Source organism: Rhinopithecus roxellana, chromosome 20 (genome assembly GCF_007565055.1).
Source record: "Rhinopithecus roxellana isolate Shanxi Qingling chromosome 20, ASM756505v1, whole genome shotgun sequence".
In the NCBI taxonomy this organism is placed as follows: domain Eukaryota; kingdom Metazoa; phylum Chordata; class Mammalia; order Primates; family Cercopithecidae; genus Rhinopithecus; species Rhinopithecus roxellana.
This window is the reverse complement of record NC_044568.1, coordinates 58,424,086-58,496,174: the sequence shown is the minus strand read 5'-3', so window position 1 is coordinate 58,496,174 and position 72,089 is coordinate 58,424,086. Positions and strand designations below refer to the sequence as shown.

General features: G+C 42.4%; 1 protein-coding gene and 1 long non-coding RNA gene across 3 annotated transcripts; one reads left to right on the top strand and one right to left on the bottom strand.

The window, feature by feature from the left end:
• Positions 1-25,270: 25,270 nt before the first annotated feature.
• On the bottom strand, positions 25,271-40,281 carry MAF (MAF bZIP transcription factor). 2 transcript variants are annotated; one of them, XM_030924354.1, is made up of 3 exons: positions 39,593-40,281; positions 38,267-39,411; positions 33,800-34,031 (listed from the first exon to the last, which is right to left on the bottom strand). In XM_030924354.1, exons 2-3 carry the CDS (start codon positions 39,373-39,375, stop codon positions 33,938-33,940), a joined length of 1,203 nt encoding a protein of 400 aa, XP_030780214.1. In that variant the 5' UTR covers positions 39,376-39,411; positions 39,593-40,281; the 3' UTR covers positions 33,800-33,937. The 2 variants fall into 2 exon arrangements, with proteins under 2 accessions (XP_030780215.1, XP_030780214.1); XM_030924355.1 differs by lacking the exons at positions 33,800-34,031; positions 39,593-40,281 and adding an exon at positions 25,271-25,320 and having other exon boundaries at positions 38,267-39,585.
• A 915-nt stretch (positions 40,282-41,196) lies between these two features.
• On the top strand, positions 41,197-46,133 carry LOC104676414. Its single transcript, XR_749907.2, has 2 exons — positions 41,197-41,884; positions 45,070-46,133. It is a non-coding gene; the product is annotated as an uncharacterized LOC104676414 (long non-coding RNA).
• Positions 46,134-72,089: the final 25,956 nt, after the last annotated feature.

Here is a 72,089-nt window from a genome sequence, read left to right as displayed (position 1 = left end):
CTCTGGTTCAACATGAACCGTTTGTCCGCAGGCTCACAACCACTTAAGTCCACAGGCTCAAAACCAGTGGGCAGCTATTAGCTCTTGTTGGTCTTCAGCCTTCTAGCATATTCCTTGCTCTACTTGGAAAATATTCCCCCTTTCCATCCCTATTCCCTTAACTTCTCAAGACATAATCCTGTTCATTTCTAAATATTCAACTTAAAACATGTAATATTCAGACCACGTCTAGTCACACCATTCTGTTTCCAGTCTTTATGGTACTTGGCACAATTGTAATGAATTACTTGTTTAAAGCCCATCTACACTAATGAATTATGAAGCAGTATGTGGACATGGACAAGGTTTGGTTTGTTCCCATCGATAGTTCCAGCATTCTACTGCCTTGCACAAGAGTTTCTTCATAGACGATGTGACAGGTGAATGAATAAATGGATGGAAGGATAAGGAAAAGTCAAGCGAACTCCCTCACCGGCTCCAGGACCTAGGAGTCAGAGATATAGTTACGACTCTTGAGAAAAATACATTTTGTAGGCTTAAAGGCCCTTTGTCTATCCAGACCACAAAACATTTCTTTACATCATCTACACCCTGGATGCCAACTAACACCACAGAAGGTCTTTCAGCCTTGTCCCTGAACACAGACCTAAGAAGACAAATTTCTCAACATCTGTAGACCTGGGACTCCAGGCTGAAGTGCCAAGCTCTTTCTAACCCTCATTCTTAAGCCCCCATGCTTTGGAGAAGGCCACCCACTCACCGCAAAGCTGTTGTCCAGGTCTCCAACCCAGTATTGTACTCACTCCTAGGAGAACAAGTGGAAGATGGAGAGGAGACATCATTCCACCTGGGAAGTAGGTCTGGTTATGAGACCATCATACTTACCTGCCTGGATTCAGCCCCCTCCCTAGGCCCAGAAAACAGAGCAGATCTTTCCCTTCTTTTTCAGATCTAAATCAAATCCAAACAAAACAAAAACAAAAAGCCTTCAGGCCTCAGTTTCAAATTCAAATGTGTCTACTGGTGAGGAGGCTCATTTGTACCTTCTCCTGTCCATTCATCCGTTCAACAAATATCAAGTCAGTGTTACATCTAGGCTTGCACTAGGTGTTTATACTATGGAAACAGACAGCAGACCTTTCGCTCAGGTGGATTTATCATACAGGCTGAAGGCTGCACCCATTAAGCACTGGAGTTTCCAGACACCAAAGCTAAGCCTCAATCTGGCAGGTAAAGGTTTTCAACTGGATAACTCAAGTAACTGAAAACTAGAGCTTAGTGCACCAGTCTCATGTGACAGCCGCTGCCCATGTGTGGTTACAGAACATTGGCAATGTGGCCGATGTGTCTCAGGAACTGAATTATTAATTTTATTTGACTCTAACTACTTTATGTTTAAATTTAAAAACTGAAGCAGTGTAAAATATTGTTCCTTTCTCTTAAGCACATCTTTATTGTTTTGGTCAGACTCCATTTCACTTTAACCTTGTTGAACATTTAGCATCCAAATTGAGACATACATCAAATTTTAAAGACTTCGCACCAAAAAAAAAAAGATTTGTGAAATATCTCAGTAATCCTTTTTTTAAAATGAGTATGCAGTGATATCACAATACTTTTAATTTATGGCATTTAAAATAATATTAAAAATCATTTTAGCTGTTTCTCTTTGTTAAATGAGGCTGTTAGAAAATTTAAGATTTAAAATGTGGCTTACATTATATTTCTCATTGGACAGCTTTAGATGTCTTAATAATTAGCTAGCAAACACACACACACACACACACACACACACACACACACAACCACTGAGATGTTCTCAGGGAGTTTTCATATCTGATTCTAGCAATTCTGGTTGAGAAGTAAAAAGCCTTCTACTCCTTGTAAATTTCACTTCCAAAACAGTGTCATCCAGACTCCTCAGGACAGGATCACCTGTGATCATTTTTGGATGTTGGGAAAGCCAGCCTCAAACTATTAGCTTAGGTTTGAAGATTTTTCTTAATCTAGTTCACAATTCCACGTATTTCAAAGGCAAAAAGAGAGACCTTTCCGGCAGGTGGGATGCATTTCAAGTGGAGCAAACCCTGCTTTCAACAGATTCCACCCCCATGGCCACTGCCGCCCCTTCAGGCCTCCTGGGATTTCCGCTAAGTGGCTTTCACTGCATAATTAAATGCAAAGTCCTGGCAGGGCAGCCTCTCTCCTCTTCATCTTAGCAATTTTTTGTTTGTTTGTTTGTTTCAGGAGAAGATGGAAGGAGTATTTCTTGGTCCTAGGAAGTGTGCCTGCCTTGCTGGAAGACTTCTTTTTTGCATTTGTTACCTAGAAGTTTCTTTCTTCTTCCGGTTGCAAGGGAAGAAGAATTATGGGGAAGAAAAGTGAGGAATCAGTTCATAGCCGAATAAGGTCAACAGTGTCAACTGGGGACCCTGAGATAGGCAAGGGAGAAGTAGCTGTGAACTGGGCACACTGGTTTACTTAGAAATAATACATCTTAGAGCCTGATAACTTCCCCGATGGAAGAAGACGTCCACAGGGCACATCCTGAAGAAGCCCCACTGTTTACAAAGTACTGTCACCCACAGTGCCTTCTTTTGTCCATGTGACAACCCTCAGGGCATGGAGCACACTGTGGCAGCCCACAGTGGTCCAACCCACCCATCTTCTTTGTTAATGAAAGTCAGGGTTTTATTCAGGTCTGCCCAGACAGTGTGGTTCCAGGCAAATCTGGCAGATCCCCAACCCTGCGGAGCATGTGTGGGGTGAACCTTGACCAGTCCAAGCCTGTGATGGTTAATTGCATAACCAATGCCAACCATTGACAGACTGATGGACGCCTGACAATTGCAGCCTATTAACTATGTGGGGAAACGACTTCTGCAAAACATTCCTTACTCTTATGAAGGAATAAAGCACTGCACACTCTCTGCCTCTGGTTTTGGGTGGGATGGTGTAAAAGACGTGGTACCTCGAACCTTACACGTCTTACATCTGAAGCCTGAGAATGGTGGAGCAGGGAGAGGGCAAGAGTCCAGGCCCTGAGGTCATTCAGCTGTGGAAATAAACAGCTTTGCAAGGGCACCTACTCCTGGACTTCTCATGGGAGATAACAAGTCCCAGGGTGTTCACACCATTCAGAGGCAAATTTTCTGCTATCAAAGACCCAAAACACCCAGTTAAATCCTCTATGTTGTCTCTGCAAGCTGGGCCTATGGGAATTGAATCCGGCCCAATTACCTGTTTTTGTGGAAAAAAAGAAGCTTTATTGAAACACAGCCAGGATCATTCATTTACATACTGTTGATGGCAGAGTTGAGCAGCTGAAACAGAGATCATGTGGCCCTTAAAACCTAAATGATTGACTACCTGGCCATTTACAGAAAAGGTCTGCTGACCTGGGTCTGTGACATCACAACTCTCCCTTACCTCCCCTTCACTCAGTGATATGGTTTGGCTGTGTCCCCACCCAAATCTCATCTTGAACTGTGGGTCCCACAATCTTCACGTGTTGTGGGAGGGACCCGGTGGGAGGTGACTGAATCATGGGGGTGGTCACCTCCATGCTGTTCCTGTGATACTGAATTCTCATGAGAACTGATGGTGTTACAAGGGGCTCTTTTCCCTTCGCTCAGCACTTCTCCTTCCCGCCTTCATGTTGCTTCCCCTTCCGCCATAATTTTAAGTTTCCTGAGGCCTCTCCAGCCATGCTGAACTCTGAGTCAACTAAACTTCTTTCCTTTATAAATTACCCAGTCCCAAGTATGTGTTTATTAGTATAAGAATGGACTAATAAACTTAGCAAGCTCAGGGATGTTGAAAGCCCTATACTGAGAGCACTATTCTGAAATCTTCCGAGGTAGGCAGTATTTTCTCCCATTTGATAGATGAGGAAACTGACGTTCAGAGAGGTCTAGACACCTGTGTCAAGTCACACAGCTAGAAATTGACAGGACAAGGACTGGACACCAAGTCTGGCAGACTCTGGGCCATGCACAATTCACCCTGCAGTGATAGATCCTGGGCCACTCTGATCCTCCTGGCTGTTAGGCCTAGGTTTGTGTATTAAAAACAAAACCAACCAAACAAACAAAACCCAACCAGCTCACAAGTAATTCTGATCTGCATCCAGAACAACATCTCTATAGATCATCAGCTCCTTTTTTTAAAAAAAAGTACATATCCATATATATATAAGGACCAATTAAGTGCCAACACTCTGCCATTAGAGATACAAAGGCAATCCCTGTGCACCAAAATAGGACACAGTTCTGTCTTTATGGCACTTTTAGACCAGTGTGGGAGAGATTAATCTTATGGTCTTACAAAAGGCTGTAAGAGCTGAGGGAATGGTCAGAGGAGCCTAGGCTGGTTAGGAAGGGGGATTCATAGCAGGGAGTGGGGACTGTAGTGTAAGACCCCCAGTCCTCCCTGTTGATGGCCCAGCAGATCCGTACTGAGCTGAGGGAGTGATGGTGCTTCTGGGAAGGAAGTGCCCATAGGAGCATCTTGCCCATTTTTCAGTGCTAACCAAACCAACCATCTCTGGAGGGTTGATCCTGGACACGTGTTCCTTTCACACTACACCCTGGTGGCCACCTGACCCTCCTGACCATGCCACAAGTGTGGGTCTTGGGGGAAGAAGCCAAGGTTCAAGAGCAAAGTGTAATGTCCCCCATCGCCAACCTGAGTTAGTGGATGAACCCTGAACTGGACTGTACTCCGCCTGAATCCTTCATCTTGGTGAGATTTGCAGGGCCCTAAGGAACCCCCAGTTCCTGACTCTTTCCACCACTTCATGGAACTGGGATTCTCACCAGGAGGGAAAAGGCCTTTGGAACCCTGTGGTTTGATTCCCAAATCCTCTTTGGCTACTGAAGCTTTTGAGGCTCTGACGAACGCAGAGACTGTCTTTCCAGAAAAATGGACTTGGATAGAATCTTGAATACCTCTTAGGGCATTTTATAGAGTCCTGGAAGGTAATCTTTTGGCTGTCTGGGGATGAATTAAATGCATATAAAGAAAGACTACCTACCATTAAGATGCAAATATTAGGTGGGGCACAGTGGCTCATGCCTGTAATGTCAGCACTTTGGGAGGCTGAGGCGGGCAGATCACGAGGTCAGGAGTTTGAGACCAGCCTGGCCAACATGGCGAAACTCCATCTCTACTAAAAATACAAAAATTAGCCGGGCATGGTGGCAGGCACCTGTAATCCCAGCTACTTGGGATGCTGAGGCAGGAGGATCACTTGAACCCAGGAGGCAGAGGTTGCAGTGAGCCAAGATTGTGCCATTGCACTCCAGCCTGGGCAACAAGAGCAGGACTGTGTCTCAAAAAAAAAAAAAAAAAAAAAAAAAGCAAACATTAGCTACAGGAGTCACTCATTCAGTCTGAGTTTTGATTACTACCTTGGTTTGATTATACATATACACAGGTACATCCACATACTGTCAAATCAACTGAGAAATGGACCGATAGAAGCCACAAGGCAGGGAAGTTTTTTGTTTTATTTTTTGCTTTTTCCTTTTTTTAAAAAAAAGTTTAAAAAAAAATGACCAATGAGATCAGCAACCTAGTTTTGTCTATTTGTATGTTTTTCCTGCCCTGATATGGGTCAAAGTTAATGAGAATTATATAAAGTGAGGGCTTCAGAGGGTGAAGCATAGCCTCTCCCCGCTGGACCTGGGATAAGGCCTTGCTGGGCATCTCCTCCCTGCCCACCATCGCCTCCATGAGCAGCTCAGTGTTCTGCATTTCCAAAAATAAATCCCATCTACAGGGCATCAGGCTTTCCTATGTCCAGGGAGATGTGTACACGACACCTTCCAGTCCTCAGAAATGGAATCTTCCACTTGCCAGCTAATGTCTCTTTGAATTCCCTATTTATTTTTATAAGGCTCTAAAGGTGAATTTTCTCCTGCGTCGGAGAGCTGGAAGTTAAGCTTAATGTACAAATCTTTATTTTCCAAAGAGGCAGGTTGGCCTTCTTGTATCGACAGACTCCAGAGCTTAGATTTATTACAGAATGGTAATCAGGCAAAAGAATAAATACGCTGCATCTTTAATTCATTAATCACCTCAGAAAGCAAAATGAACTACAGTAAAGAGGACAATATGTTTTCAAATGTTGGGGGTGGGGGAAGAGGGAGTCTGTTTCTTTTTTTTTTTTTTTGAATATTATACATATTGTTCTTTATTTTCAGTTTTATTTTTAAATTATACTTTAAGTTCTAGGGTACATGTGCATAACGTGCAGGTTTGTTACATATGTATATTTGTGCCATGTTGGTGTGCTGCACCCATCAACTCGTCAGCACCCATCAATTCATCATTTATATCATGTATAACTCCCCAATGCAATCCCTCCCCCCTCCCCACTCCCCATGATAGGCCCCAGTGTGTGATGTTCCCCTTCCCGAGTCCAAGTGATCTCATTGTTCAGTTCCCACCTATGAGTGAGAACATGCGGTGTTTGGTTTTCTCTTCTTCTGATAGTTTGCTAAGAATGATGGTTTCCAGCTGCATCCATGTCCCTACAAAGGACGCAAACTCATCCTTTTTTATGGCTGCATAGTATTCCATGGTGTATATGTGCCACATTTTCTTAATCCAGTCTGTCACAGATGGACATTTGGGTTGATTCCAAGTCTTTGCTATTGTGAATAGTGCTGCAATAAACATACGTGTGCATGTGTCTTTGTAGTAGAATAATTTATAATCCTTTGGGTATATACCCAGTAGTGGGATGGCTGGGTCATATGGTACGTCTAGTTCTAGATCCTTGAGGAATTGCCATACTGTTTTCCATAATGGTTGAACTAGTTTACAATCCCACCAACAGTGTAAAAGTGTTCCTGTTTCTCCACATCCTCTCCAACAACTGTTGTTTCCTGATTTTTTAATGATTGCCATTCTAACTGGTGTGAGATGGTATCTCATTGTGGTTTTGATTTGCATTTCTCTGATGGCGAGTGATGATGAGCATTTTTTCATGTGTCTGTTGGCTGTATGAATGTCTTCTTTTGAGAAATGTCTGTTCATATCCTTTGCCCACTTTTTGATGGGGTTGTTTGTTTTTTTCTTGTATATTTGTTTGAGTTCTTTGTAGATTCTGGATATTAGCCCTTTGTCAGATGAGTAGATTGCAAAAATTTTCTCCCATTCTGTAGGTTGCCTGTTCACTCTGATGGTAGTTTCTTTTGCTGTGCAGAAGCTCTTTAGTTTAATTAGATCCCATTTGTCAATTTTGGCTTTTGCTGCCGTTGCTTTTGGTGTTTTAGACATGAAGTCCTTGCCCATGCCTATGTCCTGAATGGTACTACCTAGATTTTCTTCTAGGGTTTTTATGGTATTAGGTCTAACATGTAAGTCTCTAATCCATCTTGAATTAATCTTCATATAAGGAGTAAGGAAAGGATCCAGTTTCAGCATTCTACTTATGGCTAGCCAATTTACCACCCTGAACGCGCCCGATCTCGTCTGATCTCGGAAGCTAAGCAGGGTTGGGTTGGGCCTGGTTAGTACTTGGATGGGAGTCTGTTTCTCAATAAAATCCAGTCGCTAAAATCCATTTTGCATCCAGATTAGACAAAGGGCATTTTACCTCTGTGGCTGTAGTTCAGATAGGAGCTGGAAGCTCTGCAAAGGAAGTCCGGCAGGGCTGGGTGTCTGTGGATGGCCCCTAATGGTCCCTGGTGTCTTCTGCTGGGTTCCTGTTGTAACTCACAAGATGACCCACAGGCTGGTTAAGAGCCCAGGTGTTGGAGTCAGACAGACCCCGGTTCAAATTCCTGTTATATCTGGAAAATGGGAAGGCCTGCAGGGAGTCATCCTAATTCATTTATTGCCTTGAGACATGTCTGCCTCGTGGTAGGTGAGTCTGAAGGTCTTTTATCTTCTCAACATTTCACTTCACCAAATTCTTATTAAAACAGGCATACACTGAGGCTAGAAACATGTAGGTAAAAATTAAACCTCAGGATTTTGCAGCAGCCACATGCACTTGGGCACTGTTGGAGTTATCATCTGGTTGGGTCTTGGATCTGGCCTTCAGTACTAAATAGTTGCTGTTATTTTTGCTACTGTTCCTGAGTCCTTGCCTCCTGAAAACTAGAAATTTGCTGCCTTTCCACCTGTTTGATGGACCTACAAATTGAGAAGTAGTAGGTGAGCATCTTGGACCCTTCAAGACAACCTTCAGAATCAAGGCCTGTGTAAACATCTAACAGGAATGGCAATAATGGATCATGTTTACTAAGCACTTCTAGGGGCTTTACGTAGATTATCTCCTTTAATCCTTACGAGCATTCTTCAGAACACTGACTCTGTTATTGTGCCCATTTTGCAGATGAAAAGAACAGATTCACAGAGGTCAAGCCCCCTCGTGCAAGTTTACATCACTAAATTAATCAGCTAGGAGGTTAAGCACGCCTACCATGTACTGAGCACTTCCTGCCTAAGTCACTGCACGGTCTCATTCTCTCCGAGCGACAATCTAGAAAGACAGGTGTCACTATTCCCACTTCACCTAGGAAGTCAAACAGCCTCAGAGACTTTAAACCAGAGTTTCTCAGTCCCAGCAAGATTGACATCAGGGGTTGGATAACGCTTTGTGGGAGGGTCTTCCCTGTGCATTATAGAATGTCTAGCATCATCCCTCCTCTCAACCTCACTGGAGGCCAGTGGCCCCCGTACCTTGAGTCTTGGCAACCAAAAATGCCTCCAGACATCGCCAAATGTCCCTGGAGGAGCAGCATCCTTCAGTTGAGACCCACTGCTTTAAACGGGTGGGTTTCTCTGGGTGAGAGCTGCAGAGCTGGGGATGGGATGTGGTCTATAGCTCCTCTATCAGATTGTTTTCCAAATCCTGCTTTAGTTACTGCAGGCAGAGATTTCTCAAGTGCTCAAATGTGGTCCCTGTTCCAGTATCACCTGGGAACTGGTTTGAAATGTAATTCTCAGGCTCTACACTCAGACTGTCTGAATCAGAAACTTGGAGTAAGGCCATGCAATGTGTGATTCTGAGGCTTACTGAAGTTTGAGAACCCATGCCTTAGAGCAGTGCTTGTTAGTCTTAGCTGCACAGAACAGTCACCCAGGGAGCTTTGAAAAAATTATCGATGCCTGGGTACCACCCCAGGATTATTTAATTGATCTGGGCTGGGGAATAGGCATTGGGATTTGAAAAGCTTTTCAGATCATTTTTACAAGTCACCAACGCTGGGAATCACCAACCTAGAGGGAGCTGTCCCTGGCTCTTCGGGAGGCAGAGGTCAAAGTACAACAAGTTAAATACAAACAACTGACGTTGCTTTCATGATCCATCAGCTGGAATCTGGGAGGGATGCAGCAAAGACCAGGTGGTGGGATCCATTGCTGTCATCTTCAAACCACAGCCCCCAAAGCCCCGCTCCTGTCTTTGTTCCTTTTTTTGGATCTTTCTTCCATTGATTTATCTAAATTTCTTCAGGTGTTTGGAAGCTATTTAGTTAGACTCTGCACTAGCTGAAAAGGCTAAGAAAGCCACTAAAATTGACAGGTTGATGCTTTTCATGTTGTTGGACATATCTGCAAGGTAAAGGAATCATTGCTGTGGATGGAATTAAGATTTACTTTCCTTTCTAACACTACCTAAGCATCCTTCTGGGCTCTACCTAATCTAACACCTTCCTCCAGCCCTGGCCTTCCAAATTGTCCTGTTATCCAGCCATCCCTCCTCAGCTCTTTGCTTGCCTATCTTCTCCCCAGTCTTTCAGATTCCAAAGCCATTCCCTTAATAATCTAGCCATGTTCCCTCCTATCCTATTCCCTATAGCCCTGGAACATCCTATTACTTCTTCCTGGGTATCCATAACCTCTCCATTTGACATCTGCAGCCTACAGCTATCTCTAACTTCTCTGCTTCTTTTGTGCTTACCACCAGACTAGCAATATTACATATACATTTGATACTCCTCTGTTCAAATTGTTCATCTGGGAAGCTCATGCAATGGTGTGCTGCTAAATGTTTAGCAACTGGCTCTCTGGGTGGGTCAGGATAAGGCTCTGATTTTACAGTGTTTATATTCCCTTCTGCAAATATTCCCACTATGGCCAATTTTCTGCTACCAGTGTAAAGTCTCTAGATATGGAATTGAGAAGATATAATACAACTGGTTCTTCTGAGCCCATGCCTATGACAGTCATAGCCCATGACTACTGACAGTCAGTCCAGCAAACGTTTACTGGGAATATGTTCTGTGAGAGTTTCTGTGCTAAATGCTGAGTGTGAGGAGGAAAAGAGCAGCTAGCTGGTATTGGCACTTAATAGATGCCGCCTGGGTTCATTCATTTAACCTGTATAAGAATTCCATCAGGTTTGTTCTAGCATTCTCATTTGAAAGGTGAGGAAACCAAGCATCTATAGAGGGAAAGTGACTTTCCCAAAGTCACAAAGCTAGAAAGGTCTGGCAATGATGTCTGTGTAGTTTGCTCCACCCTGAGGAGTTCCCCATTTTCAGTTAAAAAAAAAAAAAAAAAAAAAAAAAAAAAAAAAAAAAGTGGTCCTTTGCTACATCCAAGACTGTCTGAGCTGACATTTCCTTAGAGAGAAGTATTTCTTATAGATATTCAAATTGGGCTGCACAGAACCTAGAGTCCCAGGGAGATGAGTGGGAGGGAGGAAGGTCTAAGAACTTGGAGAATCAGCTCCACCCTCAGTGGCTTCCAATTTCTCTTTTACATAGTGATCCCAGATAAACTTTCATTTTCCAAAACGGCTCCTCTGCAGAAACAAAACAAAATAAAACGAGTTTGAAAACGTCTGATTCATGCCAAATCCCTAAATTTATGGAGGTGGTAACTGAAGCCCAGGGAGCTTCTAGCGGTCATTTCCACCACTCCATAATTCTTTCTAGCCTAGTGCAGTGTTAGCATACTACAAGAAAAAAGTATCTCAGCGAATTTTTTTTTTTTTTTTTAATAAATGCACCAAAGCCCAATCACTTCCCCATAAAACAGGAAACTGTTAAGGCAAAATTTAAAGCATGGCCAAGAACTGCATCCTGTAGGCCAAACGTAGTGGGTTCAAATCTCCCTATCCTCTGCTGTCCTGGGTTCAGGCAGGATAGATCTATAGGTCTACAAGGTTTCCAGCCGTGGCGTCACCAGCTTCTCTCAACCCAGTCAAATCTAAATTCACGAAAGAGTTCCAACTGGACCCATGCTGGGAATGCTTTTCAGCCACATTGAACAACACATGTTTTACATCATTTCTTTGCAGGAAGTTTTGCCCCTGCTTCTAGGACTTCCCCCAAATGCAACAAGGTCAAAGAATTAGAACTACAAAATCTCCCCCTTTCTTTGCCAGCCCCTGCCCGACTCACTCTTCATTTTCCTTCTCCTAAGAAAAGACTATGACTGAATTGCTGTATTTTAAGATATAACTCACAAATTAAAAACTGAAAGAAGAAACACATTTTTCTGTCAATGGCTTAAGGGGATTCCACCTCTAAGCTGCTGCTAAAGCTTTCTTAGTCTTTTTTACATTTGTAGCATTTTGGAGCAATTTGCTGGAGTCAAAGAAAGCAGTGAAATTTCTACAACCAACTTCAAAGCCCCCAAATCCTGTATCAGTGGAGGGGAGTCTGGTAGCAACACCAGAGGGGCCGTTTTTCAAAGAGGTGTGTGGAGGGACGTGCGAGGCATTTTTGCCCTGCATCTGCGATTGATGTTAATGGCGGGCACATGACCAAATCCCCATGTAGTTCTTTGAAAAATGTCCCTCCCTTTCTTCCCCCAACACTTTTGGCTGTGACAATGCAGACGATACAGAAAAAGCCTAGAACAGAGGAACCGCTGCCACAGCTCAATGAACAATACCGGCCTTAATTCAATTAACGTACGTCAGTCTCTTTTATCTGGTGGAGAGCTCAGAGCAAATTTAGGTTGATCAGGAGGAGGGGCTACCTGGATGGCTTCACATTTGAATACGTTTCACATTTGAAAAATGAATTCTAGGTAGAAGTGGCTTCAGAGGAGGGAAACATGCCAAATGCCAGGGCACTGGCCACTTTAGTTCATTCCTCTCTTGAGTTTCAGCCTCCTGTTTTCACGCCTTATTTGGCCTGACCTTCCAATTTCTTCTTGATCTGGGCCCTGTCTACCCACCTTGGCCTGTGTCTGAGGCAATCCTTCCTCTCCAGCTCACACACATTAACACACTGTTTATTCCAGCTATATCCCAAGCGCTGTATGGAATTAAAATCCCCAAACATGAAATGTGTATAAAAAGGTGTTATGTCTGTGAATATTCTGTGCTATAAGATGGTATAAATATTAGCTGCCTAAGAGGTTATCCAATTTAAATGCTCACAACGGTGTATGGAGACTGCCAATCATTTTACATTCTAGCCAAAAGAAAATATCATTATTATGTGGTTGTGAGGAAGGTTGCACATTGTTTCATAACGTTACTGATCATTCATATGTACTTTTTTTTCCCAAAAACTGTCCATTCTTCTCTGGATATTTTCCTGTTAGGTCATTTATCTTCTTATGGATTTCCAAGAGCTATTTATATTAAGAAAATTAGGTTTTTGACTAGCTTGTGGGTTGCAACTTTCCCCACTTAGTCTTTTCATGTTGTTTGTTGTGTTTTTGTTTTGTCATGCTTTTGCTCTGCATAAGTTTTAAATGCTCACGTAATCAAACTTACCAAGCCTTTACTTTATAGCATTTGGGTTTTACATCAGGCTAAGGAAAATCTTCCTTATCCCAGATTAAAAATCTAGGTTACTTTTGATACTTTTGAAGCTTTTGCTTTTACACATGGTATTTACAAAATGGTTATACCCCTCCTGTTCACCTCATAAACCCAAGTTTGAAAAATTCCCCTCCCTTTCTTCCCCCATATCTTCTGGAAAGCATTTATCAAACAGGACCAGCATTTATGTTTTTAGCTGTCTTAATCAATAATAAATCTTGAAAGCAAGAATGTATCTTATTTATTTCTATATGCTCAGCACCATGTTCATTTTCTACTGTATAGGTAATACACAACAGATACTTGTTCAATTAAATCTTAAAATAATTAAAGCGTAATAACTTTGACAACAAACCAGTCAGAGAAAAAAAGACCGACTTTCCAATAGATCTCCAAAGAAGAACATTAAGAAACAGCACTAGTGCAGACTACATTTAACAAGCTGTCCAGCAAAGGAAACTTAGTCTGCAAAAGTGCCAAAGAAATGTCAGGCTAGGGGTCTTTTGAAAACCTAGAAAAAAGAGAATACTTCTAATTTTGACAGATTGCAAAGATGTCATCTTGGTCATTTCACACACTTTTGCCAGGCTCTTATCTCCCATTTGTTTGCTTATTTGTGTACCTAATTGCTTATTCAGGTATATCCTGCTGCATTCTGGAAAGGATCCGAGACAGCTACTATGTGCTACTCACCGATACAGGGCTGTGTTGGACACAAAAATAAATGAGGCATGAACTTCACGCTCACACAGTTTAGCATCCAAGAGGAGATGAGAAATTTAAAACGTAATTGTCTTACAAGGCAGAGTGAAGAGTGCCGTTGGAGCAGGCCCACTTTTGTGTGGTTTAATACTATGCTTTAGTGGAGAATCAATGAGTCTGACAGCGCACGATCAAGCATCTTGGTTAATTCCAGCCAGCACCATTTTCCCTCAGTCCTATTTCTACTTTACCCCAATCATACAGTAAATAAGTGTCTGATCATGATGACAAATAATATAAATATCTGATTGGTATCTGCAGAAGTCTGTGCAAATAATTTGGGAATACCTCCATCCTTGTGACTTGATAACTAAATACATTATTCTCTTTTCTCTGCAGACTGTTTTTAAAAGCACCATCAACACCGTTAAAATGAGCCATTCTAACAGCTCAAAATCTTCTATGTATCTCTCTTAGTTCAGGTGCTGGCTCTGGGATGAACTGATCACTTCACTGATTTTGTGAGACCCATGGAAGACCTCTGACCATAGCTCAATTGACCCATTTTCCAAAAGAGAAGAGCAAGACTCAGCAGGGCAATCGGGGGAATGTGACCCACTCAGGTCACATGGCTGCTTTAGTGGCCAAGTCTGGCTTCAAACTGAGGCTTCTGGACACCAGCTTCAACTCACTTTCCCTGGGTACCTTACCTGACTGCCTTGGCCTTGCTTATGAAGAACAGCGTTGATGTTAATGAAGAACTAGGAAGGGTAGATGAAGCAGGGGAAATGCAAAGCAATTGTTCATCCCTTTCCATTTTAAACTGGACCTCAGAAATGCTGAGTTGTAAAACTCAGAGTAAAATGTGGGAAATTCACCAGCAGCTTCTTCCCTTTCTGGGTTTCAGTAGATAATTGTGTCCCTGGGGGTTCTTCTACTAGGAGTTCTCAATCCTAATTGTACATCAGAATCACTGGGAATTTTTTTTTTTTAATACTGATGTCTGAGCCCCACCGGCCCCTAAAGGTTCTTGATTCAGTCAGTCTGAGGCACAGCATCAATGTTTTTAAAGCTCCACAATCCAGTCTTCAGATTCAGAGACCCGAGTATGCCCCAATCCTACTCACTCCTCTCTTCTAAAGGGGTGCACACGAATCTCAGTACAAGTTTCCCTCTCCCCTATTGGGAACTGGTCATTGGCCAAGCCTTACCCAGTCGCATTACCCCATTATCAGACAATCTGATGAGGCAGGCAGCTGACCATGAAGGCCCACCCTTAGCTACTGCTGATTGGACAAAAGACACACGCCTAAGAGGAGCCAATCAGCTATCTCTTCTGACAATTCCCATAACCCCATTTTCAGAAAATCTAATGAAGCAGGCAAGGGGCCATGAGGACCCACTCTTAGCTACTGCTGACTGGACAAGAGATGAACACCTGACCAAGAGGAGCCAATCGCTATCTTTTCTGAGAATTGGCACTTAGAGTCTCTAGCCAACCTCTGCTAAGGGCTCAAAATGAATGGGCATGTTTAGGGTGGGACCCAGGGGTGATGGTGGGAATAATTTGTACTGCACAGCAGAGAAGGCCTGCCTGCTTTCTGGAGGTAAAACAAAGCAGATGTGCAAAAAGAGAAAAGGGAGGAAGGTGGGACAAAGAGAATGTACCTTCATCCCAATTTTTCCCACAAGCCAGCTTCTATTTTATACCCTTAATGGATACCTTTATACTTATGATAAAGGAACAGAAACCTGAAAGCATAGTTTTTATATCCAAAGAATCCCTGGCCAAGACCCTAGGAAATTAACACATTCTTATACTACCTCTGCTTTTCTTGGAAGGCTCATTCCATCACAAATGTGTGGGCCAAATTAGACAGTGATCCTGGGTTTTCTACAAGAACAGAGAGTCCTAAACTGGGGTCCTGAAATCCCACAGGGAGTCTATGAAGACAGTAATGGCGCTCATGAGCCACTCCCATTATTAATGGGAATAATGACCTTTACCCAATTGTAAAGACCTATAGGGTTACCCACATAAGGTTTTCTTATCTTCTGAGTATATATCAATGGAATTATATCACTGCTCTTGCTTTTCTGATTAATACAACGAATACACAGAATGACAAATGAATTTTTCAGGTAATGGGTTTCGGGGGGGGGGGAAATTAATAAAATCCATTGGTACTAAAAAAAAAAAAAAGGACCAATACTTTAGCCAACCATTTTTCAATAGTGCCCCATACAGTGTGCAATCCATAAGATGGTTGATTAAAAAACTGGTTCCATGTTCGTGGAAGTTTGAAAGATACCATATACCACCTGAGTTGGTCCTTCCCCACTGGAGGGTCATCATGCATATTAGTATACAAAGCCTCTGAGGTGGATGATAGCAAGATTAAATGTTTAACTTTCTCTAACCCTTAATTTTCCTAAATGATTTGACCACAAAACTCCCAAAGCACAACTTTATTTTTCAGGAGGAGTGCTATTTTTTTTTTTTCAGAGGAGGGAAGCTATAAACTTTAGTTGTATGTTTTTCTTAGTTTTCCAATCTTGAAAAACTTATTTTCAAGTTTAGGGGGGAAACGTCCAATATTATAATGGCAAAGTGATTCTAAAACAAACCAAGCCTTGCAAGGTGTCAAGGTCAAATTTTTATTCCATATAATATTGTCCAAGGCCAAGCATGGCACAGTGTTTACCCTGTGCCAGGTGCTTTACATACATTATCATATTTAATCCAGGTGCTTTACATACATTATCATATTTAGTCTTCTACACATGCCTTTGAGGGGCAATTCCTGTCTTACAGATGCAGAAACTGTGTATCCTTTTTAGTGTTACTACAAATTTTGCTGATAACTTTTTATTAAATAGGACTTTTATTAGAGTGATTTAATGCTGATTTACCTTCACTATCCAGCAATTTCCTGAGTGCCAACAGTGTACCTGATACTTTACACATTACAGGGTATTAAGGAAATGGGCCACCTATTGTTTTTTAAATGATCATAAAGGACACTCTCTTTTTCAGTAGAAAAAGCCACTCATTACCTACCAATATCAAACTACAGAATCATTTGTTTTCAGAGCCGGAGGGGTCCAGGGTCAAGACCACTAGCAGCCACAGCTCCAGCCTTGATACTAATCACATTATATTCATTTTCTTCTGGGCCTCAGTCAATCCCACTCAGAAAAAGATGACAAAGAAGGAGAGGGTATCTGGGCTCATACTACATGTGATGAGCTTAAAAACGGGCTGCTTAACTGAGGAGAAATGAGGGAATCCACTGGTTGAGATAGTGTCTATCTAGAAACATCTGCATGACTATAGTGAGGGGTCAAATGATACCTTAATTGCTTTGTGCCTGAATGTGCTAATCTGTATAAAGGAGATTAAAATATCTGCCTCTGTATTTATTGTGAGGGTCAAAGATGGCATAGATCTGGTGTCTAGGAGATACTTGATGCATGGTAGCTGTTGTCATCATAGCCCATGGAGGCTTTGGGTGACCTCCAAAGGGCAGGGCTTTGGAGAACGTCACTGTCTTCTGCTCCACGGAAGGTGTCTCTAACTCCCGACATGCTGGAATGGCCCTCAAGCGATCAGAAGAAATGCTAAACAGTAACTCTTCTGTACATATTAAAAACTATGATTTTCATCATAGTCTCCACTGTTGTAGAGTTAGAGAAAAATAAAAAGTCTATCTATAGTAAAATTTTGTGATTAAATATTATGGTGCAAAGCTCCAAAAATGAAATATTCTGAACCTTGACTGTGGATCTCCATGTATATTTTAAAACTCTCATCGACCCCCTTTTCTACATTTTCCTCTTCATTTTGGTGATCTTTGCAGAAACTGAGCTCTGGGTAACCTCTGACTCAGTCTCTTCAGTACCTTTGACATTGGTTACATATGCTGGCATTCTGGTTTCAAATTTATGTGTTTGGTACCTTTGTAAAAGTATTTCCCAATTTCTGAAAATAACATACTGCTAATGAGCCCATAATAAATAGCAAATAACAAGCATAATAGCTGCTTTAAAAATATATATTCAATTAATGAGATAATCTGGCATTAATTTAAAATGATCACTTTTTAAAACCAGCATTTATAAATTTAACTGCTTTGTTAAACATTTCATTGTATACCTATAATATGCTATGTGCATTGTATGTATAATTTATAGAATACATTGATTTTTATTTTATTTTATTGACATGTTTTGGGGTGTGCTTTTTTTTTAGATTTCTACCAGGGACCCACTTTGCCCCAGAGGGCCATACCATGCTCTCTTCAGTATTAATGAATCCAAGGACTAAATGCCCAGGACTCAGGTAGATGCCAATATTTATACTGATACTCATGATCAATTTCTTCTCTACTTTCACACAATGTATCATTTTCCAAATGTAAAGATTTTATTATGTAGTGCTTTGTTTCTACATAGAATTCTATAGCCCTATTCATTTCTTATATTAACAGCTTAATATTTAAATTTGAAAAAAACAGACATGGAAATATATAATGAGAAAACTACAAGACTCCCCCAATAAATAACATGTCTCGCATTTGACAAATATTAGAGAAGCTTTGACACACAAAGCCTTTTAAAAAGCTATCTGTCCAAGCTCAAACCCAATGGTCCCGAGAAATAGATAATTTTCACTTGCTATTAATCACGAATTATTTTTTCCTTTTAAAAAAATTAATTAAACACACTACATGAAATAAATATTTCAGGCGACCAGCAGCAAAATGGGAAAATACCATGTGTTTGGAGTTTTAGTGCCCTCTGAGTACAGAAATTTATTTGCAGCAAGCAGAAAATAGACAGCAAGCATAAAAATACAGCAGAGTCCCCCTAGTAAAATTATTTATCAAGCTAACAAGGGAGGGACCTTCTAGTAACAACAAGCCAGCCAGGAAAAGACATGGCTTTATATCTTACCTTTGGGTTAGCAAACCAGTAAAAATGCCAACTGACAAGCACTTCACATAAACATTTCTTTCTACATGAGCTTCCTTGTTAGGGGGAAAGAAAAAAAAAGTCTTCCAAGCTAAGGAGCACTATGGCTTACAGACAGAGAATTCTAGCGCACATACTCTGACACTTTCATGCAAAAATAATACTCCTTCATGAAAAAATAAGGGAATGTGAAATATGAATGGAGTTTAAACAACAAATGAGAAGTTCATTAAAGAGAATGTGCCTATATCCCATCAATGTATCCTTAGACTTGGATGTTAGAAAAAGTCAGTTTCAGAAGATGCTTTTTCAAGACCAGCTTTAACAATCTGTGAAACAAAACACACATATATTTATATACACAGATATAGATGTACTGACATTGCCTCTACCATACAAGCCTCATTGCTATATTTTTTCAACTATTTATTTTATGAGCCAAACCCCAAAGTCAGTTTTTACAGTTTACTTTACCGATTCCAAACTTTGATTATAAATTACAAGTCACTTTATTGCAGCTTGCAACACCAAAAGAAAAAGTAAAAAGGGAAAGAAAAAAGAAAAAATAAAAGGAACCCTTGAGTCACAGTGACCTGATACCAATTAAATTTTAAAGAAATAGTAAAAAGAGGCATTCTCAGAAAAACGGCCTCACTACCTCCTCAATAGCTCTGCAAATAACTCCTGACAAATTCACAATGAAATCACACACAACGATCTCATCTTTCCTAAAGTGAAAATGTCATTGGTTAACCGTGGCAAACATGGGAAGGTGCCTTTTTATTATTATTATTATTACTGTGGAAGGAAATGAGGCTGAAGAGGATGGGAAAATCTGAATGGCACTGTGACATGTTGAGTAAAGACAGAAAGAAACGTCTTACAGGAACCACACACCAGCCCAGCCTCCTCACCAATACTTAAGAAAATAAAACTTCTCAGCAACAGCAATGGCATGTTTTTTATTACTAATATCACCCCTCTCAAACAAAATAGGAAGAAAACAAATAAAAAGAAATCCTTCCTTATTATTTCCCCCCTCTCTTGAACAGAGTGACATTTTGTCACGCCTCTGTAAAACCTCCTACTCTCAGGCAGAAACCAAGTGTATTTTTCTTCCAGGGCCAGGACCAAAACACTCCAACGCTAACCCTATCAGCCTGATTTGAGAACTGGGTCTATTATGTGGCCACAGATCTGCGGGGATGGTTTGCAGCACAGGTCATGTGCTATTTCATGACCACAGCCTTTGTTGCCCTTAGACTAGGGTCTCATCAGGATGCTACCAAGTGATCGAAGATCAGAGCAAACAGATGGAGCATTCTAAATAACGAGGTTCCCCAAACTGCGCACACTGACTACAGTGCCTAGGACACACCAATGAACAACTTTATCACTGACAAATAAGATGAGGACAGGCTGAAAGCAGAAGTTCTGAAAGTTCTGATTCTGTGGTTCTGGTGGATTAGAAAAACAATGAGGATGCGGAGGCAGTACGTCGGGGGAAAGAATGGGATGTCAGGTGGCTTCAAAGGTCTAATGAGTCTCCAGATGCTGCTTGGAGGGAGAACAGCTGAGAGCCCTCAACCTGGGCAGCCGAGCGGCCCCAGCTCCACGGCTTACAGAAATCCTGGCCCCATCACGAATTCTTTCTCCTCCCTTACTATGACAGCTTCAAACCTCCAAACCTGCTTGGTAAAGCTCATGTAGCCTGTGCACTTTTCACTTTCATTCTACCAGGCAATGGTGAGAAACTGTTCCAGGCTTTAAAAGGAGAAAAAGAAAAGAAGAAAAATTTAAAAATAAGAAGTCTGGAGAAAACCAATACCAAATAAACAAAACAGCCTTTGAGCATTGGGACAGAACTTCAAGTATGTGCTACCCACTGAAGCAAAGAATGAGAAAGCAGTTCTTAGTTTGGGTCAAATAGGTCAACACGGGTAAAGGAATTTCTGATCTCTCTTGGCTACCCTTACTGCTGAGAGAAGAGAGATGCCAAGCATCTCTTCCAGCAGACTCACACGCCTTCTAAAATGCAGTGCTTGATTTCAACACTATTAAATGTACAGTGAGTACATTAAGATTTTTTTTAAAGAATTCTAATCATTCCATTAAAAAGAGAGAGAAGAGGAAAAGAAGTAATGAAAGTTAAAGAGAAAATTCCATTCTGCTATTCAAAATGTTCAGCCCAGTAAGAGACCCTCATGTTCGCTTTCTCCCCCATTTCCTGTTCATCAGGAATGAACCTCCTTTTAAAATATAAACAAGCCAGAGGCACACCACAGCAGTATAGACTCAGCCCTTTAATTAACTACCACCGGTAACAAAAGGTCTCTATTTTGATTAACTTTGCAGAGGGGGGAGTCAACCCTCGCGTTAGAATCCCTTTAAATAATTACAAACCCCAACTCAACTCTGCTGCTGGCAGCACGCAGGAGCCAGGGAAGAAGAAAAGAAACTTTGTCTGTGGAACCCAATTTAAAGGAAGAGCGACCTCAGGGTCAATTTCTCGGAGCATTTCAGATCAATTCAATTCTCACCTCCACTGCCTACCTGCTAGCAAATGAACTTACTGTGCTTTTCAATAGACTGAGAGGACTAAAAAGAAATCGTCACCAGCTGCATGTGAAAAAAAACACATTATTAGATGATGCTTGCCGAGGGAAAATGGGAAAACAAAATCCTACCAACAAAAAAAAAAATCTCCCTTCGCCTCTCTTTTTGGACTGTCATGCTCACCCTACTGATGATTAAGTTGTACAATGCGCCCCTGGATTGTTAATTACGTGTTAATATCATTCCGCAGGCTTACACCTGAGGTCACTGCGCGGCGGACACCTTGTCTCTATTGACAATACCTGTAAATCTCTCAGCTGGTTGGATTTTCCCACTGAGTACCTGACACTATATCCTTCCATCTGGTATTAGTTCCTATCTGAAATTTTATAAGTGCTAATAACTTGACTATATTTCCTGTAGATACAGAAAAGAGAGGCGTACTGATTTTTACCACTGTCTTACTGTTGTGCTACCATTTTCCTAATAGTGCAAAATAGAGACCAAAAACAAACCCACAAAACTCAACCCTGCTGCTTTAGCTCATTTATTGCTGATAACTTCATTAGGTGTCAGGAGAAGCCAAAACTGCAGACACAAAACAACAACTTTATAGTGATTTTTGGATGGGGGAAATAAAAGACTCAGCAAGCAGCAGGTGAAGGGAGTTTAAACATTGGCATCTGTGAACGGCAGCAGTAAATCGGAGATTTTGGCAGGTGACTGAATGTGTGCTTTTGGAATCAAAGCTCTACAGAAGCATCATTTTGTTTTAAGTAATGAGTGCTGCACTTCTGCAGAAATTCCTTTTTTTTTTTCTTAATGCTTAATGTTTCTTTAAGTTGGCTCCTTCAATAGTACCCCGGAGTTGACTGAAAATAATACAAGTTTATATGGCATAATTAGGCTAGTTACGCTGCACATGCTCTGCTATAATTAATTGATTAAATCGGCTCAGGAGTACGCCACTGCTCATAGAAAGAAAAACGTTAGCCAGCCTGTATGGAAAGGGGGTGCTGTGGTAGTTAGGGAGGACTATCATCCAAATAAACAACAATAACAAAAAAATTAGGGTGAGTCCAAACAATAAAACACTTTAAATGAAATTGGCCTTGTTTTCTCAGTGCCAACAGATATACTGATGTAATTAGCTTGAGACATACTTGTGGAAGTTGGGATAGATGGGTCTCTGCTCCAAATCTGCAGCCGAGACAGCATTCTCCTTCCCTTGTTGCGGGTGGGGGATTTACTCTTAAAACCGAGTATTTAGAAGCCCTGAGGGGCCTTCAGTGAAGATGGGGTCAAGACCAGCCACCTGGATTTTTCAAATAGAGGCACCAAGAAATCAGAGCTCACAGTGTTGGTTTTCACATGTCTTTTGTATGTGACCACGTGGTTCACAATTTCTGTTAAAATATGTTGATGGGTTCTGCAAGGGAAATTTGGTTATGGCTTCTTTACTTTTATATTTGAAAGAAGTAGCTATACACAGTGCACTAAGGCACCCGCACCAACACTCAGCATCAGGAAACCACATTTGCATTTTATTTCTGGATGATTACGGGCAACACAGAAGGACAGGTGTGCAAGATAGAAACAAGATTTCTGAGTACTTTTCACTGTTTTTGTTTTGCTTTGTTTTTTCCCAGCTCACAAAATCATAAAGCCTTCCTTAAACGTTTGACAACTGTTTGAATTCATGTCATTGGATTAGGTGCAATCAGGATAAAAGATGTCCACTCTATCCACCGATTTTAAGACTAGAAAAAAATATGGATGGGTATTTAGGGCCCAGGAAATGCTGTTTATACCAGTTCCATCAGTTTCTCCCTTAGGTGACAGGAAAGCTACAAATGGGCCTCTCCCCTACGTAAGTGTCCCACCTGCCCTGCCCTGAGGCAGCTCTGTAAAGCTTGGTTGCATCCAGATGGATCTTAGCCAGTGTCAGGAACATCTGAAAGGGGCAGAGCATAGACATGAGCAGGCTAAGGTACATCCCCACCTTCTGATTGGTTTTTCAGTGCATAAGATGCAAGAACATGTGTTGAACGCCTACTTTCCAGTTTAGTGCAAACCATGGTTAGTTGTATTGTCTCCTTGTCACAACTCAAGATAGAAGACAGCCTCAAAGGCAGATTCAAAAGCCACCCTTAGTGGGAGGTTAAAACATCATCATCATCACCACGTGTTTCCCTGGCAAAGATGGTACCATGGAAAAATTTACATCAAATAGCCAAATCGGTTGAAAGGCATACAAGTAGTGTGCAATTGTTGTCTATGTTAATCTTCATATTAGAAGCCCTATTTTAAGAAGGCACAATCTTGGCGTAGCATGCATGCTGATTGATTTGCGTATGTTAAGCTGTAACATGCCCTAATGAAAAATGTTAGTCAGGATCAAGGGATGCTACTAAAATAGATATTTTAATCTTTTTGAGATACCACTTGGGATGAATATTTTGTAATATGTCCAAGAACCATAATATAATCTAAAATGCTTCTGAGAATACATAAAAGGTAATTAAATGACTCCCCAAATAGCTTAGAATTTAGTTTTTATATCCTAGCCTAGAAAATTGTCAGAAATAAGCCATGAAGCTGTACATGGTTGAAATTAGCCAGAGAGCAGAAAAGCTAGCGGTTCATCATTTTTGGCTTCCATGACTGAAATCCCTTAACCAAAGTGACATTCTGAAAATAAACTAAGTAACTCCCCCAAGAGTACCAAGTATTGAACTTTTCATATATCAGCTTATAATATCTAATATCACAGAGTAACTTCAAGGAATTGTCCTTCTCCTCCCCAAAGTCCCCATCTGACCAAATGCCTTTGTCTTTCTTGCTCTCACCTGTCAATCATGTTCACAGCTGAAATTTGATTTCTTTCCCACCAGTAACCTTATATGAAATATTACCAGGGGGTAAGACCAGTGTGAACCTTGCCTTTCAAGTTCATTAACTCTTTGCTCAAAATGGATGGTTTCAATGTCACGAAATCTGCCAGTGGACCTAGATCATCATATTTAATAGGTGGTTCTCACATTGTAATGATAAAGGCAGAGACAATAAAGGAATAAAGCATCGGAACTGCATGCATATACTCAGACACACAAATTAATCCCAAAGGTATACACTGAGTTTAAATCTATGTATGGGAACTATTAAATAAAATGTTAATTTCATCTAAGACTAGAAAATAAACAACGAAATATTCACAATCCAGTTATTTAAAGTAAGACTCTCATGGTAGCACCGTGTAGAGGTAAGTAATCAGATACTATTTTTAAAAAGTGGGAAAAAATGAGGCTATGTTTTCCCAACACTCTCAATTCACTGGATCCTTAACCTACCTCCTTTGCAAAGAGCAGCAATTTGAAAGTGTGATTTTTGCCCCCCTCAGTTTCACTAAAACCCAAAAAAATATATTTCATGCAAATTTCTCAGCAAGAAAAATTTTTAATTAAAAAAAATCAAATGTTCCATGAGCCAATAAGAGGTGATAAGAATACATAAAAAAACTATGATACTAAGTAATTATTACTAAGTAATAATTGGTGTAAGAATGTTGGTCTAGCTTTCCAAATGAAGAGGGTTCATAATAAAATTCATGCTGGGACACTTGTCATTGAAAACCCATTTAAATAGCTCAATTCCATTATTTTGATTGATGAAAATCAGGTTTCAGCTTCCCATCCATCTCCTCCTTCCCCTTCTTTCTTGTATTGAAGTGGGGAGGGGATCCATAGTCACATTTGGACACAGAAGTGGGGACATACTGTGCTTTGAAATTACACTAAAATGTCCAAATGTGAGCATGAACGGAATTAGAAATGACTGTAAATTTGAAATGTTTATGAGGCCCCAGCAAAAGTGGCTAAGAGCAATGAATACTAGTTTCACAGATTCACCCAAATTATTTGACATTCAAGTACAAGAAGTACTTTGAGTGTCAATAGACTCACGTTGGATAAAGCTGAAGATCTGAGATCTACCCAAACTGGATTAGTGACTTGACATAACACATGGATGTAATGAAATAAATACAGAAAAAATAAATGCATGCTGGTTTTCACATCTATCTCCCATATCACTCCTCTTTGGCATCTAGCGTCACCATTTACATGACATGTGAAACCCAAGTACTAAAACTACTGAAACAGGAACTTTTCACATCTAAAAAGTTAGCAGCATTCCTTGTTTGCTTCCTTGCTTTTCCCTTCATTAAAAAAAAAAAAAGAAAAAAGAAACTCAAGCACATGCAAATCAAAAGTCAAGATGTACCTCTTTGACTTCAGGCAACTGGATTTTTTCACATCACTGATGCAGAGGATTCCCTTGGGTACCTGATTTAGTAAATATATTAAAATAAACAAAGGGTAATTAATAACCACGAAGAATGTTTCAAGAACAGTATGCTACAGACAGCCTAACTATCTATCAAAAGGGCAGAGTTACACCAAAAGAAGAGTGAATTTGTTCCATTTGCTTTTGTGTGGTGGTCTCAACTCTGCCAAGCCAGAGGAGGAGTTGATGTGGAAGGGAATGGCCTGCGATACAAGTTCACTCCCTCTGAATATTGCTCCCCAACCAGGAGGCTGAGATAGCCATAACCCACTGTCTGGCAGCCTGGATCAGCTTTGAAGCTTTCCTCAGTTCAAAGGGAGTGAAGAGATTCTGGGTTCAGAGCAGGGAAGGATTAGAATCATTTCTGATAGCTTCTCTCAGGTGCTCTCAGGTTGCTCAGCCCTCAAAGAACCACCAGTGGCCCAGCTTCCACTGGTGTGTGCTAGGGTTCCTTCTCTTCCATCTCCCCCAACCTCCTCTGTTGCTCTGCCTATTCTGCCAGCACCACTGACCTTAACTGCAAATGTTCTTTTAACAAATAGAACCACTTAGATACCGCCTCTTTATTTATTAACTTCTGCCCTGTTTAAATTAGTAGCAGGGAGTGCTTAGAACGGTGGTATGAAAATGAGGTTGCTTAAAAAAAATCTTTTTGCTTCACAGTGAATAACAAAGCACAGTAATTCAAAGTAGTTAGCTTTCTATGGTTCAAAAAACCCTTATTCCTATTAGCTGTACTAATGTAAGTGGCAAAATAATTATCATTTACTGTACAGAGTCCAATATTTTCCAGACACCAGTTTAATAACAAAGCAGACCTGTCATTTCTTCCTATAGTTAGTCACACTATACAAGTTCAGACTGTCAAAATATATTTAAAATCTAATTTAAAAAATTCAACATGGTCACAGAAAATCTGTGTACAATAATGGCGATAAACTAGTAAGTCAATCTAATTCTTTTTCCAACATGGATATTCAGTTATTTTTCTTTAATCCCCCACACTTTTATTTGGATTACTTTACAATTGGTGTGAACAAATATGCTATGCTCATGCACCTGCTGAATTCTCTAGCCTGCTGTAACGGAACATATAATCTTTCTTTACTTACATTTTCATTCAGCGTAACCCTCTAATTCCTTCAAATGCCCTTTATCTAAATGGTAAGACTATGCCCAAAGCACTCGGATAAATAAATTCTTACCCTTGTATCTGTCAAAGCTGCCCCAAATACATTATATGCATTTATTCACATTTTGTGTAGAAATGCTTTTCAAATCTTAAGGTAGAAACTACTCTCCTTCATGTATTAGTATACATTATTTTTTGCCAAATATATAATTTCTATGCAAAAAATAATAGGAAAGAAATAAGAAACAGACTGAAGTGATAAAACCTGGAAGTGTATCAGTATCAGTTGTTCTCCATTTGAAGTTCAGATGGCTAATCTCCTTTAAAAAAAAAAAAAAAAAAAAAAAAAACCTTCCCCTATAGGATTACTTTTTTTAATCTTTAGAAACAACAGATTCTTTTAGAAACGCAAGTGAATAGAGTTTAAAAGCTTAAGAGATTGTGGGGAGAATATTTTTGTAATTCCTTGGGGGCACTGCAAACATATGTTAAGCTTCAGCAAGGAATATTTACATGAGATCATATACTTGTGAGGCATTTTTCAATTTTAGAAAATTATTACAAAGCAATAATTGGACGTAGGCTTTGCAAAATGCCCCCTTTGCCTTCCTGGCCATATCATTGATAGTCTCCGTTATTTTTGAAGAAAAAAAAACTAGGCCTCATTAAATGTGATATTTGGCATCTTGCCTGAAATCTCATAAAGTAGATGTCCTTTTTAGATCATTGGTGTCATTTTCTTCAAGATGACCTCTACTCTCTGGCCACCTGGGGAACCCATCCTGTTATCAAAGCAAAAGAAGGGAGGCGAGGTAGATTCTGTCTGCACACCTGAATAGCGTCCAAAAGCCATTGCAGTTTCTGTGTTCATATTACCTTCCTTTAGACCAGTTACTGGGGAAAGATGGTGGGGAAAAAGGAGGTCTCACATGGGGGTAAGAGAGGAGATTTTTGAGCTGGGCCGCGATGAAGTAATCTAAGCCAGATGTCTACCAGCACATAGCTCTTATATTTGGATCTGTTTACCTAACAATTGAAGAGTTCTTTAAATAGCACAGGAGCGTGCACTGATATTCCAGGGAAGATTTTAAAAGGGCTCATTACCTGCACAGTGCAGTCAATTAACATGGGGATCGCAACCTGAAAATGTGTCGCGGGCTGTCAGCATGTGTCTCCACACTGCTGGGAGTCACAGAAAGTCGGGCAAAGGGAGCTTACCTGCCTTTTACGTGGGAAGATGGCCCTAAGACAGCAGTTTCAGCTCAGGTTCTGCGCATGCCTACCAAAGGACAGAGTTGACCGATGAACTCTGCCAATCATTTTTATTTCATAAAGTGGGAACTGTAGATTTATCTCTTTTTTCTCTTTTTCTTTTTTTTGAGATGGAGTCTTGCTGTTTTGCCCAGGCTTGAGTGCAGTGGCACAATCTGGGCTCGCTGCAACCTCCGCCTCCCAGGTTCAAGCGATTCTCCTGCCTCAGCCTTCTGAGTAGCTGGGGTTACAGGCACGTGCCTCCACGCCCGGCTGATTGATGTATTTTTAGTAGAGACTGGGTTTCACCAGGTTGGCCAGGCTGGTCTCAAACTCCTGACCTCAGGTGATCCGCTTGCCTCGGCCTCCCACAGTGCTGGGATTACAAGCACGAGCCACCGCACGGGGCCAGATTTATCTTATAATAGCTTTCCCCCTCCCTAATGTGTTAAAGGGTTCCAGGAATGAATGAATGAATGAATGAATGAATGAATGAATGAATGAATGAATGAATTTTTTTAAGGCAGATGAAAAAATATATTGGAGTGAATGCCTGAAGATGGAAAGACACAAACATCACGTTTTAACATATTTAATCTTAGAATGATTACCGAGGGTTTTTCCGTCTTCTATGAAAAACAAGATTTACACAAAAAGCTGACAGTGTAAAAAGCATCTCAGATACTGACATCTTTGTTTTAGTTTCAATATGTTTATCTGTTTTAGTTTCAACATATTTATTTATATATAGAGATACTAATTTACATATAAATCCTTCCCTAAGAGAGAGGGAGAGAATAAAAAGGAGTTTTTTTTTTTTTTTAAAGTTGTAATGATACTTGCCTAACTTAAGTATTCTCACAAACCGAGGGTCCCTCTAAGAAAAAGGTCCCTCATGGAAAAGATCCGTTCTGAAATTAGTGGTTTTAAAAGTTTGTCCTCTTGAGACAGTTCCTGGATGCCTGAGATGTGTCTTGAACTGTGTGAAATCCAAGAATGCAGGCAGGACCCTCATCCCGGCGCTATTGGAGCAATCTTCATAAAGTTTGCTTGACTGACTTTGTTTTATAATGTGCATCAAACTACACTACGGCAACCCCAAACCGTATCGAGATTTCCATAAAGATTTTTAAACACGCTATCTGGATTTCCCCCTTGCCTTTCTCTTTTTCCCTCTTACTTTGTCTCTAACCGAAGCAGGAAAAAAAAAAAAAAAAAGGAAGAAAGAAGGAAAAAGAAAAAAAAATCTGGAAAATGGGCCGGAAAACTAATAGAATAAAAATCAAATGATTTGGAGCCGATGTTCTTATTTACAGAGGGTTCCTGGGGCTGCTATCGGGTGGAGTGAGGGGATCTCAAGGTGAAGGGCGGAGCCTTGCGGGGACCGAGTCTTACTCCCTCCCTGCAGGCGCCCACCCAGGAGAGCGGCGCACCAGGGAGTTTTTGTATCTCCGGAGCTCGCTCCGCTAGGGCAGTCCTCTTGACTTTTTAAACCAAATTTGAACACAATCCGAGCTCCTGCAGGGGTGCGGGAGCTTGGGTGGGCGCGGGGCCCTGGAGCGCGCTGCGTGCGGCCATCACTAGCGCCCCCGGACGTCGGGCGGCGTCGTGGGCATCTCCGAGGGGAGCTGTGTTGCTGGCGTCTGAGCGCACTGGCTCCCTGGGCTCTGCCGCGGGTCTGGGACTGCAGGCCCTGCCCAGGACTGAGGGACGCGGTAGCTTCAGGCAATCTTCGGGACCCACCCCCTCTCTCTGGGTTCCAGTCCCTGCGCACCTGCTGTACACCGCTCGGGGGACCCCAGAGGGTGGGGAGCACACCCAGCCCCACGCAGCTGCAGCCACCAGGCTCGGGCAGTGATGCCCAGAGCCACTGGGCCCCGTAGAACCCATGCATAAAGGACTGGAATGCGGTGTTCCTGTCTGGGGCCCGCGGGGGATGAAGGGTGCGGGGGCGGGGGGCGGGGGGGGGGTGATGATGGAGGGGCATGGAGGGAGTGTTGTTCTTAGAAACTGGGAGAGGCGACAAACTCAGCATCCTCTCTGCCTCATCTCCTTCATTCCAGGCTTCAAGACCATTGCACCAAAAGCTCTGGCCATCTTTGAAGATTGCAGCTGAGCTTCCAGTGCTGCTCCCCGGACGGACCTTCTCCCCATCCCTGTCTGTGTCTACACTTAAACAGGGGCGGAGGTGACTTATTGGGTCCCAGACCTCACCTTCCTCCACTTGTTGGCCTGAGGACAGTGCCTTCTGAGGCTCTTTCATGGCCCTGGATGACCAGGCATGGGAGGAAAAGGTGTCAGAAATGATGGAAGATGGAAAGGACTGTGAGATTGGACAGGAGTCAGGTGGCAAGGGTGCAGACCCTGGTGCTAAGGACCTCACTGTTGTTTCTAGCACTCTGTGGAGAGCTCACAACCTGTCAGTGGCTGTCAGTCACACTGCAAACAGATCCTTCTTGGTGGAAGGTTTTGGGGGGACTCTGAGAATGACCCGGAGCTGACCCCTGGTGACTGGAGGTCATAAGCCAAGGTTGGCCTGTTAGTCCGGGCCATACTTTCCCAGCCTCTGCATGCAGGTCCCTTCCTCTCCTGTGCTCTCTGGGCCTAGTTTGGGGTTGCCTATTGTCCTGGGATCCTCCACCTGCTTTCCTTCTGCAGAATCCCTCCAACAAAGTCAGAAACCCACTTCTACAGGCCTCAAGAAGTGGTTGAGGTCATACAGAGAACCAGGACAACTATTGGTTGCAAAAAGGGACTCTGAACTCCTGACCCAATTTTTCAGGCCAGTGCTCCCTTTACACCTATCCTGGTTGGGGATTCTGGAAGGAGAGTGATTTTCACTCCATCCCACCCAGTTCTATAAGGTTTCATCACTTCTCCTGTTCCCTAATGGAAAGCACCAACCACAAGGAAAAAATGGCTCTTTGGAATTTTCACTTGGAAACAGTCAAGGCTGGTAATCAGAATATTTAGAATAGAGAAATTCAGAATGCGAATCACCGGTTTGCAGCTCACACCAAGGCCTGGGTTGGGTGAGGGGCAGGTCGAGGAGTGCAGGGGAAAATACAGAAAACTATTTCCTCTCTTTTCACTCTTTTTCCCAAAGCTCAGCAGACACGACTCCTTCATCCTCCTCTCTTGCATTAGTGCTCCTTCTAATTGTCACTGAAGATCTGTCTAAGGTGCATCTCTGTAGAAGGGAAGAATGTGATTTTGCAATCCACAGTTCTAATTGTTGGGAAAACTGTTATTTCATAAAAATGAAGGAAAAGAAAATTAATTGGGTTGAACAAGAGAAGAGGTGCTCAGTAAATGCTATGATTTGTGTAAGGAACTGTGCATTCCAGTCATAGTCGTGGAAAATGTGTTTTGTGAGTTTCTTAAAACTACGACTCTGATGAAAATTCATATAAAGATCTTATTTCTGTGTGTTGTCGGTTTGCTTTTCCCATCTCAGGCTTTTTCGTTTGGGCATACTTATGGAAAACACACAGAGCGCCTTCAAATTTAAACAATCAAATACTGTCATGATGTCATAAAACTATTGCAGTGACCGTTTAAATATTGGCACAATATGTCTGGCTGGTCCAAAATGTCACCATCATCAAAGCACAGACTGATAGATTGATAAATACTCAAATGTTAAGACATTAACGATTTCCTCAAATCTCTCCATTGGGGTTTGGTCCCCAAGATTGTTTTCAGAAAGGAAACATGTGAACATATTTTAAAAGAAATGGACAGCCGAGCCTAGTTTACTTCTGGCATACATGCACACTAGGTCTGACTTTAGCCACGGAGCAAGTGAAATTCACACTGGTAACAGGGATTATTCCTGGGCCTCCTGCTTTTAAAGTTCTCCTTTCTCTTGTTTCCCTCATTTCTCACCTCCTACAAATGGTGCAGGGGACAGGGAGCCCGAGATTTTATTTGCTATACCTTCATGCAAAGCAATTTGATTTGTTTAGTTTTGTTTTGTTCCTCTCTAAAGGGTAAAGATGCTCCAAATTTGTGGCAGGACTGTGTTTCTTTATGCCCCAACAATCATGAGACAGCCTGGGAGACTGAAATTCTCTCACCCTGTCCCCTACCCCCGCTAGGGGAAAAAATGCTAGACAGAGCTGGGTTTGTTCAGGAGCTGGGGCGGAGCAATGCCTGGAGAGAATTCCCCTTTTCTGGGGCTGTTTGATGTTTGAATTTTGAAGATTTGTATCAAAAGCAAGAAAAGCAGTGTTATGGGAAGGTAGGTTAAGGCTCTTGCTCTGCTTTTAAGCAAATGCTTCAAAACAAATCCTGATTGAGTTGGCTGGACCTGGACCACCTCCTTTATCACTACTGTATGGCCTGCCTGAACTTGGGGTATCTTCTTTTAGATTTAGGGTGGGCTAAGAGTGAAACCAACTTCCAAGTTTCTCTTATTTTCCTCAAAACAACAAGGAAGGCACAGGCCCCAAATTATTCATTCAGCATCCTGACAAATAATCAGAGGAGATAAAAATTGGAGCCTATCACTGCTGATAAAACTTCTCTAAAAAAAAACCACAACAAAAGAACTAAGACATTTCTTCAAAGAGAGGGACAAAATTATTTTTGAAAAATCAAATGACAGAGAATCGTAGTGGGGAACCTTGCAAATCAGCAACGTGAAGCTGGTAAATCTCACTTCCTATCTCCTCTTAGTGAATGTTTATATTAGCAGCACTAAGAAGAGCTTGATTGTGTGTTATACTGGCATGGAAATCAGATGGCTGAAGGTTGTCACTCATGTACTCATGTATTTTAGCCTTCCAACCTATCTCAGTCTTTACTGGCAGGCAAAACAGAAAAAAACAAAGAGAGAGAGAGAGAGAAACAGAGAGAGATACAGAGAGAGAGAGAGAGAGACTCATGTGGCAATCAGACTTTTAAATATATTGATTGGCTTAGTAGACTGAAGGAGTGTATTTCATAAAGCCAAGAGTATGTGAATACGGAAGTAAGTTGGCCTAAACAAAAACAATGGCCACAACAGCAAAAGACTCCCAATGTACTGTGCTTGGGAACCTTTGAACGTGTCATAGGCAACTCTAGATATTTAGACCAGGACATGCTGGGAATGCAGCTACCGAGACAGCTGTGTGCCATGTTTGTGAGGGTGACCATGATTTGCCTTCTGTCCACTGCTTTTAGCAGGAAAACTGGTGGTGTGGCAAGGGGGAGGTTCTACTTCAGAACAGAAGTATCTAGAATTGGTGTTGCTAAGTAAAAGTGACTGGGGTAAAGGCACAAGGGAGAAAAGATCGGAGCATGAGCATCCTGCATTCAGTAATAAACACCATTTCCCATCGGAGGGGTCTGTGTTGAAAGGCGCCCAGGTAGTTATGGCTTTGAAACAGAGAGGAAATGATGTCTCCATAGCAGATTTATCTGCTAGGCAAAAGTAGAACCCCTTGCCTATTCGATGTCAATATATTAATGTGTCAGATACATTGTAAAAAATTATTACATGGTTTTTGAAAAGGGAAATGTGCAAGAAGCCAGGGAAATTTAAAGGAGGTGATTTTTTTTTTTTTTTTTGAGAGTTTGTGAGCAAAAAAGGAAAGGGAGCAAAAAAATCACACAGAGGGTGTGTACTTAACTTTGTATTTTGCCACACATTGTTTTCATTTACAGCTATGTCTGACAAATGAGCAGGTTTGACATCACTGATAAGTGCAACCCTGTCTAGGGCCTACGAGAAAACCGGGGGGCTCGGCTCCACTGGAGCCTCTGCCCATGCATTTGTTTAGGGAAGAGGAGTTGAATATAAATTTTTCTTAGTAAAATTATCTGCCAGAGAAACAATGAAGCATGAAAAAGTACTATTTAGAATGTGCATGCATATATATGCTTTTAAAATGCTAATTGTTGCATTCTGGGAAGCTTTCCATTATATATATGCATATATATGTATCTTTGTAATTTCAGTGAATTTTTAAAACTAGTATGGCAGGTTGAAACCATCGCACCTGTTCTCTTGCACACACCATAAATCGAAAAGCAGGAGTGTGCTTTTCTACGGGTCTCTATGAAACCCCCAGACAAGAGGCATAGTTAATTACTATGGAAGTTATACATTTAATAGCCTTCTTCTCTAACACAGTAATTTTTATTTAAAAAGGAGACTAAACAGAAGTCAGGGGTAGGTGGTTCTCCATGACTGCAAATAATAATGATTTTTTTTTTTTTTTTAATGTACAGCTCTCACACAAATTTCATTTTGTGAACACACTGGTAAGTACACGATGCTGGGGCTTCCAAAATGTGGCGTATCCCACTGATGGCTCCAACTTGCGAGTGGGCTCAGTTCTGTAATTGGAATGAAAGGAATTTTAACACTATTTAGACAAAGACTCAAACGCAGCATAAAGGGGAAAGCTAGATTTCCTCATATGATTTTTTTTTTTTTTAATTTAGAGACTTATTTGTAATGAACAGCACTTATTCGGGATTTAGGAGTTCTTTGTAAAAAAACAAAAAACAAAACAAAAAAACAACCAAAAAAAATGTATTTGTGTGCCACTCCCACTATATACTTCAAAGTTTTCAGTAATTGTTATTTCCAAAAATGCCTTTTACTAGGAGTTAACCTTCTCTTACAGCCAGCCGCTCAAACCTCATTTTTGCCAGCACCTCTGCACTTGCTTTTCTAAGGTTTATTATATTCAACCGCCTTGTAAATTCCTACCAAAATGCTTAATTCTACGCAACTGTATTTTTCTCCCAATCCAGGCCTCATTCGTCATAAGGCAACTGCAATAACTACATCCAGAATATCACTCTTATTTTGAGAATGTGTTTGCCTAAAATCTTTCATCAGATGCTGAGATTTTTGTAAAAGCGTTCTCTCCATTTCTGCTTCTTCAGAGTTTGTGTATCTCTTAGTTGTGATTGGGGGGGGAAAAAAAAGGAAAGAAATATCTGGAGTCAAGAACACTGACTTCAAGCTCATGAGGGAAGGTTTACTAGTAAGACTTTTGATAAGCAAAATTAAGTGTGGATTCAGGAGCCTATCTAAACTAGCACATAAAAGAAGGTCAAAATGTCGAGGTTATACACTGTCTTCATGTTCTGTGAAAAATAGGCAGGAAGGCCAGATGATAAACTGGCCAGAACTTAGCAGCACCAAACACAACCTGTTTTCTTCAAAATAAGTCTTTCAGTCAGACTTGCAATATTATCTTTTTTTAAGAACTGCAAAAAACAAAACAAAAGCCATCGTGTTTGGCTCTATTTTCAAAACAGTGCTGGCTTTGTCTAACATTCTATTAGTGTGCTAGGGGAAGTTGACTAAGAGTGCAAACTGCATGAATTTGTAACATTAGTTTCATGAATTTGTGTCATTTAAAAATAGGTCAATGCTTAGGAGTCCTGCTAGTGAAGGTAGTTTTGAGTCTTTCCAAGTGATCTTTAAGTCAGTTCCCATACACAGCCTTTTTTGGGGTAAATACCAATAAATGAAAACCCAGCCTATATTCCACGCAGGTATTATTTTCTGCTTTTATTTCTGGGGATAGCATGATCTGAAATCATTACTAGCTCATCTAAGTAGAGAAGTTCTCCACTGAATATTCATGGCGAAATATGATTTGGTAACACAGTTTAAACCAGATACGTACTTGGAACTATGGAAGTAAGGAGTAGATTTTCTTTTTCCTATTTAAGACAAATGACCTTCAATGTTAAAGAGAAAAGCAAAACAAAACAAACAACTTTGATTTGTGTAAAGTGTTTATGTTAAATCTTGTCCGGCCTTGCTAACAAGAAAATCACGGTGTGTAAGAGAAGGAGGAAAAATAATCAACTTTAGTGAAAAGGCAAGCGCTGTTTCTCTTTACCATTAAATGCCTATGTGCCCAAGCCACTTCTGAGGTGCCATATTTGTCCGGTTCCTCTGTCTTTGGATGGGCTTGCTTCTGATCAGAAGCGTAGGGCCATGTTCAGGAAGCCTAGTTCCACTGTTTTTTGTTTTGTTTTGTTTTCCCACCAAGGGCAATTAAGGCTCAACTCATTTGAAAACTGAAAACTTCGGGGAGAAAAAAAATGAGGTCATAATTTACATCTATATTAAATATTGCTAATCAATATATGGGGCCAGCCTCCTCACCTCAAAAAACAGCCTATAATTTCACCCTGAATTACTGCCTCCCTATTCCTCCATGAATCCTTCCACTGGAGAAAAGGATGCATTTTACACTTTTAACGAGGTTGTTGGGCCCAGTTAAACTGTACACTAAGAAACTGAGTACAGAATCAAAAAAAAATGCCGTTTATTATTGTAGATTATTCTTTTTCTTGATATAACCAGAATTGAAAATGAAAGAAAAGCACATAGGAACATCACGCGTGGTTAGTTAGTAACTCAAGATATAAAACAATTTTGCACAGCAAAATATGTAAAAGAAAAGTAACTGACAAGATTTTTTTATATTTATTGTGGTAAGATTTACTTTTCATTTCTTTTTAAAGACAGGATGTCAGTCCCTGAAAATAACATTTACTGATTATTGCCTTTAAAACTGTGGATTTTTTTTTAAGTTACAGAAAATCCAGTTCTGCACCACAATACAACTGTAAAAAAATCTGCATCATCTTAAAACTGTGCAGTAATGCCATTTTTATAACTGCATAAATTTTATTAGCGTTCTAAACAGTTTTGCAATTTTTTTTTGTATTATATGCTTGCAGGTTATATCTTAGTGCAATTCAGTCCCAAATACTTTAATTTTGAAAAAAAAAAAAAAAAAACATACATTTCTGAATGTAAAATACCCCTACAGATATAAACAGGGGCGTTTCCCCTTTTAATACTTTGGTTTTCAATACAGTCAGTGGTATAGCAAAGACTACACATACCCAACTTATATTTAAGTTGCAAGCACATGCTGTATAAGCTACTTTTTTTAAACAGTCCCCTTGCAAACTCTACCCCCCTTAACATCACAACAGTAAACAATTTAGTGCATCAATCTTTTAAAAAATCTACAGCTAAACAGACCTAACTCTTTCAAATTTATCTATAACATTCCTTTATCTGTAGCATACATTTTAACTGGGCTAACAGATTATAAAAACTAGAATTAAATTATATACTAGAAACCCATAGCATTCCACATTTGACAATGACCAAAAGCCAAAAAATATAAAATAAAAATAAAACAAACCAAAAATAATGGGGCAGATTTCTCTTTTTAAAAAATAAACTTTAGACTGCTTTTCGGCAATAGCACAATTTTAGTCCCCAAAATGGGGTGTCATTCTTATTAAAAAGAAAACATTAAGAGTTCTTCAATGTTTGCCAGGTTAAATTTGTAACCCATTCTGGTATCTTTCACAAGGAATGCCTTCAGTGCATTGGGAGGTTGAAGTTCTGAGTAACTCAAAGCAGTTTTGGAGCAGATGCAAAATTTCATGGGAAGAAGGCTCTACGGTTGCACTTTTTTGTTCTGAACTCAAAAAAGTCATGAGGCAATAAAACAAAAGTATGAATGCCATGCTATAAGTCTTCGAACGTCCATTTCCAAGCCAAAAAGAAAAAAAAGGAAAAAATAATTATACCATACATGTCCAGCATGCAGGCTTTTTTTTTTTATTAATATAATGTCTCTTTTCCATAAAGTCTTTGAAACAGTTATAGTTCATTGTTGCTAAGACAAAGTAGCAAGCATAATAATGCATGAGATGAGAATGAGTTTTTTTAATGGCAGACTAAACTCTCAGATTTGGCATCACAAGGCCAAAACTCACAAGTCACACCCAGAAGGTTGATGCAGGCTTGATTGTGGAAGGTTCATGAGGATTTTTTTCCTCTATTTTAGCATAACAATGCTAAAAAAAAAACCCGATGGAACTCGGCACGCTGCAAGTCTATAACATTTCACATTTTTTTTTCCTTTGCAAGCTCAATCTCACATGAAGAACTCAGGAGAAGAAAAAAAAAACTTTGCTTTTTTTTTTCTTTCATCTCGGAAGAGATGGTTTGAGAGGGAGTGAGGGTGGAGGTTGGAAAAAAGGTGGGCAACACAGCAAGCTCCAAAAGTAAAATAAAAAAAAAAAAAACCAAACAAAATAAAACACACACACACACACAGAAAATGAACACCAGTTCATGAACTGAAGGGGAAGAAGGAAAAAAAAATATGTGAATGATGCAGGCTTCAAAGGTGAGCAACGTTTCACATGAAGAACTCTGCTGAGATCTTTGAACATTGTGCAAGTCCGGGGGTTGGGGGGGGTGTAAAAAAAAAAAACTAGCAAGTTATGGAGAATTTCAGATTGGCAATCCATGAGCCAGACACCCATTCCCTCCCCAGTTTAAAACAGCCACCACCACCACAAACTCAAGCAGGGTGTGGGGTGTGTGTGTGTGTTTGGTGTGTGCATGCGTGTTTGTGTGTCTGTAGGGGGCCAAGGGGGCCAAACTCGGTGGGGGTGGCGGTGAGGTGGTGGCGAGCATGGCTCTGGAACTAGCAAGCCCACACCCGAGTCGGACCCCCGCGGAGCACTTATCAGGGTGGCTAGCTGGGATCGCGTGTCAGACTCACATGAAAAACTCGGGAGAGGACGGGTTGTCGCTGCTCGAGCCGTTTTCTCGGAAGCCGCTGCTCACCAACTTCTCGTATTTCTCCTTGTACGCGTCCCTCTCGCGCACCAACCTGGAGATCTCCTGCTTGAGGTGGTCGACTTGCTGCAGCAGCTGGTTCTTCTCCGACTCCAGGACGTGTCTCTGCTGCACCCTCTTGAAGCGGCAGGACTGGGCATAGCCGCGGTTTTTCAGGGTCCGCCTCTTCTGCTTCAGCCGGATCACCTCCTCCTTGCTGACCCCGCGCAGCTGCCGGTTCAGCTCGCGCACCGACATGGTCACCAGCTGCTCGTCGGAGAAGCGGTCGTCGAAGTGCAGGCCGCCGGCGGCGTGGTGCGGGTGCAGGGCGCCCCCCGCCCCCGCCGCGCCCCCTCCGCCGCCGCCGCCGCCGCCGCCCCCGGCGCTGGCCGGGCCACCGCCGCCCGCGCCCCCCGCGCCACCGGCCGAGGCGGACGCGCTGCCCGCGGCGCCGGGCGCGCCGGCCGTCGGGTGGTGGTGGTGGCCGGCGGCGTGGTGGTGGTGGTGGTGGTAGTGCGGGCCCGCGCCGCTCTGCGCGGCGGCTGCGGCGATCACGGCGGACACCACGGCGGCGGCGGGGCCCATCTCCTCGCCGCTGCCGCCCAGGGAGGCGCCGGCGCCGGCCCCGGCCGCCGCGGCCAGCTGCTGCGCCCCGCGCGCGTAGCCATCGAAGCCGCCCTGGAGCTGGTGGCTGTTGCTGATGAGCGCCTCGACCGCGTCCTCGGGGCTGAAGCCCAGCGCCTCGGGGTTCAGCTGCTGCGGGTAGCCGGTCATCCAGTAGTAGTCTTCCAGGTGCGCCTTCTGCTCGCTGCCCGAGCCCGGGCTGGGCGCCGAGAAGCTGGGGGAAGGGGGCACCGAGCTGCACGGCGTGCTCATGGGGGTGGAGGACAGCGAGCCCCCGGCGATGAGACGGCCGCACTGGCTGATGATGCGGTCGGTCTCCACCGGTTCCTTTTTCACTTCAAACTTCATCAGATCGAAGTCATTAACATATTCCATGGCCAGGGGACTGGTGGGCAGGTCGGAGTTGCTCATTGCCAGTTCTGATGCCATTCTCCTGCCGCCGCCGCCGCCGCTCCGCCAGATGGGCTGCAGGAGAGGGGCCAGCGGGCTGTGCTGGGTGGCCAGCGGGTGAGCCAGCTTGCCGGGCTGGGGCGCTTCTAGCTCGCGCGGCGGTGGCTGGCCCGAAACCTCCGAGCGCGCTCACACACACCCCCCCCCCCCGCCCTGCCCGCGCCCCCCGCGCCCGCCCTCCCTCCCCCCTGCTCACGCCAATGTGCTCCCTCGCTCGCCCCGGCCCCTCCTTGCTCGCTCGCCTCCTTGCGCGCAGAGCCGGCGGCTTCAGGCTCGGGAAGGTCCTCCGCGGGCTGCGGTGGTGGCGGCGGCGGCGGCGGCGGCGGCGGCGGCGAAGCTGGAGGAGCCCGGCCCGGTGCGCGGCGTCCCCCGCTCGCCGCTCCGCTGCGCGCTTTGCATAAGGAAGGGCTCGCCTCGCCGGCCCGGGCTGCAGGCAGGGCGCGCGCGGCGGCCGCTCGGGGCTGGAGGCGCGGCGGGCGTCTGTCCGGGCGGCGCGGGCCTTGGCACCGGGGAGTTAACACTTCATGCTTCTCGCCTCCTCTTCTGCTTGGCTCTCTTTATTATTATTTTTTCTTTCCTCTCTCTCTCTTTCTCGCTCTCTCTCCCTCGCGCGCTCTCTCCCTCCGTGCAAAGTGCAAGGCAGAGGTGCAGCCCGACTGGAGGAGAGGGAGGGGGGAGTTTAGTTCTTTCTTGCCTTTTTTAAAAAAAAGCAAAATAGCGAAGTCCTGGGGAAAGACAAGGCAGGGAGCAAAGGGGGGAGGGGGAGGCCAAGCCGACAAGCAGCCCGAGCTACAGCTCGAAGATGAAAAAAGATTTTAAAGCCTCTGATCCAGCAAGAAGAGTTTAAAGCAATTGCTGAGTTTTATAGCACTCGTGACGTCAGGTCCAAATGAGAAATTGACTGGCACTCCGGGCCAATGGGAGGCGGCGAGAGCGGCCGCGATTAGCATAATAGTATAGAAACAAGGAAACTTTTCGGAGCTGTCAATCAGGGCCCAATCAGCTGACTGTCAGCTGGGACGGGCTGGCTTAACCCTTCCTGCGCCGCTGCCTACCCGGGAGGGAACGAGGCCCGGCGCAAAGTTTGGTGTAAGAGGGGAAGGAGTTTTTCCAGAGGGGCTTCGGCAACCCGGGCAGACTTGGAAGGACGGTTTGCTTTTCTTTGGAGCGCGAGACAGGCCTTCCATCCGGAGCCCCAGCTCGCCGGGGGCTCACTCGCCTGGGATTGGCCTGATTCCCCTCCCCTGCCTGCCCTCTACTCCCAGAATTATGAATTCGCCTCCCAGCTTTTCCTCCTCGCACCACCTCTGGCACCCAGGTGTCTGCCGGGGGACCTTCCTTCCCTGAGCCTGGCCGTGCCCGGCACTCAAACTTGGCCCCAACTCTTTGTCCCTTTCTCGGGAGCCCAGGGAGGGGAAGGGACCGGGTAGCGAGGGATGCGCTGGGGTGTCCGGATCGGGGCTGCGGGCTGGACGCTGCCCGGCCGTGCGCCTGCCGGGAATGCTGAGTCTGTGGAGAGAGAAAGCCCATTTTATCACTCTCTTTAAAAGGAGGTAAAATAAGTTGGTTAGAGGCCATTCTTCACGGGGACTGGCTGCCCGCTGGCGTCGCGTGCCCTTGGACGGACCCAGCGCCTATGCGAGATAACTCCAGAGAAGCTCAAAGTCAGGTCAGCCGGGCTCAGCCCTCCGGCTCCTGACTGGCCAGAGTTTGGCCTTTGAGACTCAGATTGCGCGCCCTCTCTCTCTCTCTCTCTCTCTCTCTCTCTCTCTCTCTCTCTCTCTCTCTCACACACACACACACACACACACACACACACACACCCACACCCATCCCCTTACGAAATCTGACCTCTGTTTATCAGGGTCAGGCGCGCCCTTTGCACTTTTACATTTCCTTTATTTATTTCGGACTTGATCGTGGCGGGGAGCAAGGGGGAAAAACAATACCCCAGCCCTCACCAGCTCCCCTCGAAGGGTTAAATTTTAAACGGCGGTTTCTGGAACTAGCCCGGAAACCCAGAGTAGGGGGGTGGGGTGGGGGAGGCTGTTCCCCCCACCCCAGTTGCAAATGCTAATAAGTAGTTCCATTTTCTAGATCGATTCTGTTAAAGTGTATGCAAAAAAGAAATAAAAAAGAAAGAAAAAGAAAAGAGAAAGAAGGAAACCAACAACTAACTCTGTTTCTAAGATTTTAAAGCGATAGGCAAGACGAAGAAGCAGAGATTTATTTGGAGAGAAAGCTCCTGAAACCGACCCGGCCTTTGGAAGACCAGTCCGCCTGCTTAGAAGTTGGGACTGTTGATTCCTTTAATTAATGAAATGCATTTGGTGTTGTTAATCGTATTTATTTTACTTTATGGGGGGGGAGACGCTAGGAGGGTGCATTAAAAAGAAAAATTCTGAAAAGCCTGCAAAAAGATCGAAGAGTGGAAACTATTGTTGGAGCGAGTTGGTTTTTACCTCAACAGCGCCACCTTTCGGCAAAGGTCAGTTGAAATTGATCCGTGTCCAGTTTTGTCGATGAAGTGAAAAGCAGCTGGTTACCCAATGTGGAAGGAGGAAAGAGGCACAGAAAGTTAGTTTGACTGAAGTGGGAGAACCCCACTCTATAGGAAAGGGGCCGAAGAAAGTGCTGGCAGATGCAGGGATCATTTTTGCCGCTCCTCTTCTTGATTGTTGACAAAGAGGCCAGGGGATACAGACACCCTCCAGGTGTAATTTCTGGCTGAGACCTTTGCAAGCGGATCCCCATGTAACAGGGCCCAAACCCTTTAAAAGTGCCAGGATGGATTTTCAGCGGGCTTTATGGCAACATCAATAGAATTAAAGTTACTTGTAATTCAGTGATAAATGAGATGTCTCTAGTAAGATTAAGTGCAGTGCTATAAAGTTGTTTATCTGAAAAGTAATTCTCAGAAAACCTGACTTCTGACACTTAGTCATATATTAAGCCAGCGTCTTGAACATTGCACTTCAGAATGGTCTTCCCCACCCCGTAGCATACTTTGCTATTTATAACCTCAGGTGTCTCTCACTCGCTCCTTGCACCAGATTAGACCTGTGTTAATTTCTCTGATCCTAGTAGCCTTCAGTTTCAGCAAACCCAGGAATCCTTAATGGGAGACTTCCCAAAAGATTTGTAGGCACATCCTAATCTGAAAAGGGCAGCGCTGTCGGTATTTTTCAGACAAGTAGTGTTTCTTTTCATCGAGACTGCAGAGAAGTTGTTTATAAGGGTAGTTTTGGTTTTATAGGAGCATTTTGTTGGGTGGAATAAACTATGTCTATTACCAGTTTGGGGAAGAAAGAGTGAAGATTATGTCAATATTTATGCAACCTAGCAGAATTCCCTTGTTTTCCTTCTCTTTAACAATATTTTACCTAGTAATGAAGTTAAGGGATTATAGTTTATGTATTTAGAGGAAAATCCACACTTTCCATTACATAAGCATTATGTCATTTAACATTGCCCATAACAATAGTTTTCTAGGTTTTTTTAAGAGTCAGTAGTCACAAATGTCTGAAGTTTATATTTTTCATGTAAAATAGGAATTTAAGTATATTTAGAAAGAATTTATCTTTTGTTTATGGTACATTTTTAATCCCTTTGCATCATATTTGTGTTAAAAGCTGTAAGGTATGATCACTGCCTCTGAAAGCAGTATTATAATAAATAATAATATTTTATACACAAAATTTGCTAATGGTGAAGACTATGCCGTACACATTCATGGCAGAGTATCTAATTGCTACATTGTTATATATCATTTCTAGAAATTAAAAGCCCATGTTTGGGCAGCTAAATATATTATTATCTGCACATTTTTATGGTTTATTTATGTACACTGCTGTCAAGACATGGTATTTTTATTTCTCTTATTGCAAGGTCTTTTATAGTCTCCCATTTTCTCCTGGAAAAAAAAAAGAGAGGATCAGAATTATTTTTTTACATGTGTAGCAGTAGTGCTCTCAGGCTTGCAACTTAATTCTCATTTTTATCCTTTTTACGTTATTATTTAGTGATTCACAGGGGTGTCTAAACATTTACAGTTCTCTGTTAGCAGCATTTCTTTTATAACAATTGAGCTCTCTCATTTTAATTAGTACTATTCAGGTTTTTGATTCTGTACAATTATAGTGGGCCACATTTCTTTAAACTTCTTTGCTAACATTGTTTGTTTCACTTCTATCCAAGCCAATGTAATCCAAATACAATGTGAACTGTGTTTTCTTACTGCTTAACATCTCCTTGCTATATATACTCTAGTAATCTCTGTAGAACAATATACAGTAATTTAGAAACCATGCATTTGTCATTATTGACCAATGCAGACCAGTAGTATTAAAGTTTCTGAAAGCAATGAATATTTATAGAAGATTTTTGAGGGGGAGGAGGGCATGGGTTGCACTGCATAGAATATTGTGGCACAGTAACATCAGAAACACAATTATAGTTTCACGTCAGTACATACATAACGACTTCATGCAAAAGTGAAAAACAAAACCCCTGTACGTGTCCAAATTACAAAGATTAAAAGCTGAAAGGAATATATTTTTCCCGATTGTGAGTTACAGCAACTCAAATACATCATGCTGGAATCAGACATCCATAACCTGAATAGAACGGGATGCATCAGGTATAGTGTCTGAAGTCTTTGTTTAGGAGCTGATTTTATGGGGCAGAACTAGCCAGTGTCCACTAAATTTCACTATGAAACCAACTAAATTGATTTGAGAAAGAGTTCTTCAGAGTAACTGAATGATAAGGCGTACCCTGTTCTTAGGTCTAGTGTTAGATAAATCCTTTTAACAGTCTTCAGTTAGCAGGGTAAGTAAATCACAAATCACTGTTAGCAGATTCATGGAAGAAAATTAATAGAATCAGACGAGATAATCTGATAAGGGCAAAATTGCTGAGGAAATAGTCTTGCCTCATATTGGAGGATGTGAAACAACAGTCTGATTACTAGGAGTCGTTATGAATAGGTGAATTATGTGCTAAATAATCATCAGAGTAATTCAGCATGTATTAATTCTTTTCTCTTTAAGCAATTCACAGTTGTAAGTTAAAGCCGCTCTCTCTTTCAAGACACATCTTTTATAATTTTTATTAGAGGTAATTTATTATTTGCATTACCTGTATTTACTTCATAATTGAACATTTTGCATTCAAATTTATGTAATGCATTATGCTTGAGAATATATTTCTGCCTGATTAGCATAAATAGTCACTTACCTCATGAATTACTAACAAAGTTTATCTTAAAATATAGGTTTTTTTATTAAGTGGAACACAAACGTATGTACAATAAATTCTGATTTTCCAGTGCAGTTAGAGAACAACTCACATTTGGTTACAGGGAGGCGAGGGAGGAAGCAAAATATAGATGAATGAGATGTGTAGGTTTCTTTCCAAGGGTATCATTTAGATGGGGGCGTATGTGTAGGGTGGGGTAGGGGGCAAAGTGAAGGAGAAGGCCCTAGGCTTTCTGTACACTGTTTGGATTGGATGATCTTGACATGAAATGTGTATTCTGGAAAAACCTGTAATTAGTGATCTCTGCCTTTGTAGAGAACCATGATAACAAGTAAATTAGCATTGGAAGAATTTGGGTTTTTTTAAATCATATTTTAGTTTCATTTATTTGCTTATTTGTTTTTGTCTCTGCAGGGTTCTTCCTTGGAAAACAATATACATCACTTAATGAAATCTGTTTGTTTTGCACAAGAGATATAAAAAATCCAGACGTTTTCTTCAGTGAGAATTCCTGGGAAGGTGTACCAGCCTTCTTCTCTTTCTTCACCTGACAAAGACCCAACACGGCCGCACAGACCGGAAGTGTTTAATACATAGTTTTGTGCACACCTGAACGTGGGAATGAAAGGGCTTCTTTGGTTTTAAACAATAGACAGAGCTATAAAATTATGACGGGGCCTGTTTTCCCCCACTCTTGTCATTTTCAGTCAATAGATTTCCCGGGTTTCTTTTTTTGTTTGTTTCCACTTTCCTTTCTCAGGGGATAGGCATCTCCTTAGATTTTTGTTTTCCTTCAGTTAGGGTCAGCTTTATGATTCATTCTTCCACTGTCATCTTTTTCATCCTATTCACAGCCTGTACCGGTGAGGGAATTTGTCTCAAAAGCATTCAGCCCTTCGAAGATTTTTATTGTGGTGGACTCAGAACTGATTAACAGAAAAGCAGAAACAGAAAAAGGGACCTGATATGAGGGCGATCTTGATGCGGGTTACGTCTCTCATGCATGGTAACTCAGAGGACAGGCTCCTCGGTAGTGCTAGTTCTGTGAAGTTTTTCACCCTCCTTCCTAGCCCTGGGGGCGGGGTGATTCATAGCTCCTGTTCCAAAGGCATTCAGCAGCCATTCGACCTGGGAGAGAAACAGAGTTTTAGAAAATTCAGACCAAACGTAGACACGCCTGTGATTACCAGGATGAGTATGTCAGTGCAGGTGGCTTCTGAATTTCTGTTTCTGAGTTTGTTTGGCTGACACCTGAGTAAAGGGGTCCCTTACAGCCCTGTTTTATACCTTAGTTCTTGGTGGCAACGTGGGTATTGCTGATATCTCTGATGTGTTTTTCTGTGCATTGAAAACACCAGACATGCTCTGTGACATTCTCGCAGCATCCCCCATCACAATGGAGTATTCCTAATCTGAGAAAGAATAGAATATTGGGCGAACCTCCCCATCCACTCAAAATAAAATTATAGTAAAATTTACAGACCTTCTGTTAATAGTTTTTATTTAGTACATTTATAACAGTGATACATGCTCCTTGTTAAATATAAACATTTGAACAGGGCAGAAATAAGAGGATATCAAATAAAAGAACTGCTATTCCTCATCTCTACCCCAGTCTTTAAACCTTGGTCTCAGGGTTTACCATCTGTAATAGTTGGGGTATATGTGTGTAGTCTTTACAGAATGGCATCGAAGCATGTACATGGTTCTTTAACTTGTGCTCCCTTTAAAACACATTCATGTTAACAATCTCAAAAAGAGATTTTGGGCACTCCTGTCTTCTTTGGCAGAATTCATCTTATGGAACCTCAGACTGGAGGAAGTTTGGAGATCTGATCTTAACACCATCCTTCCAACCAGTATAGGAGCTTGAATCTGGTTTAGGTGAGCTGGCTGCATTCAGGGACAACTTCTCCATGAGGCCCAACAGACACCTTTCTTGGAGCCCACAAGACTCTTGAGGGTCCACAAAAACATTTTTAAAAAAACTTTAAAAATAGAAGTACAAGAGGAATGTAGTATAGCGTGGATTATGTCTGTCATCATACCAACACAGTTGTAAAATATAATTTAAAATATTTTTTAATGGAACAAAGGGTCCACAGAAGCCACGGTGCCCAGAGCCCACAAAACTCCACAACATGACAGTAACTCTATGTACCTGATCACCTCCAATGACAGCGGCTGATCTCAATTTTACCTCCCATTATGTCCATCTGTATTCCCACAGTTCTTGAGATTGTGAAGAAAGCTCTTGTTTAACATGAAGTCATACTCCCTTCTTCTAGACCTTAGCCCTGACTTTACAGACTCATGAAGCCATGTATGATAAGTGCTTCTGTGCCACAGAGCCTTTGGGAGTTGGAGAGAGCCAATATGACACCCTTTCCCTACTTCTTGTTTTTCATTCAAAATACAGCCAGCGTCTTTAACTTTTCCACATTTCGGTTTTAAGTGCCAACTCCTTCTGGTTACTAACTCCCAGGTGGGCGCACCTGGTTCCTGCTGCCCTCTGAGGGTTCAGGTCTCAGAACTGAACGCAGACACCCAGGTGTGAGCCTCCTATCATAGGGAGAGCACCTATGCTCCACCTCCTTAAGCTGCAGTTTGTCTGCTCCTAATGCAGCCCACAATTTCACCAGCCTCTCTGGCAGACTCCTAACACTGGTGACTCATCATTCATGGACAGTGGACTCAAGCCCAGGCTTTTTCTTCTCACATTTCCCCCATCCTGGATTTATGTGCTTGTTTTTGAACCCAAGCACAGACATTCATAGCAATCCTCCATAAGCTCCATGTCCTTAGATTCAGTCCGTTCTGGGCTTGTCTAAATCGGTTTGGATCTAGAATGTGCCATCAGGTAGTTTTAATTTGTTTTTCAGCTCAGTGCCAGTGGCAAATGAAATTGATGTGCTTTTTATATGACCTAGCCTCACGGAGCCAGGTCTGTCATCTGCAAATTGGGTATTGTCAGGATTAAAGATTGTGCCTCTGGAGTGTTTCCTATGGTGTGGGCCACAGAGGAGCTCATAAATAGTTGGAGGTTTTCTGAATTTCCTGCTCTTCCCCTGAGTTGCTGATAACAACATTGGAAGGGACAAAGACCTGTGGCATCTCAGTGCAGACTGTCCCTCACAGTGCCCCGGGAGTTACTACCCACCTGTGAACTGCTTAAAGACAGGGACACCGCCTCTCTTCTCTCCATCTCCTTCGCCTGCTACAGAGCTCAGCATACAATGATTACACAAAGTGAACCACGAAATCATTCAAGTCCCCTAATGGACATTTTTAATGGACTGCCTAATTGGTAATTGGAGTTATTTTAAACTAAATGACCCCATCTGGAAGTCCTACATATATCTTTCTAATGAATTCTAAAATAACTTCACTTTTTTTTTTGGAGACAGAGTCTTGCTCTGTTGCCTAGGCTGGAGTGCAGTGGTGCAATCTTGGCTCACTGCAACCTCCGCCTGCTGGGTTCAAGCGATTCTCTTGCCTCAGCCTCCCGAGTAGCTGGGACTGCAGGCACCCACCACCATGCCTGAATTTTTTTAAAAAAATATATTTTAGGAGAGATGAGGTTTCACCATATTGGCCAGGCTGGAGTAACTTCACTGTTTTATGGTGTAGGCAAATCTTTCTGTTGGAGAAGACAGATGACTAGATAATTGTGTCACATTTCACACCTGCCTTTGTCTTTGTAAAACTTTGCCCTGTCAAAATACATAGTAGTTGTCCAAAGTTGGGATCTCAGAGACTAATAAAAAATAGATGTAACCTAGAAAAGCTAAGCAGAAGAGCTGTGTGTGTGTATACATAAAAACATATTTGAGATCAGCTCTTTCCTCCCTGTTTTATCTCTGGTTTAGATCACCAACTTCCCTGCCATTTCCTGTCACCAATTTTAAAGCCGGGGAGCTCAGAGGCATTTTCTTCAACAGAAGAGTTCAGAGTTTCAGTGTCCACCTTTGAGCTACAACTAGTCCCTCAGTGATGTAAATATGCAGGCTGTTGCAGAATCTCCTGTTCCAGGATCCCATCTCGACCCCTTTCAGAGAAATCTGAGAATGAGAGAAAGAACCAACCCAGAAGTGGTTTATGACCTGCTGTCTGTGTCCTGCCTGAGGAAGCATGGCTCTGGCTGTTTCAAGCAGACTCAGCCTGGGATCCTCAGAGATTGGAAGGACTGGTGGAGACCCGTCAGGGAAACACACTGACCATTGACTCTCAGCTCAGCTTGAAGCTGCTGATGAGGGGCTAGGCTTGGTTGCTGTCACAGTGATGTGAGCTCAGGCAGTTGGGGTTGGGGAAGAGGGACCGACCAGGAGACACAGCATCTGAGATCAGCACCCAGGTCTTCCTCTGACTCACCCTCTGACCTCCGCAAAGCCCTTCACTCTCTTCCTTCAACTCATTTTTCAGGCTGCAAATGGACTGAACTGCGTGAAGCAGTTAAAACAAACCTGCTTGCATGGGAGGAATGTTCCTAGCCATTTGAGGCTGAATATAGGGTAGATATAAATAGGGACCAGACTCCCATAGAGAGACGGAAGCTGGCATGTCGGGCTGCCATGGAGCATTGATGGGTCATGGTGGCAACTTTGGAACATCTTCAAGGTCCAAACAACAGATACAGCAAGGCAGGGTCAGAATGGCACAACCAACCCCTCCTGCATCTCCAGGCCAGAGGATGCTGTTGTTTTAGGTTGCCATTGTTTAGAGCCTTTGGTGGCAGCACAGTGAGGAGGATCACCAGGCAGGGAGACATACCCTGGAGGTGCCTGGTGCCAAAATGAGGATGTGAATCCTGCTCTGCCCCAGGTGTAAGACCTTAGGCAAACTAGCTGACCTCTCTGAATCCGTCTTTTTCTTAGTGAGAGGTAGACAAGGATTTTGTGATAATGATGAGCATGTATACCAAGTGTTTGGCAAGGTGCCTGCCCCGAGTGAATACTCAAAAGAGCAGGCTCTGTTAACATGTGTCAGGGACTCTGCCCACACTCTATACACGTCATTTCACAGTACGGGGCCAGGGCATGCTAGGAACTTGAGAAATAGAATAGTTTCCCCTCTTCTGTCTGCTCTGCTCCTGCCTTAAAGTTGTATTTACCTCGTAACCTGGCCTCTTTCTCTCCTCTCCTAAGTCTTTGCACGATTTTGCTCCCCTTATAAGGAGGAATTTTGCTCCCTCTTCCCGCTTCCCCTGACCTCTCTTTTATTTTCTGGCTAATTTTGACTCTTCTTCAGGTCTTGGGTTTCCTCTTAAAAGTCTTAATTGTGTTCTCTTTGCCCACTGGCCCCCAAGCCAGGCCAGGTGCCCACTCTCTCTGCTGGTTTGTGTCTGAGTCCTCACAGTGCCCCGGGAGTTACTACCCACCTGTGAACTGCTTAAAGACAGGGACACCGCCTCTCTTCTCTCCATCTCCTTCGCCTGCTACAGAGCTCAGCATACAGTAAGCACTCCATAAATGTTTCTTCAGTGGAAATGACCACACTGTCTGATTCCTTGCTTCTTTTTTTGAAGCTCGAACCTACACAGAATGTCCTGCCAAATGTCCCAGAAAACATGACTTTGAAAGGCGCAGGGTGGCTGGCCGCTGTGTTGCAACACGGCACTTCCCACCTTCGCCTCTCACTAGTCTGACTGGCCCGTCCTTCAATTACCAGGACGCTTATCTTGCTCACTCATTAGCCTATATCCCTTAGCTGGAATTGAGTAGACAACATGGTTGAGATATACGAGCTCTGGAACTGAAGTGATCTGCAGTCAAATCTTGCTGGGATGGGTTTTTGGAGGAAGGGAGGCTTAAGATTAAGTGGCTGAGTGTAAGTGGGGCATCCTATTCCAGCACTGCCTGCTGCTGCTGGAGAGAGCTCTGGTGTAGCTTTGAGTCACAGCTGCTTTTCCCAGGGCTTCAAAGTGCACAGACACTATTTTGTAAGCTTCAGATAAGAATGCAAGGCCCACCCTCATTTCCACATGTACAAATCATGCCTATTCTTCAAGGCACAGCTCATATGTGATGTGACGTTGCACCTGAAGCTCTGAGCAGAGTGTCTGGCATCCATTAGTAAAAGTTTGATGCTAATACTAAGCCCCCAGCTCCAGAAGCCCTCTTGGGCTCCTATCTTGCATTCCTGTATCCTCACGGTTGTAGTTTGACCTCTCTTTGGGAGCCTCACAATGTATCCATTAGGTAGGGTATCACCTTGCTGATTGTGTGATCTTAGAAGAGTTTTTGATGTGCTTTTTGAGTCTCATTATCTTCATCTGTATAACGGAATGGCAATTCAGCCTCTTTGGGTTGCAAATGATCTTTGGATTGCAAATGAACAACACTTGACTTGAATTTGTTTAAGCAAAAAGGATTCTCATTGGTTTGCATGGCCCAGAGGTCTAGGGACAGAGATAGTTGGGGTCAGGGGTCATATAGTGTCACTGGAACTGGCTTCCTTCCATCTGTGTGGACTCCAGACCAGGGCTCTGCATAAGAATGTGATAATTGTAGTAGTTCCAGCCTTTAATCTTCCTATGCTGAGTTCATGGGAGCCAGTTGGAGGCCCCAGTAGAGCACTCAAAGTCACTGTTTAGGTTGCATGGGTCTAGTTCATTTGACTGCTTTTATGCCCACCCCTGAGCCAACCCCTGTGGCAAAGAAATGAAATATCTAATTGGCTCAGACGTGGGTTCAGAAATGGTATGGCACAGGGGCCTGGAGAATTCTCTGAGTCTGTCTGAGTGTGATGGAAAAGCTGTCACCCAGCGCGACACTGAGGAACCCGCCATTAAATGGCAGCATTACTAACAGCCAACTCAGACATGATACTCACCTGGGCCTTGCCCTTAGTTTTAACTTATCAGATTGTCACAGCAACCGTATCAGATATGTGCTGCTGTTATTTACATTTGACAGAGGATGATGCTAAGGTACCCCCTTAGCTTCCCTTTAGGCACGCCTTAGAGGGCTTTTCCAAGGCCACATGGCAGGTGTGGTACAAGATGTAAATCCAGGCATGGCTGCAAAGTTTGCACGCACAACTACTTTCCTTTATTATGTATTGTAGGAGGGAGCCAGTCAAGAAACGAAAGGTAACAAAATAGATAACTAACATATATTATGATGTAATGTAATATGATAAAGTATAGTATCATATAATATAGTATATTACTATAAAATATAGTAACATATATTGTATTAGATCATATGGTATCATGCCAAACACTGGTAAATGGTCCATCTTTGTATTTGTCTGTAAAACACCTGCTGTGAGTGTGTCTTAGGGAGGTGTTGAGTGCATGTTGACCAGCTGACCAAGTGACTCATTTTATGTGCATAGTATGAATCCTTAGATCCAAGAAGCTTGCTTCTGTCATGGCAACATCATTATTATAACAATCTTGTTTGTTTTGATTTCACAAGAATAGCAAATTGTTAAAGAATGAAGTTCAAGGAAAAATCAGGTAAACCAATTTCTAGAAGTTTAGTTCTCTGGTTTCCAGTGGCGGTGGGTGTTTAAAGATGTTAGGCTGAACCTGTGTCCTTAAGACTATCTTACTGGACAGACATTATTGGAAAGGACTGTTTCCAAAACCTTTCCACTGGTGAAAAAGCTCTGAGCAAGTCTGTTTTACAGACAGGTGGAATAGGAATGAGATGGCAAATGCAGATGATACAGAGCTTTTGAACTTGTTACCAGCCCCCCACACCCCCACCCCTTAACCTTTTTAGAAAATGCCCTTAATTCTTTGGGAATTTCTCTCACTATCTCTAAATTGGTATTTGCTACACACATAAGCGGCGGTGTGTTTGGAGGTTGTTTGTGAGTGTTAAAGCACAGAGGGCAAGCTGAGAAGTAAAGATTTTGTGCTGCATTTGATGATCAAACATATGCCCTCTTTGGCCTTCTCAGGGCGCTGGCATTAAGGCTAGTAAATAACCTTGGGTTTCCTCGTGTCTCTCCAGCCTCCCATCTTGTAGCCCGGTATTAGTGAGGCACTTAATCAAAGCATAAAAGCAATTATAAAACGCCCCTGAAATTACATTCATATCTGTAATCAGAATTGCTAATATCTCCCCTCCCTCCACCATCCTGGTGTCATCTGATTTTCATTCCCTTGAGGTGACTAAGAGTCTAGTCATTAATGTAACACCCACCAACTTTATTGGAAGTTACCGTCAGAAAGGTCTGTTTCCAAAAGCTCTCTGAGCTGAATGCAATTACAGTGATGGTTCTTCTTGGCCATTGCACAAGTCTGTGCGTACTCTTTGTACTAGAGTCTCTTTCTAAACTTGAGCACCAGTGTGAGTTTGCTGTCCATTTTCTATGTCACGGGGAGGAATGGTTTGGTTTAAAGTTATTTGAAAGAGAAATGAGACTTCTAGAAGCTATCACTCTATTGCCTAGGTTTTTACCTTTCCAATAACATTGGGATGATTTGGGTAGTCATGTAATAGTGATGATGATGATGGCAATGATAATAATAAGACTGCTAACTTACAGGAAATGTAGGCGATAGAGAAATGATGCAGACCCTGTTATGAAGCTTTAATTCAAATGGATAATTTGGGAACTTCCCTAAGACAAATGTTCTGGTTTCTTCAACAAACAAATGACCTGTAAAAGGGAGGGGGCAGAAGGGAGTTCTGTTATAGATGAAAACAGGCCTTCTTTTAGGTCTAAAAGGAGTGGTCTGAACCCAAGGAGGTAGCAGCAGAATGGTGGGAGAGCTGGCTTGCTGCGGCAGGGCTGGGGACACTGTCCACACTGCACTTTTCACCTGCCTCAAGGGTCATACTATCAACCCAGCCACAGTGCCTGTGGGTCTGGGCTGCCTGCAGCCTGGTGTGTCCTTTCCTCCTCCCCACCTTTTCAGCCTAGCTGACTCACACTGATAGCTGAGACTTCTCTCCTTCCTTGAGAGGCCCTTCTTTGACTACTACCTTCTCATCTAAGTGGGACAATGTATCTCCACTCTGCTCTCAGGGCCCACTGGCATGGCATTGGTGATTGTACATTGTAATTATATATGTATTTTAATTTTTTAAATTTTGGAGTAATTGTAGATTCACATGCAGTTATAAGGAATAATACAGACGGATCCTGTGTACCCTTCACCCATTCTCTCCCAGCATTGACAGTTTGCAAAATGAGTACAATAGCACAACCAGGAAATTGATGTTGTTATGATGCAACCACCTTACACAGATTTTACCAGTTTTACATGCACTTATGTGTGTATGATTTCATGCTGTGCAGTCTTATCACGTGTAGATTCCTGGGATCACAATCAGCATTTTCACAGTCAAGACACATGGCATTTCCATCACAAGGCTTCCTTGTGCCACCCTTTGGTCACTGTCTTCTTACTTACCTATTTCTCTCATGATTCTGTGACTGTTTTGAAGTAGAAGCCTTATGTTTAATCTCTTTCTTGGTTCCAGCAAACTCAAACCAGCACCTGGCTCATAGGGGTCCTATAAATACCTGTGAAATCAATTAAAATTCTACCAGAGAAAAAGAGTAGGCAATCCGGGATACTTTCTAGAAAAGTTTTGGCTGAGAAGGAGAGAAAAACATTCCCAGGCACAAAGCACTAAGAAGACACAACATTGTAGGACTTTTTCCTCTAGAGGACTGTGAAGATCCTGGTGATAACTATGGCTTTGTATTACCTTTAAAAACCACCTACTCATGCGACCCCCAGAGGGAGCAGATTTCTGTGCAAGACCAGGCACAAACACCAGACTTTTATTTTGTGGTCTCAGTGTGGTTCCTTTTGTATCATCGTTCCATGTATATGGGGACTCTGAGGTTATTGTATTTGGAAATCGAGACTTCATCACATACTATACCTGCATGAGGCTTCACCTGGTCAGCGGTCAGCCTCCCTTGTATCTGGCAATGATTCAGGACATGGGGACATATCAGGCCTGCAGGAAGAGTGACTGGAGCAAGGAATTTGGGTGCTCAGACAGAGTATCAGGATTTTTCTTCTCTAGACCATCTCACGACAGACTTGGAAGGAAGAAGGCTTGCTTTCAGTGGTTGCTAGCCCCACTCCTGAATTTCAACCTACTAGTGGCAGAGTTTTCAGAAAATATCTTACAGTAGCAATGCTCTTAAAATTACCCCATATAATGGTCATGCTCTCAAGAGACACATGAAACCATGCATGAGACATCAGAATCTCTAGGTTTTGACGAATGAACAGATACTAACATGTGTCAGATGCTGTTGAGTTTCCTCCAAGCCCAGGTCTTGAAAGGCCAGTGACCAGCTGACCTATTATTAAGATATGAGAGCTACATGTCTGTTCTTCACTTAGAAGCTTGTTATAGGTCAGGCTTTGTAATAGTCTGGGGGATACAGGGATTTAAAAAATCCTCTTATTCATCCATATATCATTCCATATATTCATCCATCCATCCATCCATTTTTATGTACATAGTCCAACAACATTTTTTTTACTAGTCTCAGAGAACATGTAAAAGGACACTAAGACAAAGGTGGCTTTTTGAGCTTCTCTGCAATATCTTCCAGACACTAGCATGTTTTTGCCTCTTAGACACACGGACCCCTTAGAATATATGTGGAGCAGCCTATTGGTGACAACAAGAACCAATGTTATTTGTTATTTTCTTTCTGCATTAAGTAGGAAACAAACGAGTGTCTGAACGGAGAGTTAAGCTGTCGTTGTGGAGATGACCCTCCACCCTCTACCACATCACTAAACTTTCACAAGGCCTCATGGTGCTGGAACACATCTCACAGATAGGAATTGGGTCCATACTCTCATTCTCATTGGTCTCCCTGTTGTTTCATGAGAATCAACTCATTTGCATGGAATTGAATACTCTCTTCAGGGTCTAAAGGTGTATCTTGAGCTAGTTGAGGGACCCATGTGCTCATCTGAAATAACAGATCAGGGTGCTGAGCTGTGTTCTGAAGTTCACTGGGATGGAGTAGTTAAGGCTGGAGTTACGTACATATATCCTTACGTAATGTATAGGGCTGAGGAATAATTCATGCCAATAAAATCAGAGATTGGGCTGTTCTTATTGTGTGAAGGGAGTCAATGCTGACCCTTAACCAGCACTTAATTTTTTATGTCTGTGTTTTCCAGAAAGAATACAAAAATGTTTTATTCATACTATATATGAATCTCACACATACATAATTATTTTTCACATATCATATATTTGTGTGTATATATATATTTTCTTCACTGGTATCTATTTAGATCTCTAGGGCCTTGTATCATGTATGGAATGCACTGTGATTATTCGGTTTCACATGAGAAAGAATACAGTTTCTCCTAACCACTTCACTAAGCATTCACAAGGCCTCATGGTGCTGGAACACATCTCACAGATAGGAGTTGGGTCCATGTTCTCATTCTCATTCGTCTCCCTGTTGTTGCATAACCAACTGATTTGCATGGAACTGAATACTCTCTTCAAGGTCTAAAGGTGTATCCTGAGCCAGTTGGGGGACCCATGTGCTCACCTGAAACAACAGAGTGTGTCAGGTGAGCTTCCAATGAACACTCCCATCATTCTGCACCATGGGGATCTCCTCCAGATATTAGAAATAAAATCTGACTGACTGGTCACCCAGTTTCTTCAAATACAGGCATATGTCATAACTGAAGTGTCCCTATTGCAAAATGCTTGTCTATACAGCTTTTAGACAGAGTTCGTAGGTTATGGAACCAGAAGTCAAGAAGGGAGAAGGCACACTGAACCAATGAAAGAGCAGGAGCAAAGATTCAGGAGAAAATAAGGCCAGTGTTTAAAACTGTGCCCCTGCTGCTGTCTCCTAGGCACAGAGAGCAGGGACACTGAGATGGGTAGGAGGAATTGCAGCAGAGCTGATCAGGGTAATGAGCTGTGTTCTGAAGTTCAGATGAAGTGGTTAAGATTGGAGTTAAGTGCATAAATCCTTACATAACATATAGGGTTGAGAAATAATTCCTGCCAACATAGTCAGGGATTGGGCTGTTCTTATTGTGTGAAGGGAGTCAGTTCTGAGGTCTTGTCTTAACTAACCCTCAGATATTATGAGTCTCTCTAATGCATCTAAACTTAAAAGGATTTGGGGAGAATTGTTAACTCTGTAAGCTTCTCTTTTTTCATCTAGGCTACGTCAAGGAACACTGAACTTCCATCCTAAAAATCTGCAATTCTACCCGTATCTTTTGAAGCCATTTTTATGAGCAAGCATGTTGGCAGCGCCTCACAGGCTGCCTAGCACATGATAGCCACCAAGTGATGCTTGTGTGTGTGTGTTTTTTTTGTTTTTTTTTGTGGTAGGAGGCCTCAACATACTTGCCGGAGTATCTTTCTTGTTGCAGAAATACTTAGTTTAAATTAAATCATCCACCAACATATATTTTATTGTTATAGCTGCTCATTATTTTATATAGTGCTTGGAGATCTCCACTGAGAAAGAAAAAGTCTTGCCAAAGCTCTGATGGGCTTGGTAGGACCAGGACAAGCTCTCTGCATTCCTGACCTCTGCCTATATTCTGTGAGAGTGCATTGCCTGTCTTCCTTATTCTCAATGGGACATAGGTTAGTTATATAAGAAACAGCCTCCCCATGTTTCGGGGGGGGCTCCATGGCAGGCAAGATCTGTAGAGTCAGACACCTGTACTCAATAAGTAGATACAGCTACTGCTATTATTACTAATCATTGGCTCACTGAGAGAATTCATAGAAATGTGTGACTTGGCTTGTTTTGCTTCTGAGAAATGGAGGTTAATGCTTGTTCCTTGCAGGAAGTTCTGTGGCTTAGAAAGAGACAGAAAATTATGTACCAAAGTGACCTTTTTCTCCAACTGTTGTGCAGTGCACAAAACTAATTAGCCAGGTTCTAATTGGGTTGAAGTCTGAGAGTAATGGAAAAGTTGCCCGGTGAAGATGACATAGTCCACAGGGTTCCCTATTTATTCTCTCTTGGTGACTTCTGTATTAAATTTGTTCAGTTTGCTAGTCACAAGCTGGTATTTCAGATGGAATGGCTTGGCAGCTAGCTCCTCTGGACCTCTAAGCCCAGCTGTGGTCTCCAGCCAGCAGCCAGGAAGCTGGGAGGGGCTCCGGGATGGCAGGGGAGACCACGGCTTTGAGTTCCTATTTGATGCATGCACCCCATCTTAGCTCGAGCAGGGAGGTACAAAGCACAGATCCACTGTTGGGCAACCATGATGGGCCACCTGCCAAGGAGATGGGAGAACCAGGGCCTGGAAAAGAGGAACATCTGCGAAGCACAGCCTGAACCATGAAGACTCCCCAGGCGTCAAGTCACCCAGGGGCTGTGGACTGTGGGGGAGTATTGTGGGGTGAGGAGCCTGGGGCTCAGACCAGCGTGTGGTGAGCATCCTCCTACGCCAAGGAGCCAAAATGACTGCACAGTGTGAGGGCGGCGGTGCAGGCTTGGAAAACAAAACCTGCCTCCTCTCTGTCTCCTCTGATGGGAAGCCAGGGCCAGTGGAGGGGTCTGGTTCAGGGCCCAGAGCCACCAAAACCACTTGGCTCTTGAATGATCTGACTTGAGGGCTAACCCAAGCCTTGTGAAATCCCAAGAGAATAACTTCAGGTTCTGTAATTCTAGTGCAGACTGTAGATGCTGTTGGAAGAGAAGGAAAGGAAATAATGACCCAAGTTAGTAATTGTACTTTCCAGTAGTCCCAATGCATAGTTTATATGAGCATCCTATAAGAGGCCACTGGCATCTTAATAAAGGTAGTTAGTAGTACACATTGCTATTCAGTAACAGCCACACCTTGCACCCCTTTGGTAGAACCCGAAGGGTCAGAAGATGATCTACTGAATATGGCCCAGCAGGGTAACAGGAACTGATGGGTCCTCGAAGACAGTGTTCAGCCAGGGCATCCAATCTAGAATCTCCCCTCACCTACAAATCTCTGAGTAAGATAAATATTTCATTTTGCAAGCTCTGTGTTTTGTTGCTTGCAGCTAAGAGCATTCTAACTCACATAATTTCTTCAGAGACACTTCTCTAATATGCCTAGTTCTGAACGAACTCATGCTTCCCACACTACCCTTTGAGTGCTTCTTTTACAGAGTTTACCATTGCCTATTTGTCTTACCTCTGTTGTACATCTGTGAGCTCTTTGAAGACAGGGATAGTATCTTATCCTCTATCCATTCAAATCCCCGAATAAGTATATAAATGGAGAAATACATGTAGTCAATTACTTTGGAAATTAGATATTGTTGTGAGTATAAAAGGATGTGTTTCTCGGGTGGCCCTTAAGGCCAACAGGGAGATTTCCTTGCCCCAGATTTCAATGAGGAAGGTCGACTTCTGCTCCAGCCTTGAAAACTCTTGTGAGGACAGAAGCATGTTCATTATTTGTCAGTATACTTTAAACCAGATTAAAGTGCCACCTCCCCCAAAAAATGACACAAGGAAAACTTGGTATCTAATGCTAATGAATTATGTGTTCCTGGGTCTTCTTTCCCCCCATCTTCATTTCTTATCTGCATAAAAGAATGTTCTTTTTGTTTTTGACTGACTTTACCGGAAGTCACACTTGTGTGGGTATAAGAAGCTAATAAAAGTGTCTACATCAAGGAAAGACCGTGATTCTGTCTCCATGCATTAAATACTGCCTGGGGAAGCCATCAACCTTAAGTTGTACTCATCCTTTCTGTGCAAAACCCATTGAATGTTCAATGCTTTGTAGACCTGAGCTTGCTCCATCAGCATTCCTGGGGTTAAAGGTCACAATCTTCTGGCAATTTGGAGTCAAAAAACTCATCAAAAAGAAAGTTTTTTGATTTATCTAAGGAAGCCATCCATAAGCCTTTTCCCCCTTACACTTCAATTAGAAGAAAGAGGCAGATTTTGAAAAAAGTCATCATGCATGCAAGTGATACCAAATACGGTTGTCAAGAGTAAGGACAGCCGCATCATGGAGAAACTAGGCAGGTGGTCTCCATTGCTCTTTCCCTCCTCTCTCATCCTCCCAGCCCCTAAGCTCTGCGGGTTACACCCTGAGTGTAGTTTTACCTATCTTAGTGCATGTACCATCTTTTTAAAAAACAACTTTGTTGAGATATAATTCAGATACTATACAATTCTTTTGTCCTAGGTATACAATTCACTTTTTAAAAACATATTCACAGGGTTGTGCAGCCACCAGCACTATGGAAACCCAGAGCATTTCTATCGCCCCCACCCAAATCTCCCTGCTGATTAGCAGTTATTCCCGTTTCACCTTCTTCCTGACCATGGGCAACCACCAATCTGATTTGTGTCTGTGGAGATATGCCAACTCAGGACTTTTCCTATAAATGAAAACAGGGATGGTATCTTATCTTCCATCCATTCAAATCCCTAAGTAAGTATATAAATGGATAAATACATGTAGTCAATTTTTTCTATAAATGAATCATGCAATATGCAGTCCTTTGTGACTGGCCTCTTTCACTTAATATTATGTTTATCATGTTTTTGAGGTTCATTCATGTTGTAACTTACAATGGAACTTTGTTTCTTTTTGTGACCAAATAATATTCAATTGTATAGATGCAGCATATTTTGTTTATCCACTTATCTGTGGATGGACAGTTGGGTTGTTTATACCATTTGGCTGTTTTGATGCTGCTATGAAAATTCATATATGAGCTTTTGTGTGGGGTGTATTTCCATTCCTCTTGGGTATAGCTGGGAGCAGAATTGCTGGGTCACATGGTAACTCTATGTTGTCTTCTGTCTTTTCCGTATTTGCCTGGAGACCATGCAATAGCCTTTTGATTGTTCTCTTTGCCTCCAGTGTTGTCCTTCCTTCTGGTCAAGTCTTTTCACCACAGCAGCAGGGAACAGAGTCTCTCACTCAACAGACACTTCCAGAGCTTACATGGTGAATAAGAAGAGGATGGTACTGTCTAGTAGGCCGGCATTAAAACATAAACTGGGTCATGTGACTCACTGTCTGAAATTGTTCATCACACCTGGAATAGAAGCTCAGCTTCTCACTGGGATCTACAAGGTCCAGAAGTCCTCTGCTTTGCCCTCCATTCTGATTATTTTTCAGTCACTCTGGTCTTCTTTGGACATTGCCTCTTTCCTGCATTAAACCCTTGTGCATATCAATTATTTTCTTTCCTCTGCCTAGATTGGAACACAGCATTTTTCCAAAAGCTGGTTAAATGAATGAGTGAATAAATTGAATTCAATATGCTCAGCGTATTAACCTGCTCCAGGCCACAGAACTGTTTGATAGCAGAGTCCCTACCAGATTCTTATATCAGAGGGTTTTTGGCTTGTTTTTAATCTTTGTTCTAGATGATTAGCTAATATATTATAGACCCTCTTCTACCTCTGTATGGCAGTTTCTCAACCTTAGCACCGTTGACGTTAAAGCTGGATGATTGTTTGTGGTGGGGGGCTGTTCGGTAAATTGTAGGGTGTTTAGCAGCATCTCTGGCCTCTACCCTGTGATTAGCAACCACTCTCCACATGTTGTGACAACCAAAAATGTGTTTAGACATTGCCAAATGTCCTTGGGGGACAAAATCACCCAATTGAGAACCACTGCTCTACAGCTATTGTCTTGTTCAATGAAATTGGTGTTAGAATAGCCCAGGGCATTTTCCAATCCCTGCTCACCAGAGAGAGACTTGTGTCTGATTACCCTTTAATAAGTTGGGAAATGAGACCAATATTAATTTAGAAGGAATTTTAACAGTATAGTCAAACATACAAAAGGGTTTTATGATTAATTTGTAGTTAATGAGAGTATTTAGTCTATCAGATTCCCTGTTCTTCCAGAATTTTGGTCAATTACTATGAACTGAATGAGATTCCCAACCACACTGTGTCAGGCAGGTGGTGAGATCTTCCCCTTTAAGGACCCATTTCCTCAAAGTGTTTTTCTGGGCTGCTTGGGGCATCCATTCCCAGGATCAGAACCTCACGGCAGTCAGAGCAACAGGAAGGGTGAACAGAAAGAGACCCTATGACAAACAGGGTCCATTTTCAAGTATTTCATGTTCATTTCAGCAGCTTGTACCTCTCCCCATCCAGCCTTAGGACTCAACCCGAGAAGCAGAAATGAACACAATTGCACTGAGCCAGTGACTTTCCAGATCCACAGTGCTCCTCGGCTCCTGCAGTGCTGTTCAAACTTCGGAAGTGGGGTTGGAGGCTCCGTTAATAACTCCCATGAAAATATGAGCGATCTTAGCTGGAGATGTCTAAGTACAAGATTCATCTTTTCCTTCTTGGCAGAATCAATAAATTTGCATGATGCATATTAAATGTTTAATTAAAGCCCAACGCTAAAGCGTTTTCAGGAAGTTGTATAAGCCCTTTGGAGGGGGATCTGGAATCCAGGGGTTCTTCCGAGTTTTCCAGGCATGCCTCCATCCGTCAGACTCCAGTGTCCACCTTAGTTCTGTTTCTCTTTGGTGCCTGGGTTGTTTTGCAGGTATGGGAGCTGCTTGATGTACTGGCGTGACAACATTCAGATGACTGTTAGGATTTTAAACACTGGAGCCTTTAAGGGCAGAATCACTAAACTCCTTCCTGTCAGGATCCATGCTGGTGTCCACCTCTTGTCCCCTCCCACATTGGGAAGGGAGCTGGGTATTTAGGATAGATCCTGTGTTGGAGAAACACAAAGATCCTAAGAACAATTTGAAGCTTAAGGGGAGAAAGTGCTTAGAGACAGAATTTTGCTTTTTTGGCTCTAATTGCCAGCCAGACTGCCTGGGGTCTTGGCGTTGGATGTAGTCCGGAGCAGAGAAGCCAGGCTCAGATGACGTGCCCTAGGTGCCCTCACACTGCAGGATGAAAACTTATTTAGTAGCTGTATTAATTGAATCCTCACTTCGTGTGGATTGATGGAATTCGTATCAGAATGGCGCCTTGCTGTTGGAGATGTCCCTCGATTATTTCCTCTGCCCTCCAAAACAGGAACTTTCATTGCTGAATGTTTTTTCTGTTTGCTTATTCATTCATACATTTGCTCCCCGTTCCACTCACTCACCCATTCCACAAAAGTCTATTTAGAACCCACTTTGGATTTTACAATGCATTTGTTCTAATAGTTGGCTGTTATAGAGCATCTACTAATGCCTGCCACTGCTGTAAACAATTTAATTACATCACCTTCCTGAATCGCCGTAAGGACCCCAGAAGGTGGGAGGGTGGTCATTTCTCCCACTCTGCGTCAATCTCTCTGCTCGCTTTTCTGTGTGCTTATGTTTTCCCAGTCATCCTAGTTTCTTTCACCTCCTATTTCCTTTTGCTTTATCTTCCCTGTATCCTTAGCTGACCACATTTTAAAATGGTGGTTGTTATATTTTGAATGCACATTCTGTTATCTTTTCTTCTTACATTTAAAATCCAGTCCCTGACTCTGGCTCCAGCATCTGTTTGAGCCACACCCATGTAGCTGTCTGTTCCAGCCTTGCTAGTTTTCTTCTTCTGCCTCTCATGCTTGCCCCCATCTCAGAGACTTTGCACATTCTCTCTACTTCCTCCCATCATCATTTTCCTGAATCCTGTTTGCACTATTGACGTTATTTTAGTACAACCTTGTGAGCCAAGAACATTTTTTTGTACTTTAAGGTTTTTTTTTTTTTTTTTTTTTTGTAGAAGAAGGAGAAGAAGGAGGAAAAAATGGAGAGGAACACCAGTAGTAGCGGCAACAAAGACTGCAAGATAAATAAAGCTTAAAATAATTGCTATTTGTTTCTTTACAGAAAACGTTTGCTGTCTCAGTGGATGTCTCCATCATGAGACTGTGAGCTCCATATGGAGGGATGTTTCTTGCTCACCATTTTTTCCCATGTGCCTAGTGCAATGCCTAGAACATGGCAAGTCCTGAATGACCTGGTCGGATGGCAGAATACATGAATGAATGAATGAAGAGCTCTCTTCTCACCTTTAAATCTCCCAGTGCTTTGCTCTGAAGTCTATTTGATGTTCACAGCCACCTCTTAAGTGATGGACTTCTTTCTCATCTCTTACCCAGTGATACTGCCTCTCAACTCATCTCTGATCCATCCAATATCTCTCTCCAAATTTTCCCTCATCTGTGGCTTTTCTGGTCAAAAAACAAACAAACAAACAAACAAACAAACAAACAAAAAAAACAGAAACAAAAACGAAAAATGTTTGTAAAATGTGTTGTAAATTCACATTTTACAAAATCAAAAATATGTTGTAAAATCTAAACCTTATCTTGCCTCAGTCTCTCTTAAAATCTGTAGCTCTCATCATCTTCAGGGTCAAGTCCAAACCCCGTAACATGCACACAGGGAGGCTCACAGTCAGGTCCCACCAGTACTTCCAATGGTTCTGCACCCTTGCTCCCATTCTGCAGCACATGGCTCCCAGCCCCTCAAACCCTTGCAGATCCCAGGGTGTGCCTTCTTTCTCTCACTTCTGTGCGTCTTCATGTTGTTCCTTCTGCTTGTCCTTCTGGTGAACTGCACTGCACAATGGCCTTCAGGACACAGCTCCACTCTCACCTCCTCTGGGAATCTTTCTCTGACTCCTCAGGCCAAGCTGAATGTGCTTCCTTCCTGCCCAGACGCCTCCCTGACTTACATCTATCCAAACACTGACAGTCCCGGGCTGTAATTACTTGTTTGAGCGTTTCTCTCTCCCTTTAGTCCGGGAATTTATTGAGGACAGGACGATGCCTAAATTCGTCTTGTGTTCTTTGCACCCTTGATGGTCTGTAGCCTATACTGAACACTCAGAATTGCAGCTGACAAACTGATTGGACGAATGAATGAATGAATGATGACTCAGGTAGTTTCCCATTAACAAGGTGAGGATGGAATCACAGGTTTTTATTATTATTATTATTATTATTATTATTATTATATTTTTTAAATGTCTAAACTCATTTAGTCTTTGCAACATCAAAACACTGTTGGCAATTTCCTTTACAAGCCATGGCTAACTTACAGAAGGAAATTTTATAAAAATGTTTTCCTTCGTTCCCATGGATGGTCATGCTACCTGGGGGGCAGGTACTGAGGTAACAGCCATCTGGGTGGCTTTCAGAGGTCCCCGGCCTTCCTTTTGACTAGCTCCAAAGCACCATGGGAGGCTTCAAGAGTGGAAACCCTGCTGGCTCAGATTTCAAAGTTAGCTGCAAGTAAATTTCAAAGTTTTCAGTAAGGTGCAACCCTATTTATATGGACAAGCAGTAGGTAACCCTAAAAAATTTATCCAGTCCAGGGTGGTGCAAGAATTGTGAGCTTGTTATCCATTCATTTTTCTGTTTTAATTTCTGGAACTATTATCATGATATTGTTTGGTCAAGAAATAAAATCAATATTTAGTGGTCAGAGGCATCTCTACTTGGATGCCTAGGTTGGAAATCAGTTGTGTGAGAAAGAATATTTTTCAGGCCAGTTTCTGAGAAGTTGGAGATATTGGTAAACACTTAATGAACATCTCTGGTTGTGGGGTAGTGTGCATCAAACAGGTGCTACAAGTAGAGTGGCTGAGAGTTTTAGTGGTCTGAGTTAGATGAGGGTTCAAATTCAGCCTGCTAGAAACCAACTGTGTTATTTTGGACAGATGAACATGCTCTCCCTAGACCTTGGCTTCTTTGCTGAAAACTCAGTTGTGGCAAATGTTTAATGAGATAATGCATACACTATGCCCTGCACAGTGCCTGGCATGCAACAAGTGCTCAGTTTCTATGCAACAAGTGCTCAGTTTCTATCAGCTACTGTGGAAAGCAGGCTGGTCTGAAGCAGCCTGCTTCAGAAGTGTTAATGATCTGTTATCATCACTCATATCTTTATTGTCCTTTTCGTACTTTCTAAATTTTCTGTAATAAACAAAAAGTACTGTCATAATTAGAAAAAAAAAAATAAATTTGATTTATACTGTTAGGGTCTTCAAGGGCCCCCAAATGAACTGATATCATGCACACACACCTACTACAAGGGTCTCATGAACTCCCTCAAACTCTCAAAGTCATCCATGACTCAAGAAAAATTTTCTCACTGATGTCAAAAGAAGGCAGGAGAAGAAATGCATCTGGGCCGTAGAAGAGAGTTCTGTTATGGTGACAGTGCCTGCTGTCACCTCCATAACTCACAAGGTACCTGGTCAGCTAAGTTCTATCATCTGTGGGGAATGCAGGACTAGAGTTCCTGAGAAAGGTCCCAGCTGGAGAACATAGACTCGAGGCCACAAGAGAAGAAGGAGGGAATGTGGGAATGGAGGTGCCATCAAAGGAGAAAATTTAGAAAAGATATGAAGGTCAGGAGGTTAGGAGATTCTAGTTTTCAACCTCTCTGCACAGTCAAAAACACATCCCCAAAGCTCAGAAGTGACAGCAGATACTGTAATGGACCACACACTCTGAGTTTTTAGGAGAATAACCAACCCTTCACATGGTCTTCTGATGCCACATCCACCTGGCTGTGTTCCTCACTGTTCCTTCCTTGGGGTCAGAGGTCATGCAGCAAAGTGGGTTTTCCTGTAACCACAATGCAGCTACCCTAACCTTTTTGGGGCAGGTCCAACTGCATTTTGAAGAAATATTTTGCTAACGAAAAATGACCGGGATTCTAAAATTTGCCTTCTTTGGCATTTTTATAAATCAAATTTATTACTTCTTTTTCTGATTATGACAATACTTTTTGTTTATTACAGAAAATTTAGAAAGTACGAAAAGGACAATAAAGATATGAGTGATGATAACTTAGAAACAATGGTTATCCATAGTGTTTTCTTTCAAGTTATTTATTGGAATGCATACACAAACATATTTACAAAAATATGCAAATGTCTAATGAAAAATATTTTTAAGGGAACTGAGATCAAATTGAGTATACCATTTATATCCCACTTCTATATGGCATTATATATCCAACTTTCTACTTCATGATATACCAACCTATACCTTTCTGAGTCATTAAGTACTCTTTGAAAGCATGTCTTTATTGGACACATAAAATTTAATCACGTGATTATAAAAATAATGTATTTGATTATTTTGCTTATTTGGGGCCATTGAGATCCTTTCCAGTTTTTCAGTAATACACCAACTGCTTTGATCCATATCCGTACACACGGTTGCTGAATATCTGATCATTTCCCTAAGATAAATATGAAAACTTTGGGCAGCTAGGCAAAAAGGTATAAATATTTTAGGGATTTAATATGACAAAGTTATTTTATAAAAAAGTTGCATCTGTTTTCTACACTGTTGCTAATGTAATGTGATGCACAGTTTTTAAAAATCTACATCAATTTGAAAAACAGTATCTCTCTTTTAATAGAATTTTAACAGTCAGCCTTGGAATGTTTTCCCTTGACATCTCTGAATTCTTGTTCAAACCCAGGGGCATCCCCTAAAAGTCTCCCAAGTAGCAAATAAGGGACTAATTAGGCAACTCTGTAGACATATCTACATTTGTTTTTCTGGAAAGATAACCATATGCGTGTTCACCTAGTTACATAGTACATATGTCACATAAAGAACAACAAATGCCAAATCCAGTTCACTTCAAAAGAGAAGATGAAGGGCATCTTTTGAGAGTCCTGTTTAAATCGTTAGTTATATAAATTAACGACTCAGCCATAAGCTATGGTGTCTGGTCCACAGCCAAGAATAGCAGATCGTGTTTAGCTGAACCTCTTTCAAGAACAGAAGATAGAAAGAAACCTAAATTGACTGAGGATATAGCAGATTCTGTATTGGGCTCCATTGTGTACATCCTTTCTTTATGCCTCACAAAGAATTCTTTCCTCTAGTTCTATGCATAGAGAAATCAATGTCAAGGCTAAGACTTGCCAGGGCCTGCAGCAAGGCCTCTAGGGCTTGCAATATGGAGACAGAAGATTTGAACTCTGGTCAGCCTGCTCCAAGTCACTGTGTTTTATCACCAGTTCCTTTAGAAGCTGTCCCTAAAACAGATCTCTGCCCACAGCAGCCACCTGGACAGCACATCCTTTTACTGACTTTTCCTTCTTGCTCTTAGAATCGCCACTCCTTCCTTTCTACTTCCTTGGTTCAACCCCCAGATAAACTACCTGAACATACATGCTTATTCATACTTTCCTTTTGGGGTCTCCAAACTAAGACATTTACTAAAAATACCCACAGCTGCAGAACGACCCAGTGGGGCAAGGCACTGTCCAGGTGCAGGCTTTCATTTCCTTCTTAGGTCTTCAAGTTCCCCAGGGGCAATTTCACTGTGTCCTGCTGGGCTAAACCTCTCCTGGGAGCTACACCTGACCCGGAGGTTTCACCTTCTTCACCTTCCTCACAGCTGGGCCTACGCATGACCACGAGTGAGTCACAAGTGAAGAATGGAGACATTTCCCCTGGCTGCTGGGCTCTGGGTCCTCAAACCACACTTATGTTTTTATATATGTGTTGGGATGATTCAGCGGAAACTTCTGGTCAAACGGATCACCATAGCAACTTTCAATAGACATCCAGCATGCAAATTAGAGAGTGGAAAGAGACACTTTCTCAATAGCCCCAAACCACCATCCTCTGAACCCTTCATGGATTGAATAGTAGACACTTTGAAGGTTTAAACACAGTCAGCTTAAATGCAGGGTCAACACCTGGCTGGGTCTGCTGGTATCTTCAGATGCTAAAACAAGAAGAACAAACTGGCTCCTACACTGAATTGTGTGTCTAGCAGGGAAGACATCCCAGCAGAGTTGGGGACAGTTTCACATGTGCCCTGTGTCATTCATAAACCTCAAGATCTTGGCCAAATTATGAGTTTGTAGAGTAATTTGGCCACAAATATGGCCAAATTACTCTAAAACTCTCCAATTTGTATGCTTTCTTTCGCAAAACTCAGCAACTTGCATTTTCTGCTTATTTACCCCATGCCTGCGATTGTCTTGCTTTTGATTACACAGTTCCTAGCTTGGAACGTTCCTGTTTCTCTAAGATCTAGGGCTTTACAAAGCTCCAGGCTTTGCAGACTTTCCTTTTGGGGTCTCCAATCTTACAATACCTGCAGCTAAACTTCTTTTAAATTTCTTTAGGGATATGGTGTGTCTAAAATAGTGATTAGAAAGTGTTTCGCATATGTTAGTCTCTCAATAAATGGTAGTTACTGCTAATATTTTCTTTGGAACTTCTGAAGTCTATTTTTTCCCTTTGGGCCTCAGTCTTTTATTGAATGTCAGTTGTATGAAAAATGTGATGTGGATATCCAGGGATAAAAATACCAACATGGCGTCTGCTCCGAAGGAGCTCCAGGAGTGACTGAGAAGGATGGAAAGCAGTTATGGGTCTTAGGCATGATTGGGGTAACTTGGGTTCGAATTAATCTAATGCAGGCCTCTCACTTAAAAGAACAGTCTATGGTACACAGATTTCAACTTACAAAGCAAATGGAGTGTTGGGGAAGATGAAGTTATTTCAACATCTTATTCACTGTGTTGGATAAGAACACCTATGACTACAAGCAACAATCAATTAACAGTGGCTTAGACAAATAAAGATTAATGCCCCCCCCAGCACACACACACACACACACACACACACACACACACACACACACGTAAAAGTATTTGGCTGCTTGTGTTAGTTCATTGGGTTAATAATATCAAAGCTAGCATCTAAGCAATTGTCATATCTTTTCCTTCTTGCTTATCACCTTACCTTCCCAGTGTGGCTGTTGAAGTTCCAGCCATCGTGTCTGCATTCCAGGTAGTAGTAGAAAAAAAAGAGCAGAAACTGATGGTAGCATTGAGCTGCTTACATTTTATTGGTGAGAACTGAGTCACATGACTATTCCTGGCTATAGTAGAATCTGGAAAAGTAATTGTTTTTTGGTGGAAACGCTTTGCCTACATCATAAGCTCCCAAATGCATGGACCTGGAGTAGATCATATGGATGAACAGAGAACTAGGCACAAGCCATTCCTGACCTAAGGAGCTCCTAGTCTAGCTGAGGAGGCTGGATGCCAATCAAACAAGAGCACATGCCTTGATTTAGAGCATGGCAAGTTTCAAATTGTCTTCATCTATCCTTCAAATACTTGGACAGCCTGATGAGAAACCAGGCTTGGGCTGTCAGTTTGACTTGACCAGTGACCCCTAGGAGGAAGCATGTGTGTGACCCAAATTGAAAGGGTGGGAAAGGAACTATACCAGGTTTTGCCTACAAGCCTCCTGACGCTCCACCCTTTTGCACAGCTCAGCTCTGATGCAGGGGTTCAAGGGAAGTGGGTTGGGTATGGAGGGAAGCAAGGTCCTGATAGGGTGTTTATGACCCTGGCTTTGTCTCTCCCAGGAGGAGTAGAAAGATCATTCACATTCTTTGGTACATGGGGTCCAAGGAGAGACATGAAGAACAACAAAGAGAGTCTACTCCATTTGGACCTCCAGGGCGCCCAAGGAGAACCAACTCCCTTGTGAATCTATTTGGTTGACACATTTTGTATCATTTGTGTCCTGACAGGAAGGAGTTCCCCCAGGTAATATGAGGAACATTTTGATCACGGGGATGTTGACAAAGGGTAGCCTCAAGTATAAGAAAAACCTAAGGGAAAGTGTGATTTTCTAGGGCTACCATTTTCAGAGCACCTGAACCACCTCCTGCTGCTGGGGGAGGTAAGGAACGGGAGGGAGTCCAAAATTCAGAGAGAAAATGAGAGGAGAGGAATTGAGAGAGAGTGAGAGAGAAAGAGAGAGAATGAGAGAGAGAAAGAGAATGCTGGCTAAGTTGACAGTGCAGCCCACCCTAGTTTCTGATCTCCTTCCAATGTCTCTTGTAGGTCTGACCCAAATGGAAACCCGGCCGAAGGGCCTGGGGAGGCCACTGATCAGAAAGATGTGCCTCCCGGAGCACAGTGCTGGGTGGAGAAAGGCAGAGGTTAGCTCTGGAGAGAGGGACAAACAAAAGACATTCAACACAAATTTGCGTGAGAGCAAAAAGGTTGTGAACACACCCTCAGTCCTTTACGCCGTCACAATATCCCCACCAGTGAATGTTCCAGAAGCTTCCACAGAGCACTTGAAAGTGGGACTTAGGACAAAGCCCTTTTGCCATGGGGTGCTCTGCTTTTGAATGAGGCCTCTGATTGCCACTGTCCTCATCCAGCCCAAGGTCTCCACTCTAGGACAAAAGATAAGAAATAGACTGTGGTGTATTTATCCTTTAATATCCTCCGGATAGTTATGCTTTGGTGATAGACACTCAGGGCCAGTTTTATCGCTGTATTCTTTTCATCCATAAATGATATAATTGAAACTGTGAGAACATACATTTCGCTAAGCGACTTGGGTTGAATGACGGACACTTTCCATACATTTTTAGGAAACTAGTTCAAGTCTTTCATCGTAGTGTAGCAAAGAACCACATGATTTGCAGAGTCAGCAGATGTTTAAAACAAAACATCTACAAGAGGAAGGAGAAAATGTGTATGCATATCAATTATATATATGTATTATGTGTGTTGATACACGTGTGTATTCATTTACCGACTTGCCCTAATTGACCAATCAACTCAGTCAAAACAGAAGTTACAGTAGCCACATCCACGGGGTTAATTTGTTTCTTTCACAATACCAGTGAAAAGTGATGTCAGAAGCTTCTGTGCCATTCTCCAGAGCTGCGCCTGCCCTAAGGACTAGGTGTTGGTTTTTGCTGCTTGGGAAATACATTGTTAGGAGTGGTCAGGCGCACTCCCAGAGACACTTCAGGCTCCACTTTTCAGAGGATCACTGTTAATTCCGACACCAAGTTTCAGGTTTGGCAAGAGGTACATAAAAATATTCTCAAGGTATAATAATAGAAAAAAGATCCAAGCTTCAAGGAGGATCAGCTTTGCCTCTCCCAACTTGCCTCTACAGACATAAAAAGGGTGGGACTTTTTGGGAGAAGGCGTTGTGCTGGCAGGAGACACAAGGCACCAGATAGCATCATTTGAGATATTAACACAGTGGTAGAGGGAGAGAGAGAAAGAGACCAGTTTATGAGGAGATGTTTCCAGTGTGGCACACACCAGCGAATTGAGACGACATTCTACAGGAGCAAGTTCATTTATCTCATAAGCATTCACTGGGCACCTTCTATGTGTCAAGCTCCGTGTGGCATACCATTTCCTGCCCTCCAGGAGGTGTTAAACAGGTGGATAGACAGACACCAGCAAATCAGAGATCCCACTGTGAGTCATCATGTAGCCTGTGATACAGGGAAGTGCAGGACGCCCCAGAATCAGTGCCAGGTTGCATCACAGGCAGAAAGATCTGGGCTTCACATATCGGCAAAGCATTTCTCCCTCCCCCCACTCCAAATAGCTCTGTTGACAGCAACTTAAAACACAAATCAAAGTCATTATCGTGGGAAAAGCTGAACTTCATTGGATTTTGTTTACTTCTCTTAAGTCTGATATTGTTTCTATTTTTAATTACATGGAGGGTGACCATCTTTCATCTTCCA

What these genes read in the sequence shown, in the direction of transcription:
- MAF (XM_030924354.1), bottom strand. Translation starts at nt 39,375, where the DNA reads ATGGCATCAGAACTGGCAATGAGCAACTCCGACCTGCCCACCAGTCCC. An exon ending in TCCTCTCCCGAGTTTTTCAT is followed by an intron (nt 34,032 to 38,266) that starts GTGAGTCTGACA and finishes TTCCAATTACAG; the next exon opens with AACTGAGCCCACTCGCAAGT.